Genomic DNA, 68,276 nt, shown 5'->3' with positions numbered 1-68,276 from the left:
CTGCCGGACTGGGCGGGGCCCGAGCGCCCCCACGCGGCCAAACTGCAGCAGCGCTTCGCCATCCTGGGGGGGCTGCTGGGGGGGGGCGGCCCCCCCGTGAGCGCCGACCCCGACCTGCTCAACCTGCTCACGGTGAGACCCCCCCGAACCCCAAAAACACCCGGGACCGCCCCTGCGCCCCCGAAACCCCTCAAGCCTCACTGACCCCCCCTGCACCCCAAACACCACCCGGAACCCTCCCTGCACCCCAAAAAACCCTGCAACCCCCCAAGACCCTCCCTGCACCCCAAAACCCCCCCCGACTCCCCGAGACCCCCCCTGCACCCCAAAAACCACCGGAACCCTCCCTGCTCCCCAAAAAACCCTGCAACCCCCCAAGACCCTGCCTGCACCCCAAAAACCACCCGCAACCCTCCCTGCACCCCAAAAAACCCTGCAACCCCCCAAGACCCTCCCTGCACCCCAAAACCCCCCCCGACTCCCTGAGACCTCCCCTGCACCCCAAAAACCACCCGGAACCCTCCCTGCACCCCAAAAAACCCTGCAACCCCCCAAGACCCTCCCTGCACCCCAAAACCCCCCCGACTCCCCTGAGACCTCCCCTGCACCCCAAAAACCACCCGGAATCCTCCCTGCACCCCAAAAAACCCTGCAACCCCCCAAGACCCTCCCTGCACCCCAAAACCCCCCCCGACTCCCCGAGACCCCCCCTGCACCCCAAAAACCACCCGGAACCCTCCCTGCTCCCCAAAAAACCCTGCAACCCCCCAAGACCCTCCCTGCACCCCAAAACCCCCCCCGACTCCCCTGAGACCTCCCCTGCACCCCAAAAACCACACAGATCCTCCCCAGAGCCTCCCTGCACCCCAAAACCCCCCCCGACTCCCCGAGACCCCCCCTGCACCCCAAAAACCACACAGATCCTCCCCAGAGCCTCCCCGCACCCCAGCCCCCCCGAGCCCCCCCAGTCCCGCTGCACCCCCAACTGCGCAGGTGTCCCTGGAGCTGTCGGTGTCGGAGCAGCAGCTCTACCAGCTGTCGCTGCAGCGCGAGCCCCGCACCGGCCCCCCCGTGAGTGTGCGTGGGGGTGACCCGGCGCGTGCGGATCGGTGCGCGAGGGGGGGTGTGACCTCCCGAGTGTGCAAATGGGTGTGCAGGGGGGTGTGACCCCCGAGTGTGCAAATGGGTGTGCAGGGGGGTGTGTGACCCCCCGAGTGTGCAAATGGGTGTGCAGGGGGGTGTGACCCCCCGAGTGTGCAAATGGGTGTGCAGGGGGGTGTGACCCCCCGAGTGTGCAAATGGGTGTGCGGGGGGGTGTGTGACCCCCCAATTGTGCAAATGGGTGTGCAGGGGGGTGTGACCCCCTGAGTGTGCACATCAGTGTGCAAGCGCAGGTGTGACCCCCGTGAGTGTGCAAATGGGTGTGCAGGGGGGCGTGACCCCCCGAGTGTGCAAATGGGTGTGCAGGGGAGTGTGACCCCCCGAGTGTGCAAAAGGGTGTGCAGGGGAGTGTGACCCCCCGAGTGTGCAAATGAGTGTGCAGGGGGGTGTGACCCCCCGAGTGTGCAAATGGGTGTGCAGGGGGGTGTGTGACCCCCCGAGTGTGCAAATGGGTGTGCAGGGGGGTGTGACCCCCCGAGTGTGCAAATAGGTGTGCAGGGGGGGGTGTGACCCCCCGAGTGTGCAAATGGGTGTGCGAGGGGGGGTGTGACCCCCCGAGTGTGCAAATGGGTGTGCAGGGGGGCGTGACCCCCGAGTGTGCAAATGGGTGTGCAGGGGGGGGTGTGACCCCCCGAGTGTGCAAATGGGTGTGCAGGGGGGTGTGACCCCCCGAGTGTGCAAATGGGTGCGCGAGTGCACGTGTGACCCCCCGAGTGTGCAAATGGGTGTGCGAGTGCACGTGTGACCCCCCGAGTGTGCAAATGGGTGTGCAGGGGGGTGTGTGACCCCCCGAGTGTGCAAATGGGTGTGCAGGGGGGTGTGACCCCCCGAGTGTGCAAATGGGTGTGCAGGGGGGCGTGACCCCCCGAGTGTGCAAATGGGTGTGCAGGGGGGGGTGTGACCCCCGAGTGTGCAAATGGGTGTGCAGGGGGGTGTGACTCCCGAGTGTGCAAATGGGTGTGCGGGGTGTGTGTGACCCCCCGAGTGTGCAAATGGGTGTGCAGGGGGGTTTGACCCCCCAATTGTGCAAATGGGTGTGGGGGGGGGGTGTGACCCCCCGAGTGTGCAAATGGGTGTGCAGCGGGGTGTGACCCCCCGAGTGTGCAAATGGGTGTGCGAGGGGGTGTGACCCCCCAATTGTGCAAATGGGTGTGCAGGGGGGTGTGTGACCCCCCAATTGTGCAAATGGGTGTGCAGGGGGGTGTGACCCCCGAGTGTGCAAATGGGTGTGCGGGGGGGGTGTGACCCCCCGAGTGTGCAAATGGGTGTGCAGGGGGGTGTGACCCCCGAGTGTGCAAATGGGTGTGCGAGGGGGGGTGTGACCCCCCGAGTGTGCACATCAGTGTGCGAGGGGGTGTGTGACCCCCGTGAGCGTGCAAGTGGGGGTGTGACCCCCCCGAGTGCGACACAGGTGTGCAATGGGGGGGGCGAGTGCCAAAAGGGCTGTTCCTGAAAGGGGAGGGTGCACAACACCGGGGGGCTGTGCAGCGGGGGGGTCACTGACCCCCATGTGTGTGTGTCCCCAGGCGGGGCCCCCCCCGGCGCTGCCCCCCCCCGCCCCCTGGGTCCTGCCCGACCCCCCCCGGCCCGACCCGGAGATGCTTCAGGGGCACCTGGAGCAGCTGGTGGAGGTGGGGGGGCTGGGGGGCCCGGGGGGGCTGGGGGGCCGGGGGGGGCTGGGGGGCCGGGGGGGGATTCGGGGGTCGCTGCAAGGGGGCTGGGGGGAGTTCCGGGGGGATTTGGGCGTCCGGGGAGGGGCCGGGGGTCCCTGGGGGGGCTGGGGGGTGTTTGGGGAGGGATGGGGGGGTCTTGGGGGGATGAGGAGGCATCAGGGGGTCTGGGGGGCCTGGGGGTGACTTTGGGGGGGTCCCCCAGACCCTGTTCCACCAATTCCATGTGGACGGGGACGGGCGGATCTCACGGGGGCCCCTGGGGGTTTGGGGGTCCCTGGGGTGACTCTTTGGGGCTCCGGAGGGTCTGGGGGGCTCGGGGGTGACTTTGGGGGTCCCCCAGACCCTGTTCCGCCAGTTCGACGTGGACGGGGACGGGCGGATCTCCCAGGCCGAGTTCGCGATCGTGCGCGGGAACTTCCCACAGCTGCGGCTGTTCGGGGACGTGGACACGGACGGGTGGGGACCCCGAAACAGCGACCCCCCGAAACAAGCAGGGACCCCCCCGGGGCCCCCCCAGAGACTCCCAAAACATGGGGACCCCCAACCCCGCCCGGGCCCCCCAAAACAGGGACACCCCAAAACCCCCTGGGGTTTGGGGACGTGGGCACAAACGGGTGGGGACCCCAAAACAGGGACCCCCCCAAAACAAACAGGGGCCCCCTCAGGGACCCCCCCAAAACAGGGACCCCCCCAATCAGAGACCCCCGTCCCCGGGACACCCCCAAACCCCCCAATCTCCCCAGGTCACCCCCAGGACCCCCAAACCCCTCTGGATCCCCACCCCAGGACCCCCAAACTCCCCAGGACCCCCCCATGAGGGACCCAGGCATCCGGGCCCCATGGATTGTGTGGGGCAGGGACGGCAGCCTGAGCGGGGGGGACACCCCAGTGACCCCCATAGAGACCCCCCCACCTCCCCCACCATGTCCCCAGGGGACCCAGGCGTCTGGGCCCCATGGATTGTGTGGGGCAGGGACGGCAGCCTGAGCCGGGGGGAGCTCCTGGATTATTTCCTGCGCTGCAGCCAAGGGGGGGACAGGACCCCCGCGGGACCCCCCCACCATTTCGAGGGGAGCAGCACCCTGCGCCCCGCCCGCTGCGCACAGTGTGGGGACCTGGTGAGAACCCCAAAAACCTGCACCCCAAAACCCTTCCGACCCCACCCGGCGCCCATAACACCCTGCACCCCCTAATTCCCCCTGTCCCCCCCAGATTTTGGGGTTCACCAGCCCCGGGCTGCAGTGCCGTGGTGAGTGGGGGAAACTGGGGGGGGAAACTGGGGGTCATGGGGGGGTCAGGGGTGCAATGGGGGGGCCGGGGGGGGTCAGGGGTGCTATGGGGGGGCCGGGGGGGGTCAGGGGTGCAATGGGGGGTCATGGGGGGTCAGGGGTGCAATGGGGGGTCAGCGGTGCGGGGCGGGGTTGGGGTGCCCAGGGGTCATTTCCGCGCCCCCCCCAGCCTGCGGCCTGCGGTGCCACCCGCGCTGCCGGGAGCGGCTGCGCCTCCCGTGTCGCCGTCGCACCCAAAGCGTCACCGAGACCCCCCCGAGTGTCACCGAGACCCCCCCGGGCCCCCCCGCGGCCGCTCCCTCAGCCTCGCGATGCCCTGGCCCCGACGGGCCCCCCCGCGGCCCCCTCCAGGTGGGATCCCAAAACCCTCGGCCTGGAGGGACCCAGGCGTCCAGGACCCCCAAATTGAGGGGACCCAGGCGTCCGGGCCCCTCACACCCCCCAATTCCACCCCCCCAGAAGCCCCCCCGGAGCTGCAGGAGCTGGAGGATGGTGTGTTCGACACCCACCTATAGGGCCTGGACACCTGGGTCCTCTTCTTGGAGGGAGGGGGATGGGGGGGCAGCGCTTGTCCCTCGGGAATAAACTCTGTGTCCGTCTGTCTGTCTGTTCATCACCCGGACACCTGGGTCCCCAGCTGGGGGGTGAGTGGGGCAGGAAGGGACCCAGGCGTCCGGGCCCCGCCCCTCCCCAGGTCTCAGTACGGGGGTCCCTCATTAGCAGCTGCCGTTAACGAGCCCTAATTAGCCTCCCATGGGGCTCAGCTGCGCCCGGACGCCTGGGTCCCCCCGGACGCCTGGGTCCCCCCGGATGCCTGGGTCCCCCCGGGGGGCACTTGGACTCCTGCAGAACTGGGGGTACAGGGACTGGTCGTACTGGGTAGACTGGGGGGGCCGGGACTGGTTATGGGGCGGCTGTGGGGCCATATGGGCTCCCTGTGGGGTGTCTATGGGGTATCTATCTATAGGGTCCCTATAGGGGTGTCTATGGGGTCTCTATGGGGTGTCTATAGGGGTTTCTATGGGGTTTCTATGGGGCAGCTGTGGGATCCCTATGGGGTATCTATAGGGTCTCTATAGGGTGTTCATGAGGTCTCTATAGGGTCTCCATGGGGTGTCTATGGGGCAGCTGTGGGGTGCCCATGGGATCTTTATGGGATGTCTGTGGGGTCTCTATAGGGTCTCTGTGGGGTATCTACAAGGTCTTTACAGGGTCCCTACGGAGCTGCTGCGGGGTGTCTATGGGGTATCAATAGGGTCCCTGTGGGGGTGTCTATAGGGTGTCTGCGGGGCAGCCGATGGGGGTGGGGGGGTGGGGGGTCACGGGGACGCGCGCGCGGGGGGGGACACGCGGGGGGGGACGGTGACGCGCGTGCCCGTCGCCGAGCGCGTGCCCGCGGGGGGGCTGAGGCGCGCGCCCGCGGCGGGGCGGGAGCTGCGGGACTGCGGAAGCGGCGGGGCCGGGGACACGGGGACGCACGGACGGACAGACGGACACGCGGACACCGCCCGGGCAGGTGGGGGGGGGATATTGGGGGGGACACCCCGGGGCGGGGGGGGGCGGGGCGGGGATGGGGATACAGGGAGGGACCGGGGGGGGATGGGGGATGCGGGATGGGGGTACCAGGGATGGGGGATTTGGCGGGGGGGGGAGGGAATGGGGGATGGAGGGGGGGGATGAGAGAGTGGGGGCACCAGGAATTGGGGGCACCGGGAATTGGGGGTCAGAATGGGAGATGTTTGGGGGAGGGGACGCAGGATGGGGGGGGATACAGGGAGGTACCAGGGATGGGGATGCAGGAGGGGGGATATGGAGCGGGGGTTGCAGGTTTGGGTACCAGGGATGGGGGATATTGGGGGGGGGGATGCGGGATGGGGGGATTGCGGGGGGCGGGATGGGGGGGGCAGATTTGGGGTACGCGGGATGGGGGGTCAGGATGGGGGGGGATACAGGGAGGGACCGGGGATGGAGATGCAGGTTTGGGGTACCAGGGAGTGCAGAATAGGGGGTACCCGGGATGGGGGGGCGGGATGTGGGATATTGGGGGGGGGATGTGGGATGGGGGGACCGGGGGGGGCGGGATGGGGGGCGCAGGTTTGGGGTACCCGGGATGGGGGAGTCAGGATGGGGGGGATACAGGGAGGGACCGGGGATGGGGATGCAGGTTTGGGGTACCTGAGGATGCAGGACGGGGGGTCAGGATGGAGATGCAGGTTTGGGGGGGGCAAGGTGGCGATGCAGGTTTGGGGGTACCCGGGGGTGCAGAACAGGGGGTACCCGTGATGGGGTGGGGGGAAACTATGGAGGGGGGATGCAGGATGGGGGGGGCAAGATGGGGGTACCAGGGATGTGGGATATTTTGGTGGGATGATGCAGGTTTGGGGGGGTCCAGGCGGAGATGCAGGTTTGGGGGTACCCGGGGGTGCAGGTTTGGAGAGGTCCGGGTAGGGGGGCAGGTTTGAGGGTACCGGGGGGTCACAGCCCTCCCCTCCATCACCGTGCAGGGTCGGGGGGGGACAGGACACCCCTTATTGTGAGGGCCCCATCCTGCCCCCCCATCACTGCAGGGTCTGGGGGCCCGATCCTGCCCCTCTCCCCTCCCAACCACCCCCCATGGGTGCAGGGCCCGGACACCTGGGTTCCCCACGGGGCACACGCGTGTGCAAAAGGGGGCTGCACGGGCAGGGAGCATGAACCCGGGGTGCTGGGGGTGCATGGGACAGGGGGGAACTGGGGTGCACGTGTGTGTGTGTGCATGTACAAAACTGCGGTGCACGTGCACGTGCAGGGGGGGACGTGTGCAAAATTGGGGTGCACGTGAGTGTGCAGGGGGGCATGTATGCAAAACGGGGGTGCAATGAGCGTGCAGGGGAGCACGTGTGCAAAACGGGGGTGCAATGAGCGTGCAGGGGGTGCACGCTGAACTGGGGCGCATGTGAGTGTGTCTGTGCAAAATTTGGGTGCACACACACATGTGCAGGGGTGTCTGTGCAAAATTGGGGTGTACATGAGCGTGCATGCAAACTTGGGGTGCACACGAGTGTGTGCAGGGGGGTGTGCAAACCTGGGGTGCATACTAGTGTGTGTGTGTGTGCGCGCGCAAACCTGGGGTGCACACGAGAGTATGTGTGTGTGTGTGTGTGTGCAAACCTGGGGTGCACATGCACGTGCAAGGTGTGTCTGTGCAAAACTGAGGCGCAGGGTGTGTCTGTGCACACTTGGGGTGCACATGAGTGTGTGCGTGCAAACCTGGGGTGCACACACATGTGCAGGGCGTGGATGTGCAAAACTGGGGTGCACGTGAGTGTGCGTGTGTGTGTGCAAAGCCGGGGTGCACACGAGTGTGCGGGCGCAGAACCGGGGGGGTGTGGCTGGGGGTGCACGAGGGTTTGCACGGGCGTGTGCAAGGCGGGGTTGCACGGGGGTTTGCACACGTCTGCACGTGCGTGTGCAAGGCCGTGTTCATGGAGGGGGGAGGGGCTGGAGCACCCGGACGCCTGGGTCCCCTCCCGGACGCCTGGGTCCCCTCCCGGATGCCTGGGTCCCCTCCTGGATGCCTGGGTCCCCCGGAGCCCCCCCCTCCAAGTCCCTTCTCCTCCCCATGACCTTCAGGCGCCCGCGGGAGCCACAGGGGACCCAGGCGTCCGGGTGGGGCACCCCTCCCTCCCCCCTAAAAGGGGACCGATGCGTCCGGGTGCCCCCTCCACCCCCCATCAGGCGGCATCAGTCAATTAATGAATTAATTAATGCCGGGGGGGTGTGGGGAGGAGGCTCTGAGGACACCTCGGGGGTGGTGGGGGGCACCCGGATGCCTGGGTCTCCCCTGGAGGGGGTAGGGCAGGGGGGGCTATGAGGGGAGGGGGAGCCCCCCCGGATGCCTGGGTCCCCTTTTGGGAGGGGGGGGTGCCCCACCCAGATGCCTGGGTGCCCCGGGATGGGGGAGGGGGTGTCATGGGGGGGGTCGTTGCTGTCAATCCCCCTCCCCCCCTTGCAGGTGCAGCAGTTAATGTGATTGGCTAATTATGCAGCGCATGTTAATGAGCCCCATTACCCACCGGGGGGGGGGGTGTTATAAATAACCTGGGGCCTCATTTGCATAATGGCAGCACCCGGGTTGCTGCGGTGACCGGGGTTAATTAACGGGGTTGATAACGAGACGGATGGTGGGGGGGGGGGCCCCGACGCCTGGGTCCCCTCTCATGCTCTCTATCCCCGCCAGGTGCCCACTGGACCCCCCACATGGGGCTGTGAGAGGACGGGGGTGGCCGGGCCCCCCCAGGGCCCCCCCAGGGCCCCCCAGTGGCCATGACCCCCCCGGACACCGAGGGACACGTGGGGCCCCAGGGCCACCCAGAGACTGAGCGCAACGGCAGCTCCGCCGGCAACCGAGGCCTCATGGGCAACCGGGGCCTTGTCGGGGGCAACCGAGGCCTCATCATGGGCAACCGGGGCCTCATCATGGGCAACCGGGGCCTCATCATGGGCAACCGGGGCCTCATCATGGGCAACCGAGGCCTCATGGCTGCCCAGGGCTCCCAGGACCATCTAAAGACTAAGGCCCACCAAGAGTTCACGGCCAACCAAGGCATCACGGTCAACCAGGTCTCCATGGCCAACCAAGGCCTTGTGGACAACCAGGGCCTCATGGTCAACAAGGGCTCCCAGGACCACCTAGAGACGAAAGCCAATGGGGGCTCCATGACCCACCAGGGCTCTGTGGCCAGCCGAGGTTTCCAGGACCATCTAGAACCCAACATCAACAATGGCTCCGCAGCCCGGTTGGACGGGAAGGTCTCCCAAGGCCCCAAAGCCAACCAGGGCTCCAAGGACTATCTAGAGAACAAGGTCAACCATGACCCCATGCCCTGGCTAGACCTGAAGGCCTGTGAAAGCTCGAAGGCCAACCAAATCCCCACGGCCCATCTAGATACCAAGGCCAATCAAGACCCCATGGCCAACCAAGCCTCCAAGGACCATCTGGGAATCAAGGTCCCCCAAGGCCCCATGGCCAACCAAGGCCCCAAGGACCATCTAGAACCCAAGGTCAACCAAGGCCCCATGGACATGAAGGTCCATGAAAGCTCAATGGCCAGCCAAGGCCCCACGGCCAACGGAGCCTCCAAGGACCATCTAGAGACAAAGGCCAACCAAGACCCCATGGCCAACCAAGGCCCCACAGCCCATCTAGAGACCATGGCCAACCAAGACCCCATGGCCAAGCAAGGCCCCAAGGGCCACCTAGAACCCAAGTTCCCCCATGGACTGGGGGCCCCTCCAGCCTCGAAGGTCCCTCAAGACTCCACAGCCTGTCTAGAACCCAAGACCCCCCACCTCCCCCCGTCCAACCAGGCCACACCACCCCTGCATTGTCCCCGCGTCCCCTCGGGCGCCCACCTGAGCTTGGCACTCTTGACCTTGGGGTCCCTGCTCATCCCGGGGACCTCAGGGGTGGCGCTGGAGTTCGGGGGTGCCCCGGGCCAATGGGCCCGTTACGGGCGGTGGGCGCCAGGTGCCGGCGGCCAACTGAGCTTCAGCCTCAAGACCAACGTGTCGCGGGCGCTGCTGCTCTACATGGACGACGGTGGCAACTGCGACTTCCTGGAGCTGCTGGTGGCCGAGGGGCGACTGCGGCTGCGCTTCGGCATCGCCTGCGCCGAGCCCGCCACCCTCCAGCCCCCGCCGACAGTCAATGACGGGCGCTGGCACATGGTGCTCGTCACCCGGCGTGCGCGCGAGGCCACGTTGGCCGTGGACGGGGAGGCGCGGGCGGGCGCCGTGCGGTCCCGCCGCGCCGACATGGTGGTGGCCAGCGACCTGTTCGTGGGGGGATCCCACCCGACGTCCGTCTGTCTGCCCTGACGCTCAGCACCGTCAAGTACGAGGCGCCGTTCCGCGGCTGGTTGGCCAACCTGAAGGTCGGGGATGCGCCAGCGACGCCGCTGGGAGCCCAGGGGGTGCGGGGCGAGGGGGACGCGCGGTGCGGGCGCCACCCGCCCTGCGCCCACGGCGGCCGCTGCACTGAGCGCCAGGGGGAGCTGCGGTGCGACTGCGCCGGCACCGGCTACCGCGGGCCCTTCTGCGCTGAAGGTGAGAGGGGGGACGCGGTGGGGGGGCGCGGGGGAACCTCACGGTGTTGGGTGCTGGGGCTGCTCCGTGTCCTTGTGGCCTTGGGCGTCCTCATGTTGCACGTCCTCATGTCTTTGCACCCTCGTGTTTCACCATCTCTTGGTGTTTTCACGGCCTTGGATGTCTTTGTCTTCATGGTCTTGGAGTCCTCTTGGCCTTGGTCGTTGTCATGGACTTGGACATCCTCTTGGCCATGGACATCTCCATGGTGTTGCACGTCCTCGTGTCTTTGTGTTCTTGTGTTTCACCATCTCTTGGTGTCTTCATGGCCATGGACATTCTCTTGGCCTTGAATGTCTTCATGGTGTTGCACGTCCTTGTGTCTTTGTGTTCTTGTGTTTCTCCATCTCTTGACATCCTCTTGGCCATGGACAACTTTGTCTTCATGGCACTGGACATCCTCTTGGCCTTGGTCATCGTTATGGCCTTGGTCATCGTTATGGCCTTGGATGTCTCCATGGTGCTGCACATCCTCGTGTCTTTCTGTTCTTGTGTTTCTCCATCTCTTGGTGTCCTTGTGGCCTTGGATGTCTTCATCTTCATGGCACTGGACGCCCTCTTGGCCATGGTCATGCTCTTGGCCTTGGTCATCATCATGGCCCTGGTCATCCTCTTGGCCCTGAACGTCTTCATGGTGTCATGTCATGTTTCTCCACGGTGTTGTGCATCCTCGTGTCTTCGCACCCTTGTGTTTCTCCATCTCTTGCTGTCCTCATGGCCTTGGACGTCCTCACGGTGTCGTACATCCTCGTGCCTCCGTGTCCACGTGTTTCTCCGTGTCCTCACATGTCCTCGTGTCCCTCTGTGTCTCCATGTCCCCATGTTCCCCCCGGTGTGTTCTCGCGTCCCCCCGTGTCCCCATGTCCCCCCATGTCCCGCCACCTCCCCATGTCTCCCTGTGTCCTCGTGCCCCTTTGTGTCCCCATGTCCTTGTGTCCCCCCACGTCCCCATGTCCCCCCCATCTCCCCATGTGTCCCCATGTCCTCGTGTCTCCCCATGTCCCTCCATGTTCCCGTGTCCCCCCCCTCTTTGCATGTCCCCTCGTGTAAGACTCGTGTGTGTGTGTCCCCCGCACGTCCCCGCCGGTGACAACCACGGGCGTTGCTGTGGCGACTGCATCCCAGCTTCCTCGCGGTGACGGTTGCCATGGCGACCGGTTGCCATGGAGACACCCGGGCCGCCTGTCACCCCGGCGACCGTTTCCGCGGCGCCGCGGGGACATTTTTGTCTCTGGCCACGTCCTTGAGGGGACACAGGGACACTGGGGGTCCCCAACCCCCCCCGGCATGCAAACCCCCTTGCACGTGTGGCGGGGACGTGCAAACCCCCCCCCATGTGACACAACCGTCGTGCAAGACCCCAGGTCGTGTGTGTCCCCCCCCAAGGTCAGGCCAAGGTCACGGGGAGGGGGAGGGGTCACCGGGGTCGTGCACCAGGGGGCATGAGGGGGCACGAGGGTCCCGCTCACTAACGCCGCATCCTTCCCCTTCCCCCCCCTTGCCCCCCCCGGGACCCCCAGAGGAAGAACCTGCGGTGGAAGGTGAGCGGGGACGTGTGAGGGGCGTGCAAGGGGGTCGTGCAAGGCTGGGGGTTGTGCAAGGAGGGGTGGGAACGTGCAAATTGCAGCGTCACACCCGGAGCTGGATGGGGGCTTTGTGCACGGTTGAGCACTCGTGCAAGGGAGCGTGCAAAGCTCGAGGGCTCCTGCAAAGCTCGGCACGCTCTCGTGCACAGCGCAGGGTTCACACATCGTGCAGGGCTGGTGTAAGGCTCAGTGCGTGTGCAAGACACAACACTTGTGCAAAGCGCAGCACTCATCCAAGGCACAACACTTGTGCAAAGCGCAGCACTCATCCAAGGCACAACACTTGTGCAAAGCTCGGTTCTCATGCAAGGCTCGGTTCTCATGCAAAGTTTGGGGTTGTGCAAGGCACAGCGCTTGGTGCTCGTGCAAAGCTTGGTCCTCGTGCAAGGTGTGGTGCTTCTGCAAAGCTTGGTTCTTGTACGAGGCCCGTTGCTTGTGCAAGGCTCGTGCAAAGCACGGCACTCGTGGAAAGCCCGGTGCTCGTGCAAAGCTGGGCCCCTGTGCAAGGCTCATGGCTCCTCACGCGCCGCTCCCGGCCACGCCCCCTCCGGCCCCGTCGGCAATGACGTCACCCCCGGGGTTGCCCAATGGGACGGCGGGATGCAAATGAGGGCGGGACGGCCGAGCCAATGAGACGTGGGGGGCGCCGCGGGGGGGGGGGGCGTGGGAGGGGCGATGCAAATGAAGGGGCGCCGGCGGCCAATGGGGAGGAGGGGCCGGGAGGGGGCGGGGCGGAGGGCGCCGGACGGGCTGCGAGGGGCGGGGCTTGTGCGGCGCACGGCGGGGGGGGGGGGGGGGGGCTGCACGAGGCGCGTGCGACGCACGAGCGTGCAAGGGGCGGGGCTCGTGCGACACGCAGGGCGCGTGCAAGGAGCGGGGGGGCCGCACGAGGGCCGTGCAAGGAGCACGAGCCCCCGCTGACCCCGGTGTGGGGGGAAGGGGGGGGATGGGGGGTCCCCGCGCGAGGGGTCGCCCCTCCCCCCGCCCCCCCCCCCGTGTCTCCATCCCCTCCCCCCCCCCCCCCCCCCCCCCCCCCGGCTTTTCCCCCAAAATCGGGGAAAAACCCGCGGGAAGGTGGAGGGGGGGGAGGGGCGGGGCTGCGCGCGCGGCCCCTCCCCCCCCCGCCTGTCCCCGCCCCCCCGTGTCCCCTGCCCCTCCCCCCCGGCATCCCTTCGATGACGTCACAAGTTAAAGCGCTTTAAGTTGTGACGGGGCCCGCGGTGACGCCTCTTCTCTCCCCCCGCTTGGGCTGTTGGCTTTTTAATTATTGTCGTCATGATTATTTCTTATTAATTTTTTTATTCTCTTTTTTATTATTATTGCTTCATTTTTTAATCGTTATTTTTTATTGTGTAATTTTTATTATTATTTTTGTTACCGTATTATTTTTTTAAAAAAAAATTTGTTATTGTTATTTTTAATGCATCGTTTTTGTTACTTTTTATTATTGTGTTCATTTTTTATTATTATTTTTTAACGTTTTTGGTTTTGCATAATTTTTTGTAATTTTTTTGGTGTTCATTTTAATTTTTAAAATTTTATTATATTTTTATTACATTATTTTAATTATATTTTATTATTGCATCATTTTTATTATTATTTTCTATTGTGTTAATTTTTAAATTTTGTTCATTACTATTATTTTTTTCTGATGGCATCATTTATTATTATTATCTTTGACAACTGTGTTATTTTGAAATTTTTATTATTTTTAATTTTTGTGTTAATTTCTTATTATTTTTTCTTTTTTATATCATTTTAAATTTTTTTATTATTTTTCACTCTTAAATTATTTTTTCTTTTTTCCTTCTTTCAATATCATTTTTCTCCTTATTTTTTTCCATCCTTTTCACTTTTTGCCCATTTTGTGGTTTCTTTGATTGTTTTTCCTCTTTCCATCATTTTCAACCATTTCATTCATTCCAAATTTTTCATTTTTTGCTTTTTTCCCTCTTTTTAAACCCTTTTTTTCTTTCGTTCTCATTTTGACTTCCAAAAACCTTCTCACTTTTTTTCATTATTGCTTCGACTTTTACAATTATTTTGTCTTGTCTTTGATTCTTTTCCCCTTTGATTTTTTTTTGCTTTTTTAAACTATTTCTCCTTTTCTCGGTTATTTTTCCTTTTTTGATTATTTTCTCCTTTTAAATTATTTTCCCGTTTTATTATTTTTCCCCTTTTTATTTTTCCTTCCTTTCATTCCTTTGGCTTTTTTTCCTCCTTTTGACCTTTTTCTTTCCTTTTTCTTTCCTTTTTCTCACTTTTTCTTTCTTTTTTCATTTTCTCTCTCTTTTCCCCATTTTTAAAAAAAACCTTTTGCCTTTTCTCACTTTCCCTCTTCCTAATTACTTTGACTTTTTTACTGTTCCGCCTTTTTTCCTTATTTTCTTCTTTCCGCTGTTTTTACGACTTTTCTTGTGCTTTTTTCTTGCTTTCATCTTTTAAAATTCACTTTGGCTTTTTTAACCCTTTTTACTTTCGCTTTCGTTACTCCCCCCTTTTTCCCCCAAACCACTTTCACTTGCCCGGTTCCGCTTTCTCCCCGTCACTTTCGCTTTCGCTGGTTTCCGTTGCTTTGGCTCCGCCCCCTCCCCCCCAAGGTCCCGCCCACCTGCGAGTCACGAGCCAAGGTAATGACGCGCCCCTCCCCCCGCGAGCGCCGTCGGGCCCCCCATCCCCCCCATCCCCCCCCCCCCCATCATCACTTCATCATCCTCACCCCGCCCCCACCCCATCCCCCCCATCCCCCCCCATCATCACTTCATCATCCTCACCCCGCCCCCACCCCATCCCCCCCATCCCCCCCCTCCCCCCCATCCCCCCCATCCCCCCCATCCCCCCACCATCATCACTTCATCATCCTCACCCCGCCCCCACCCCATCCCCCCCATCCCCCCCCTCCCCCATCCTCCCCACCCCCCTCACCTTCCATCCCCCATCCCCCCCCCCCATCCCCCCACATCGTGTCTGTGGCTCGTGCGACACGGGGCGGGGGGGAGGGGCGGCCGCCTTGCACGGGGACGGGGGAGGGTGGAAGGGGGGAGGGGCAGCTCCTTGCACGGACGCGCGCGCCCCCCGCCCCTCCCCCCACCCCCTGACGCCCCTCCCTCCCTCCCCCCTCCCCCACCCAGGGCCCGCCGAGGTCACCGAGGGGTCACCCGGTCCCGGTGCCAGCGAGATCCAGCAGGCGGCGAAAGGTCAGTGACCCCCCGGACGCCTGGGTCCCCTGGGGCACCATCTCCGTGCAAGGCCCTGGTGCAAGGTCCCCGTGCAAGGCCCTGGTGCAAAGTGTCTGGTGCAAGGTCCCGGTTGCCATGTCCCCATTGCAAAGCCCCTGGTGCAAAGTCCTCGTGCAAGACCCTGGTGCAATGTTCCTGTGCAAGGTCCCCGTTGCAATGTCCTCATTGCAAAGTCCCCGTGCAAGACCCCATTGCAACATCCCAGGCGCATGGTCCCCGTGCAAGACCCTGGTGCAGTGTCTTGGTCGCAAGGTCCCCGTTGCAAGGTCCCCGTTGCAAGGTCCCCATTGCAAGGCCCTGCTTGCAAAGTCCCCACGCGAGACCCCGTTGCAAAGTCCCTGTTGCAACATCTTGGTTGCAAAGTCCCCATTGCAGGTCCCTGTTGCAAGGTGCTGGTTGCAACGTCCCTGTTGCAAAGCTCGGTTGCAAGGTCCTGGTTGCAAAGGCCCCGTTGCAAACTCCCCATCGTGTTTGGTGCCGTCTGTCCCCGCAGGCCGGGACGAGTATGTGGCCACATTCAAAGGCAACGAGTTCTTCTGCTACGACCTGTCGCACAACCCGATCCAGAGCAGCACGGACGAGCTGACGCTGTCGTTCCGCACACTGCAGCGCAACGGGCTCCTCCTGCACACGGGCAAATCCGCTGACTACGTCAACCTGTCGCTCAAGAGCGGCGCCGTGTGGCTCGTCATCAACCTGGGCTCGGGCGCCTTCGAGGCGCTGGTGGAGCCCGTCAATGGCAAGTTCAACGACAACGGCTGGCACGACATCCGCGTCACCCGCAACCTGCGCCAGGTAGGGCGGCCGGGGCAACGGGGCGCACTGGGAGCACTGGGAGAGCCCAGCTGGGGTGGTGGGAGTGTTGGGTGCCTTGGTCAACCATCCAACTGGAGATGACGTGCATCTTGGTCAACCATGCAACTGGGAGCACTGGGAGTGTCCAATGGGGTGATGGGAGTGTTGGAGGAGCATCCAGCTGGAGGTGATGGGAGTGTTGGGAGCACCCAATGGGCTGATGGGTGTGTTGGGTGCCTTGGTCAACCATCCAAATAGAAGTGATGGGCATCTTGGTCGACCACCCAACCGGGAGCACTCAGAGTGCCCAACTGGGGTGGTGGGAGCACCCAGTGGGGTGATGGGAGTGTTGGGTGCCTTGGTCAACCACCCAACTAGGGGTTATGGACACCTTGGTCAGCCACCCAACTGGAAGCACTGGGAGCGCCCAGTGGGGGTGATGGACACCTTGGTCAACCATCCAACTGGAGGTGATGGACATCGTGGTCAACCACCCAACTGGGAGCACTGGAAGCGCCCAATGGGGTGATGGACACTTTGGTCAACCGCCCAATGGGGTGATGGACGCCTTGGCCAACCACGCAACTGGGAGCACCCAATGGGGGTGATGAGAGTGTTGGGGGAGCACCCAGCTGGAGGCGATGGGAGTGTTGGGTGCCTTGGTCAACCACCCTACTGGAAGCACCCAATGGGGTGATGGGAGTGTTGGGAGAACCCAATGGGGTGATGGGAGCATTGGGTGCTTTGGTCGACCATCCGACTGGAGGTGATGGACATTGTGGTCAACCACCCAACTGGGAGCACTGGGAGCGCCCAATGGGAGTGTTGGGTGCCTTGGTCAACCACCCAACTGGAGGTGATGGACATTGTGGTCAACCACCCAACTGGGAGCACTGGATGCTGGAGTCAACAACCCAACTGGGAGCACTGAGTGCTGAACTCTGCTCCCCAACTGGGAGCACTGGTTCTTTGGACCCTTCCCCAACTGGGAGCACTGGTTCCTTGGCTCCTTCCCAGACTGGGAGCACTGGACACTGGAGTCTCTCCTCAAACTGGGAGCACTGGTTCCTTGTATCCTTTCCCAACTGGGAGCACCAGTTCCTTGGGTCCTTCCCCAACTGGGAGCGCTGGTTCTTTGGACCCTTCCCCAACTGGGAACACCGGGCACGGGGGTCCCTCCTCCAACCGGCTCCCCCCCGGATGCCTGGGTCCCCCCGGACGCCTGGGTCCCTCTCCCCCAACCCCTTGTGCGCCGCCCCCACCCTGTGTGTGCACTAACACGCTTCCCCCCTCGGGCCCCCCCCCACTAACCCGCCCCCAACTAATCCAGGGGGGGCCCCCCCTCAAAAAAAAAAAAAAAACAAACACCCCTAAAACCCCCCAAAATGCCCCAAAACCTCCCCCTCCCCTGGCGGCAAAGTATCATTTTTTGTGTGTTTTGTCCTTTTTTTCCGCTGCCCCCCCCGGCGCCCCCAGCACGCAGGGATCGGACACGCTATGGTAAACAAACTGCATTACCTGGTAGTTATCACTTAATTGTTACCCCCCCAGAACGCGCCTTTCGGGGCCAAATCCGCCCGTTTTGGGCAAATTCCAGCCCCCCGCTCCGCCCGACAGGGCCCTGACGCCAAAACCCGCCCGTTTCACCCCCAAAAAAATCCACCTTTTTGGGGTCAGAGGAGGATGTTTGTCCTTGGGGAGAGGGGGTCGCGAATGCCACTTTTTTCGGGTGATTTCTTGGGATTTGGGGCGATTTTAGACCACCCCCCCCGCCCGTATGCAGCCAGGTCTGGGCTCCCCGATGCCAAAATCAGGCAATTTTAGCCCAAAATGAGGGGATTTTCCCCCAAAAAGCCCACCCCAGAAGGGGCTTTTTTGCCCTGGAGGGGTCATGTGGGGTCCAACTCCTCTATTTTGGGGTGAATTCTTGGGATTTCAGGCAATTTTAGATCACCCCCCCTCCCATACCCAGCCAGGCCTTGGCTCCCCGATGCCGAAATCAGGCGATTTTCCTCCCAAATCAACCAATTTTCCCCCAAAACCCCTACCCCGGAAGGGGCTTTTTTGCCCTGGAGGGGTCATGTGGGGTCTCACCCCTCTATTTTGGGGTGAATTCTTGGGATTTGGGGCAATTTTAGACCACCCACACCCCCCCGTATGTAGCCAGGTCTGGGCTCCCAATGCCAAATTCGGGCGATTTTTCCCCCCGAATGAACCAAATTTCCCTCAAAATCACGCCCCGGAGGGGCCGGGTTTGCCCTACAAGGTTCATGTGGGGTCCAACCCCTCTATTTTGGGGTGAATTCTTGAGATTTTGGGCAATTTTATACCACACCCCCCCCCGCTCCGATTTGAGGACGGAAACGGCGTTTCCAGGACAAGCTGCCGCCCCTCCCCCCCCGCCCGCCAGGATCGGGCCCCGCTGCCCCGCACGGCTTCGCACGGTCACTAACACCGCGACCCCCGCCCCCCCGCTGCCCCCCCCGCCCCTCCCCCCCCCCGCCCGGGTGCTGCCGGGGGAGCAGCGGGGCCGGGGGGGGGAGGGGCGGGTGTGCACGGTTGTGTCCTCGTGCAACGCGCGTGTGCGCTGGTGCAAGGTGTGTGCGTACACAAGCGTGTCCTTGTGCAATGTGTGTGTGCGCACAAGTGTGCGTTGGTGCGAGGTGCTGGTGCGCAATGTGCACGGGTGCGTGTTGGTGCAAAGTGCATGTGTGCAATGTGCACAAGTGTGCGTTGGTGCAAAGTGCATGTGTGCAATGTGCACGGGTGTGTGTCGGTGCAAAGTGCATGTGTGCAATGTGCACGGGTGCGTGTTGGTGCAAAGTGCATGTGTGCAATGTGTGCATGTGTGCAATATGCACAAGTGTGCGTTGGTGCAACATGCATGTGTGCAATGTGCACGGGTGTGTGTCGGTGCAAAGTGCATGTGCGCAATGTGCATGGGTGTGTGTTGGTGCAAGGGCGTGCGTGCAATGTGCACGGGTGTGTGTTGGTGCAAGGGCGTGTGTGCAATGTGCATGGGTGCGTGTTGGTGCAAAGTGCATGTGTGCAATGTGCACAAGTGTGCGTTGGTGCAAAGTGCATGTGTGCAATGTGCATGGGTGTGTGTCGGTGCAAAGTGCATGTGCGCAATGTGCATGGGTGTGTGTTGGTGCAAAGTGCATGTGTGCAATGTGCATGGGTGTGTGTCGGTGCAAAGTGCATGTGCGCAATGTGTATGGGTGCATGTTGGTGCAAAGTGCATGTGCGCAATGTGCATGGGTGCGTGTTGGTGCAAAGTGCATGTGTGCAATGTGCACAAGTGTGCGTTGGTGCAAAGTGCATGTGTGCAATGTGCATGGGTGTGTGTCGGTGCAAAGTGCATGTGCGCAATGTGCACGGGTGTGTGTTGGTGCAAAGTGCATGTGCGCAATGTGCATGGGTGTGTGTTGGTGCAAGGGCATGTGTGCAATGTGCACGGGTGTGAACTCATGCAAGGTGCGTGTACATGTGTGTGTATCGGTGCAAGGTGTGTCTGTGTGCAACGTGGTGCTGCTGCACTGTGCAAGGGATGCGTGTGCACACTCAGGCGTGTGTTGGCGTGAGGTGCATGTGAGTGCACAGGTGTGCACTGGTGCAACATGCTGGTGTGCGATGTGCACGAGTGTGCGTTGGTGCAAGGTCCGTGTGAGTCTGTGTGCGCACGAGGGTGCCCCAGCGCACGCTCCCACTCGTGAGCTCACACGTGAGTGCGAAGCCGGCCCCGCTGCTCCCCGCGTCCCGCACGCGCGTGTGCACGGCCCCTCGCACGCCCCCGCACGCTGCGCTCACTAACGGCCGTCTGTCTGTCCCGGTTCTGGCTGAGGACCCCAAAGCTCGTTACTAACCCGCCCCCCGCCCGGTGTCACCCCCGTGTCCCCCCGGCCCCTCCCCCACCTCGGCACCCCGGCCCCATCGTCCCCGTGTCCCCTTTGTCACCCCCTCCCCGTTGACTCCCTGTCCCTGTGTCCCCATTGTCACCCCATCCCCATTGTCACCCCGTCCCCATTGTCACCCCGTCCCCATTGTCACCCTGTCCCCTTTGTCACCCCGTCCCCATTGTCACCTTGTCCCCATTGTCACCCCATCCCCATTGTCACCCTGTCCCCATTGTCACCCCATCCCCATTGTCACCTTGTCCCCTTTGTCACCCCGTCCCCATTGTCACCCTGTCCCCTTTGTCACCCCGTCCCCATTGTCACCTTGTCCCCATTGTCACCCCATCCCCATTGTCACCCTGTCCCCATTGTCACCCCATCCCCATTGTCACCCTGTCCCCATTGTCACCCTGTCCCCATGTCCCTTAGAGTCACCCTGTCCCCATTGTCACCCCGTCCCCATTGTCACCCCATCCCCATTGTCACCCCGTCCCCATTGTCACCCCGTCCCCATTGTCACCTTGTCCCCATTGTCACCCTGTCCCCATTGTCACCCCATCCCCATGTCCCTTCAGGTCACCCCCTCCCCACCCTGTCCCCTGGGGGGGGTCCCGGACGCCTGGGTCCCCTTGGGAGGCAATGGGAGGGGTGGGTGGGGCAGGAGGGGACCCAGGCGTTCGGGCCCCGCCCCTCCGCAGGTGTCAGCACGGGGGTCCGCGTGACCCTCATTAGCAGCTGCCGCTAATGAGCCCTGATTAGCCGCGAACGGGGCTCAGCTGCGCTCGGACGCCTGGGTTTCCCCCTCGAGGAAGGGGCGGAGCCTCCCGGACGCCTGGGTCCCCTTGGGGAGGCAGCAGGTGGGTGGGTGCGGGGCGGGGTTCAGGGGGTACCCGGACGCCTGGGTCCCCCGGGGGGGCGGGGCACAGGGGCGTGTCCCCCCCCCCACCTGGGGTCCCGTGTCTGTGGCCGAGGGCGCCCTGGGGACCCCCCACCCCCCCGAGGCCACCAACCCAGCATCACCCCCCCATGTCCCCCCATCGCCCTCCGTGTCCCCCCGTTGCCCCCCACCATCCCCCTGTTGTGCCCATGCCCCCCCATTGTCCCCAGCACCCCCTTTGTGTCCCCCCCATGTCCCCTCCGCACCCCCCCAGCCCCCATCGCTGTTGCATTGTCACCCCCATCCTGTCCCCATCGCCCCCCCAGTGTCCCCATCACCCCCGCATCCCCATTACTCCCCCACTACCCCCGGGCACCACCCCCTCTTTGGGGTCTCCCCCTCTTTGGGGTCCCTCCACCTGTTTGTCCCTCCCTGTTTCTGGCCCTACTCCCCCCTCCATTTGGGGTCCCCCCCCATTTGTGGTTGCTCCCCACTTCGGGGTCCCCCCACCCCACCTGTCCCCCCATTGGGGTCTCTCCCACCTCTCTCCCATTTGCGGTCCCCCCCCATTTGGGCTCCATCCCTCCCATTTTGGGGTCCTCCCTCTATTTGTCCCCCCGATTTGTGGTCCCCCCATTTGTGGTCCCTATCCCCCCCATTTTGTGGTCCTTCCCCCTCTTCCCCCCCCATGTCTGGTCCTACCCCCCACGCATTTGGGGTCCCTCCCCAATTTGGGGTCCCCCCCCCTTTGTGGTCCCCACATTTGGGCTCCACCCCCCCCATCTGGGGTCCTCCTCCCCACCCCCGGTCCCGCCCTTCCCTGTTTGCGGTCCCCCGCATTGGGGCACCCCCACCCTGCCCCCCGTCCCCCCCGGGCCCCCCCTGAGCGCTGCCCGTGCCGCAGGTGACGATCTCGGTGGATGGGATCCTGACGACCACGGGCTACACGCAGGAGGATTTCACCATGTTGGGCTCCGACGACTTTTTCTACGTGGGGGGGTCCCCCAACACGGCCGACCTGCCCGGCTCCCCCGTCAGCAACAACTTCATGGGCTGCCTCAAGGACGTGAGTGGGGACACGGACACGGGGGGACATGGCGGGGGACGAGGGGACACACGTGGGGACACAGGGACGTGGGGCACCGGGGTGCTTGGGGACATGGAGGACTTGGGGACACAAGGATGTGGTGCATGGTGACACAGGGACAGCAAGCGCTGGGGTGCGTGGGGACACGGGGGGCTTGGGGACATGGACAGCGAGCGTGGGGGTGCTCGAGGATATGGGGTGCATGGGGACAAGGGGATAGTGAGCACTGGGGGGCGTGGGGACACAGGGTGCATGCATGGGGACACGGGGACACTGAGCACTGGGGTCCGTGGGGACAGGGGGTCCATGGGGACACGGGGACATGGGGGTGTGGTGCATGGGGACATGGGGACACCGAGCACTGGGGTGCAGGGGGACACAGGGATGTAGGACATGGGGACAGCAAGTGCTGGGGTGCTTGGGGACATGGGGTGCGTGGGGACGCAGGAACACGGTGCATGGGGACATGGAGCACTGGGGTGCGTGGGGACAGGGGGACAAGGGCTGGATGGGGACAGAAGGACAGGGGCTGCCCCAGGGTATCTGTGGACAGGGGCTGCATGGGGACACGGGCACAGGGGCTGCATGGGGACAGGGGCACAGGGGCTGCATGGGGACACGGGGACAAGGGCTGCATGGGGACACGGGCACAGGGGCTGCATGGGGACACGGGCACAGGGGCTGCATGGGGACAGGGGCACAGGGGCTGCATGGGGACACAGGGACAGGGGCTGCATGGGGACACGGGCACAGGGGCTGCATGGGGACACAGGGACAGGGGCTGCATGGGGACACAGGGACAAGGGCTGCATGGGGACACGGGCACAGGGGCTGCATGGGGACACGGGGACAGGGGCTGCGTGGGGACACAGGGACAGGGGCTGCATGGGGACACGGGCACAGGGGCTGCATGGGGACACAGGGACAGGGGCTGCATGGGGACACGGGCACAGGGGCTGCATGGGGACACAGGGACAGGGGCTGCATGGGGACAGGGGCACAGGGGCTGCATGGGGACACAGGCACAGGGGCTGCATGGGGACAGGGGCACAGGGGCTGCATGGGGACACGGGGACAAGGGCTGCATGGGGACACGGGCACAGGGGCTGCATGGGGACACAGGGACAGGGGCTGCATGGGGACACGGGGACAGGACGCCCAGGGTTCCTGGGGACAGGCGACCCCCCAATGCCCCCCCTGCCCCCCAGGTGATCTACAAGAACAACGACTTCAAGCTGGAGCTGTCGCGCCTGGCGCAGGAGGGGGACGCGCGGGTGTCGCTGCACGGGGACCTGCGGTTCCGCTGCGAGGCCGTGGCCGCCCCCGAGCCCGTCACCTTCGTCACCCCCCGCGCGGTGCTGGCGCTGCCGGGCTGGGGGGCGGCGCGCGCCGGCTCCGTGTCCTTCGAGTTCCGCACCACCGAACCCAACGGGCTGCTGCTGTTCGGGGGCGGCCGCGGCCCCCGCCCCGATTACCTGGCGCTGGAGCTGCTGGACGGGCACCTGTACCTGCTGCTGGACATGGGGTCGGGCGGGGTCAAGGTCAAGGCCACGGCGCGCAAGGTGACGGACGGGGAGTGGTGCCACGTGGACGTGCAGAGGGACGGGCGGCGAGGTGAGGGGGGTGGCCCCGGGTGGTCCCCCATGTCCCCGTGGTCCTGTGTCCCCCCGTAACCCTCCCCGTGGTGCCACCTGCCCCGTGTCCCCAAATGTCCCCGTGTCGCCCAATGTTCTTCTGCCCCCCCGTGGTGCTGGGTATCCCTGTGTCCCCCCATAACCCCCCCGTGGTGCCATGTGCCCTGTGTCCCCCAATGTCCCCAATGTCCCATGTGTCCCCCCAGGCTCTGTGTCAGCGAACAGCTGCAGCACCCCAACGTTCCTGTATCCCCTAATGTCCCCATGTCCCCCATGTCCCCATGCCCCGTGTCCCCCCAGGCTCGGTGTCCGTGAACAGCTGCAGCACCCCAATGTTCCTGTGTCCCCCAATGTCCCCAATGTCCCATGTGTCCCCCCAGGCTCGGTGTCCGTGAACAGCCGCTCCACCCCCATGTCCCCAGTGTCCCCCAATGTCCCCAATGTCCCCCAATGTCCCCATGTCCCCCCAGGCTCGGTGTCCGTGAACAGCCGCTCCACCCCAATGTCCCCATGTCCTCAATGTCCCCCAGTGTCCCCCAATGTCCCCATGTCCCCCAATGTCCCCGTGTCCCCCCAGGCTCGGTGTCCGTGAACAGCCGCTCCACCCCAGTGTCCCCATGTCCCCCAGTGTCCCCATGTCCCCCAATGTCCCCATGTCCCCCGATGTCCCCAATGTCCCCATGTCCCCAATGTCCCCCAATGTCCCCATGTCCCCCAGTGTCCCCATGTCCCCATGCCCCGTGTCCCCCCAGGCTCGGTGTCCGTGAACAGCCGCTCCACCCCAATGTCCCCCAATGTCCCCCAATGTCCCCATGTCCCCATGTCCCCCAATGTCCCCATGTCCCCATGTCCCCCATGTCCCCATGTCCCCCAATGTCCCCATGTCCCCATGCCCCGTGTCCCCCCAGGCTCGGTGTCTGTGAACAGCCGCTCCACGCCAATGTCCCCATGTCCCCCAATGTCCCCATGTCCCCCCAGGCTCGGTGTCCGTGAACAGCCGCTCCAGCCCAATGTCCCCATGTCCCCCAATGTCCCCATGTCCCCCGATGTCCCCAATGTCCCCATGTCCCCATGTCCCCCGATGTCCCCATGTCCCCCGATGCCCCCATGTCCCCCCAGGCTCGGTGTCCGTGAACAGCCGCTCCAGCCCAATGTCCCCATGTCCCCAATGTCCCCATGTCCCCCAGTGTCCCCATGTCCCCCAATGTCCCCATGTCCCCCAATGTCCCCAATGTCCCCCAATGTCCCCATGTCCCCATGTCCCCCGATGTCCCCATGTCCCCCGATGCCCCCATGTCCCCCCAGGCTCGGTGTCCGTGAACAGCCGCTCCAGCCCAATGTCCCCATGTCCCCAATGTCCCCATGTCCCCCAGTGTCCCCATGTCCCCCAATGTCCCCCAGTGTCCCCATGTCCCCCAGTGTCCCCATGTCCCCCAATGTCCCCCATGTCCCCATGTCCCCCAATGTCCCCATGTCCCCATGTCCCCATGTCCCCATGTCCCCCGATGTCCCCATGTCCCCCAATGTCCCCATGTCCCCATGTCCCCATGTCCCCCAATGTCCCCCAATGTCCCCATGTCCCCCAGTGTCCCCATGTCCCCCAATGTCCCCATGTCCCCCAATGTCCCCCAATGTCCCCATGTCCCCATGTCCCCGTGTCCCCATGTCCCCAATGTCCCCCAATGTCCCCATGTCCCCCAATGTCCCCATGTCCCCAATGTCCCCCAATGTCCCCATGTCCCAATGTCCCCATGTCCCCATGTCCCCCAATGTCCCCCAATGTCCCCCAATGTCCCCCAATGTCCCCCAATGTCCCCAATGTCCCCATGTCCCCAATGTCCCCATGTCCCCATGTCCCCCATGTCCCCCAATGTCCCCCAATGTCCCCCAATGTCCCCATGTCCCCCAATGTCCCCATGTCCCCCATGTCCCCCAATGTCCCCATGTCCCCCAATGTCCCAATGTCCCCATGTCCCCCAATGTCCCCATGTCCCCAATGTCCCCCCATGTCCCCCATGTCCCCCAATGTCCCCATGTCCCCATGCCCCCGTGTCCCCCCAGGCTCGGTGTCTGTGAACAGCCGCTCCACCCCAATGTCCCCATGTCCCCATGTCCCCCGATGTCCCCATGTCCCCCAATGTCCCCATGTCCCCATGTCCCCATGTCCCCCAATGTCCCCCAATGTCCCCCAATGTCCCCATGTCCCCCAGTGTCCCCATGTCCCCCAATGTCCCCATGTCCCCCAATGTCCCCATGTCCCCATGTCCCCAATGTCCCCCAATGTCCCCATGTCCCCCAATGTCCCCATGTCCCCAATGTCCCCCAATGTCCCCATGTCCCAATGTCCCCATGTCCCCATGTCCCCCAATGTCCCCATGTCCCCCAATGTCCCCCAATGTCCCCCAATGTCCCCAATGTCCCCATGTCCCCAATGTCCCCATGTCCCCATGTCCCCCATGTCCCCCAATGTCCCCCATGTCCCCCAATGTCCCCATGTCCCCCAATGTCCCAATGTCCCCATGTCCCCCAATGTCCCCATGTCCCCAATGTCCCCCCATGTCCCCCATGTCCCCCAATGTCCCCATGTCCCCATGCCCCCGTGTCCCCCCAGGCTCGGTGTCTGTGAACAGCCGCTCCACCCCAATGTCCCCATGTCCCCATGTCCCCCGATGTCCCCATGTCCCCCAATGTCCCCATGTCCCCATGTCCCCATGTCCCCCAATGTCCCCCAATGTCCCCATGTCCCCCAGTGTCCCCATGTCCCCCAATGTCCCCATGTCCCCCAATGTCCCCCAATGTCCCCATGTCCCCATGTCCCCATGTCCCCAATGTCCCCCAATGTCCCCATGTCCCCCAATGTCCCCATGTCCCCAATGTCCCCCAATGTCCCCATGTCCCAATGTCCCCATGTCCCCATGTCCCCCAATGTCCCCATGTCCCCCAATGTCCCCCAATGTCCCCCAATGTCCCCAATGTCCCCATGTCCCCAATGTCCCCATGTCCCCATGTCCCCCATGTCCCCCAATGTCCCCCAATGTCCCCCAATGTCCCCATGTCCCCCGATGTCCCCATGTCCCCCGATGTCCCCATGTCCCCCATGTCCCCCAATGTCCCCATGTCCCCATGTCCCCATGTCCCCATGTCCCCACGCCCCGTGTCCCCCCAGGCTCGGTGTCCGTGAACAGCCGCTCCACGCCGTTCCTGGCCAGCGGGGACAGCGAGGTGCTGGACCTGGACTCGTGGCTGTACCTCGGGGGTCTCCCCCCGGGCCGCGGGCAGGACGACGACGCAGCCCCGGCGCCGCCCGCCGCGGGGGGCCCCGCTGGGGACGGGGGCCCCGCTGCGGACGGCGGCCCCGCTGCGGACGGCGGCCCCGGGGCGGCGCCGCCGCTGCCGCCCGAGCTCTGGACCGGCTCCCTGCGCTGGGGCTTCGTGGGCTGCGTGCGCGCGCTCTTCGTGGACGGGCGGAGCCGCGACGTGCGCGCGCTGGCGGCGGCGCAGGCGGCCCCGGGCGTGGCCGCGTCCTGCGCGCGGGAGCCCGCGCGCCTGTGCGCCAGCGCCCCCTGCCGCCACGGAGGGCTGTGCCGGGAGGGCTGGAACCGCTTCGTGTGCGACTGCTCGGCCACCGGCTTCCTGGGGCCGCGCTGCGAGACCGGTGCGTGGCGGCGGCAGCGCGGGTATCCCCGCTGCCCCACGGTGTCGCCCGAACTCCTGGCTCCTGCCCCGAACTCCTGGGTCCCCTGGGGAAGGGAGTCCCCGGACACCTGGGTCGCTCCCCGGACACCTGGGTCCCCCCCCGGACACCTGGGTCCCTCCCCGGACAACACCTGGGTCCCCCCCCGGACACCTGGGTCGCTCCCCAAACAACACCTGGGTCCCTCCCCGAACACCTGGGTCCCTCCCCGGACACCTGGGTCCCTCCCCGAACACCTGGGTCCCTCCCCAAACAACACCTGGGTCCCTCCCCGAACACCTGGGTCCCCCCCCGGACACCTGGGTCCCTCCCCGGGCACCTGGGTCGCTCCCCGAACACCTGGGTCCTTCCCCGAACACCTGGGTCCCTCCCCGGACACCTGGGTCCCTCCCCGAACACCTGGGTCCCCCCCCGGACACCTGGGTCCCTCCCCGAACACCTGGGTCCCTCCCCGAACACCTGGGTCCCCCCCCGAACACCTGGGTCCCTCCCCGAACACCTGGGTCCCCCCCCGGACACCTGGGTCCCTCCCCGGACAACACCTGGGTCCCTCCCCGAACACCTGGGTCCCTCCCCGAACACCTGGGTCCCTCCCCGGACACCTGGGTCCCCCCCCGGACACCTGGGTCCCTCCCCAAACACCTGGGTCCCTCCCCGCACACCTGGGTCCCTCCCCGGACACCTGGGTCCCTCCCCGGACACCTGGGTCGCTGCCCACCGGCTTCTTGGGGCGGCGCTGCGAGACCGGTGGGCGAGCGGGACACCCCGGGTACCCCCCGTGTCCCCCAAGTCCCCGGGTCCCCCGGGGAAGGCAGGACACGGCTACCCCCGAACTCCCGGCTCCTTTGGGGAAGGGAGCACCCGAACACCTGGCCCCCCCGCATGCCTGGGTCCCCTGGGGTTGGGGCTCCCCGGACGCCTGGGTCCCTCCAGCCCATCCCCCTGCCCAGCGATCCCCATCAGCCCCAGGGTCCCCCCCCAGCCCCGTTTCGGGGTCCCCCAACGCGGTTTTCGGGGTCCGGCAGAGGCGGCGGTGCTGAGCTACGACGGCAGCGCGTTCCTGCGGGTGCAGGTGGGGCCGCGGCAGACGGAGGCCGAGGACGTGTCCCTGCGCTTCGCGTCGCCGCGCGCCTTCGGGCTGCTGCTGGCCACGGCCTCGCGCCGCTCGGCCGACACGCTGCGCGTGGAGCTGGACGGGGGGCGCCTCAAGCTGACCGTGAACCTGGGTGAGCCCCCGCGCCCGCCCCGGGCGCCCCCGAACAGCCCACAGGGCGATGCCCCCGCCCCCAGAATGGCCCCCGAGTCGGTTCCCGTGACCCCAGAGTGGTCCCCAAAACGATGCTCAAATTGATGCCCAGGACCCCAGAATGGCCCCCGAGTCGGTTCCCGTGACCCCAGAGTGGTCCCAAAACGGTCCCCAAAATGATGCTCAAATTGATGCCCAGGACCCCAGAATGGTGCCTGAGTCGGTTCCCGTGACCCCAAAGTGGTCCCCAAAACGATGCTCAAATTGATGCCCAGGACCCCAAAATGGTGCCCGAGTCGGTTCCCGTGACCCCAGAAGGGTCCCCAAAATGGTCCCCAAAATGATGCTCAAATTGATGCCCAGGACCCCAGAATGGCCCCCAAGTCGGTTCCCGTGACCCCAGAGTGGTCCCAAAACGGTCCCCAAAATGATGCTCAAATTGATGCCCAGGACCCCAGAATGGTGCCTGAGTCGGTTCCCGTGACCCCAAAGTGGTCCCCAAAACGATGCTCAAATTGATGCCCAGGACCCCAAAATGGTGCCCGAGTCGGTTCCCGTGACCCCAGAAGGGTCCCCAAAATGGTCCCCAAAATGATGCTCAAATTGATGCCCAGGACCCCAGAATGGCCCCCAAGTCGGTTCCCGTGACCCCAGAGTGGTCCCAAAACGGTCCCCAAAATGATGCTCAAATTGATGCCCCCGCCTCGCAGAATGGCCCCCAAGTCGGTTCCCGTGACCCCAGAGTGGTCCCCAAAACGATGCTCAAATTGATGCCCAGGACCCCAGAATGGCCCCCGAGTCGGTTCCCGTGACCCCAAAACGGTCCCCAAGACGATGCTCAAATTGATGCCCAGGACCCCAGAATGGTTTCCAAACCGATGCTCAAGTCCGTGCTTGTGAGCCCAAAACTGTCCCCAAAGTGGCGCCTGAATGGTCCCTGGGGCCCCAAAACGATGCTGAAGTTGGAGCCTGGGACCCCAAAACTGCCCCCAAAATGGTGCCCAGGTCCCCAAATGTCCCCAGACCTCAGGACCCCCAATTGTCACCTCTGGGAGTGTCACTGGAACCAACTTGGGTCCCCCCGTCCCGTCCCCCCCCGGGTTTGGAGCCTTCGTGTCCCCCCCGCTGCCAACTCGGGGTTCAGCGCCGGGGCCCCCCCGTGGGATTGGGGCCCCCCCGTGGGATTGGGGCCCCCTATGGGTTTGGGGACCCCTGTGGTGTTTGGGGATCCCCCCACAGGTTTTGGGATCCCCCCATGGTGTTGGGGACCCCCTATGAGATTGGGGCCCCCCCATGGGTTTGGAGACTCCCTCGTGGTGTTGGGGACCCCCCCACGGGTTTGAGGACCCCCCTGTGATTTTGGGGACCCCCCCATGGATTTGGGGTCCCCCCAAGGGTTTGGTGACCCCCCCACGGTGTTGGGGGCCCCCCCTGGTTTCGGGGCTCCCCCCGGTCCCGGCGCGTGTGCCCCCCCCGCCCCGCAGCGGTTGACGAGGGGGGTCCAGCCTGGGGCGCCCCCTCCCGCCCGGGGACCCCCCGCCCCCCAGGCTGGACCCCCAGGGCGGCCGGGACCCCCGAGGTGCCAACCCCCCACACCCCCAGTCCCGTCCCAGTCCTGTCCCAGTCCCAGTTCCCATCATATCCCAGTTCCCCTCCCAGTCTGTCCCAGTCCGTCCCAGTTCCCCTCCCAGTCCGTCCCAGTCCGTCCCAGTCCGTCCCAGTCCCCCTCTCAGTCTGCCCCAGTCCGTCCCAGTCCCCCTCCCAGTCTGCCCCAGTCCGTCCCAGTCCCCCTCCCAGTCCGTCCCAGTCCCCCTCCCAGTCTGTCCCAGTTCCCCTCCCAGTCCATCCCAGTCCATCCCAGTCCATCCCAGTCCATCCCAGTTCCCCTCCCAGTCTGTCCCAGTTCCTCTCCCAGTCCATCCCAGTCTGTCCCAGTTCCCCTCCCAGTCCATCCCAGTCCGTCCCAGTCCATCCCAGTCCATCCCAGTCCCCCCGGCACCTCGTCCCCCCGGCCGCCCCTCCCCCCTCGTCCCCGGGGCGGCGCCAGCGGCTGCGAAGGGCCCGATCCTGACCCTGTTCTTCTCTCCCCAGACTGTGTGCGCGTGGGCTGTCACCCCAGTAAGTGTCGCCCCCCGGACGCCTGGGTCCCCCCCGGACGCCTGGGTTCCCCCCGAATTCCTGGGTCCCCCCCTGTCTCCCCCAGATTCCTGGGTTCCCCCCCGAACTCCTGGGTCCCCCCCGGACACCTGGGTCCCCCCGTGTCACCCCTGGACACCTGGGTCCTCTATAGGGCCTGATCCCCCCTGCCCCAGCCGCCTGGGTCCTCTATAGAGTCCGGTCACACCCCGGACGCCTGGGTTCTCCAGACACACTCCGTGTCACACGAGGACACGCTGTGCACACGTGTGTGTAACGGCTCCACCCCGCCCCCACGGGCAGGAGGGACCCAGGCGTCCGGGCCCCCCACTCTGTGCCCTGCAGGGACCCAGGCGTCCGGGGGCTCAACCTGGGGAGGCGGGGGAGGAGCACACGGGTGGTCACGCGTGTCACACGCACACGGGCTGTGGGCGTGCACATGCGTGTGAGCACACGTGATCTGCAGCCACTCACGGACACGCATGTGCACACGGGCTGTGACGGTGCACGGGCACGCTGTGCGTCGCGCACGGGTGCACGTGCGAGTGCACGCGCTGTGGCCGTGCACGGACACGCACACGTACGGCAGTTGCGCAAACACGTGTGCGTGCGTGCACGTGTGCATGTGCACTGCGTTCGCACGTGTGTGCACAGGGCAGTTTTTCAGGGGTTGTGCACGATTTGCAGGGACGTGCTCATGTGTGTGCACACGTGTGTGCGCATGGGTGCGCGCATGTGCATGAGCGTGTGCATTTGCATGGGTGCGTGTGCACGCACGGGTGTGTGTGCACGTGTGCACAGGCGTGTGCACGGATGTGTGTTTGCGTGTGTGTCCCCCCATGTCCCCATGTCCCCACTGACCCCACGTGTCCCCATGTCCCTGCTGACCCCCATGTCCCTTGTGTCCTTGCTGTCCCCCACTGGCCCCCCGTGTCCCCGCTCACCCCCCGTGTCCCCACTGACCCCGTGTCCCCCCGTGTCCCTGTGTCCTGCCGACCCTGTGTCCCCACCCATGTCCCCACTGACTCCTCATGTCCCCGTGTCCCCCCATGTCCCCACTGACCCCCTGTGTCCCGATGTCCCCGTGTTCCCCAATGTCCCCACTGACTCCTCGTGTCCCCATGTCCCCACTGACCCCCTGTGTCCCGATGTCCCTGGTGTCCCCTCTGTCTCCGTGTCCCCCCATGTCCCCACTGACCCCCCATGTCCCCACTGACCCCATGTCCCCACTGTCTCCCCGTGTCCCCCCGTGTCCCTGTGTCCTGCCGACCCTGTGTCCCCACCCATGTCCCCACTGACTCCTCATGTCCCCGTGTCCCCACTGACCCCCTGTGTCCCGATGTCCCTGGTGTCCCCTCTGTCTCCGTGTCCCGCCATGTCCCCACTGACCCCCCATGTCCCCACTGACCCCATGTCCCCACTGTCTCCCCGTGTCCCTGTGTCCTGCCGACCCTGTGTCCCCACCCATGTCCCCACTGACTCCTCGTGTCCCCATGTCCCCACTGACCCCCTGTGTCCCGATGTCCCTGGTGTCCCCTCTGTCTCCGTGTCCCCCCATGTCCCCACTGACCCCGTGTCCCGTGTCCCCAGGCAAGGGCCCCGAGACACTGGTGGCCGGGCAGCGGCTCGATGACAACGAGTGGCACTGGGTGCGGGTGCTGCGGCGCGGGCGCAGCCTCCAGCTCTCCGTGGACAACGTCACCGTGGAAGGTGCCACCACGGGGGACACGGGGACGTGGGGGCCAGCAGGGACACGGGGGGACAGAGGGGTCGGTGGGGCCGTGGGGACAGAGGGGACACGGTGGGTCAGTGGGGGCACAGAGACACCAGGAACATGGGGACACGGGGACGCGGGGATGGGGCTGAAGGTCTATGGGGACATGGGGACAGGTCTATGGGGACATGGGGACATAGGTGAAGGTCTAAGGAGATGTGGGGATGTGGGTGAAGGTCTATGGGGACCTGGGGACAAGGGGCCGTGGGTGCCAGTCCATGGGGACATGGGGATGTGGTTGAAGATCTACGGGGACATGAGGACATGGCTGAAGATCCAGGGGGACAAGGGGATGTGGGTGCAGGTCTATGGGGACATGGGGATGTTGCTGAAGATTTATGGGGACATGGGGCCATGGCTGAAGGTCCACGGGGCCAAGAGGACGTGGTTGAAGGTCCATGGGGCCAAGGGGACGTGGCTGAAGGTCTATGGGGACATGGTTGAAGGTCCATGGGGCCAAGGGGACGTGGCTGAAGGTCTATGGGGACGTGGTTGAAGGTCTAAGGGGACGTGGTTGAAGGTCCATGGGGCCAAGGGGACGTGGCTGAAGGTCTATGGGGACGTGGCTGAAGGTCCACGGGGCCAAGAGGACGTGGTTGAAGGTCCATGGGGCCAAGGGGACGTGGTTGAAGGTCTATGGGGACGTGGCTGAAGGTCCATGGGGCCAAGGGGACGTGGCTGAAGGTCTATGGGGACGTGGTTGAAGGTCCATGGGGCCAAGGGGACGTGGCTGAAGGTCTATGGGGACGTGGTTGAAGGTCCATGGGGCCAAGGGGACGTGGCTGAAGGTCTATGGGGACGTGGCTGAAGGTCCATGGGGCCAAGGGGACATGGCCGAAAGTCTATGGGGACATGGTTGAAGGTCCATGGGGCCATGGCTGAAGGTCCATGGGGCCAAGGGGTCGTGGCTGAAGGTCTATGGGGACGTGGTTGAAGGTCCATGGGGCCAAGGGGACATGGCTGAAGGTCCATGGGGCCAAGGGGACGTGGTTGAAGGTCTATGGGGACGTGGCTGAAGGTCCATGGGGCCAAGGGGACATGGTTGAAGGTCCATGGGGACGTGGCTGAAGGTCCATGGGGCCAAGGGGACGTGGTTGAAGGTCTATGGGGACGTGGCTGAAGGTCCATGGGGCCAAGAGGACGTGGCTGAAGGTCCATGGGGCCAAGGGGACGTGGCTGAAGGTCTATGGGGACGTGGCTGAAGGTCTATGGGGCCAAGGGGACGTGGTTGAAGGTCTATGGGGACGTGGCTGAAGGTCCATGGGGCCAAGGGGACATGGTTGAAGGTCCATGGGGCCAAGGGGACGTGGCTGAAGGTCTATGGGGACGTGGCTGAAGGTCCATGGGGCCAAGGGGACATGGTTGAAGGTCCATGGGGCCAAGGGGACGTGGCTGAAGGTCTATGGGGATGTGGTTGAAGGTCTATGGGGACGTGGCTGAAGGTCCATGGGGCCAAGGGGACGTGGCTGAAGGTCTATGGGGACATGGTTGAAGGTCTATGGGGCCAAGGGGACGTGGCTGAAGGTCTATGGGGACATGGTTGAAGGTCTATGGGGCCAAGGGGACGTGGCTGAAGGTCTATGGGGACATGGTTGAAGGTCTATGGGGACATGGCTGAAGGTCCATGGGGCCAAGGGGATGTGGCTGAAGGTCTATGGGGCCAAGGGGATGTGGTTGAAGGTCCATGGGGCCAAGGGGTCGTGGCTGAAGGTCTATGGGGCCAAGGGGATGTGGCTGAAGGTCCATGGGGCCAAGGGGACGTGGCTGAAGGTCTATGGGGCCATGGCTGAAGGTCCATGGGGCCAAGGGGACGTGGCTGAAGGTCTATGGGGATGTGGTTGAAGGTCTATGGGGCCAGGGCTGAAGGTCCATGGGGCCAAGGGGACGTGGCTGAAGGTCTATGGGGACATGGTTGAAGGTCTATGGGGCCAGGGCTGAAGGTTCATGGGGCCAAGGGGACGTGGCTGAAGGTCTATGGGGACGTGGCTGAAGGTCCATGGGGCCAAGGGGACGTGGCTGAAGGTCTATGGGGCCAGGGCTGAAGGTCCATGGGGCCAAGGGGACATGGTTGAAGGTCTATGGGGCCAGGGCTGAAGGTCTATGGGGCCAGGGCTGAAGGTCTATGGGGACATGGCTGAAGGTCTATGGGGCCAAGGGGACGTGGCTGAAGGTCTATGGGGATGTGGTTGAAGGTCTATGGGGACGTGGCTGAAGGTCCATGGGGCCAAGGGGACGTGGCTGAAGGTCTATGGGGACATGGTTGAAGGTCTATGGGGCCAGGGCTGAAGGTCCATGGGGCCAAGGGGACATGGTTGAAGGTCCATGGGGCCAAGGGGACGTGGCTGAAGGTCTATGGGGCCAGGGCTGAAGGTCCATGGGGCCAAGGGGACGTGGCTGAAGGTCTATGGGGACATGGTTGAAGGTCTATGGGGCCAGGGCTGAAGGTCCATGGGGCCAAGGGGACGTGGCTGAAGGTGTGCAGGCACACGAGCCCTTGTCCCCCGTGTCCCCCGTGTCCCCCGTGTGTCCCCACCCCAGGCCACCTGTCGGGCTCCCACACGCGGCTGGAGCTGCACAGCCTGGAGACGGGGCAGGTGACGGAGCGGCGCTTCCAGGCCAGCGTCCCCTCGCCCTTCCTGGGCCACCTGAGCGCTCTGCTCTTCAACGGCCGCCCCTACCTGGACCTGTGCCGCGACGGCGACCTGGGCGGCGGCGCCTGCGAGCTCAACGCGCGGTTCGGCCGCCGCGCCGTGCTGGTGGCCGCCCCGGTGGCGTTCGGCGGGCGCGGGGCCTTCGTGGCGCTGGCCACGCTCCAGGCCTACGGCTCCATGCACCTGTTCTTCCAGTTCAAGACCACGGCGCCCGACGGGCTCATCCTCTTCAACGGCGGCAACGGGAACGACTTCCTGGTGGTCGAGCTCGTCAAGGGGTGAGGGGGGTCCCTGGGGACACCGGGGAGCTTTTGGGAGGACGCCGGGCACCTGCTCGAGCTCCCAGAACCTTGGGGGCGCCTGGGGGGTCCTGGGGACCTTCTGAACTCCCAGAACCTTGGGGGCGCCTGGGGGGTCCTGGGGACCTTCTGAACTCCCAGAACCTTGGGGGCGCCTGGGGGGTCCTGGGGACCTTCTGAACTCCCAGAACCTTGGGGGCGCCTGGGGGGCTTGGGGACCGTCTGAACTCCCAGAACCTTGGGGGCGCATGGGGGGCTTGGGGACCGTCTGAACTCCCAGAACCTTGGGGGGCGCCTGGGGGGCTTGGGGACCGTCTGAACTCCCAGAACCTTGGGGGCGCCTGGGGGGTCCTGGGGACCTTCTCAGCTCCTTAGAATCTGATGGGATCTTGGGGACCTTCCTGACCTCCTGGAACCTTCTAGGAGTTCGAGGCCCCGCCCCTCCCTTTGAGGCCCCCCGAGGCTCCGCCCCCCCTTTGAGGCCCCGCCCCTCCCTTTGAGGCCCCCCGAGGCTCCGCCCCCCCTTTGAGGCCCCGCCCCTCCCTTTGAGCCCCGCCCCTCCCTTTGAGGTTCCCCTGAGGCCCCGCCCCTCCCTTTGAGGCCCCGCCCCTCCCTTTGAGCCCCCTTGAGGCCCCGCCCCCCTGAGGCCCCGCCCCTCCCTTTGAGGCCCCGCCCCTCCCTTTGAGGCCCCGCCCCTCCCTTTGAGGCCCCGCCCCCCTTGAGGCCCTGCCTCCCCCCCAGGCCCCGCCCCTCCCTTTGAGGGCACCCCTTGAGGCCCCGCCCTCCCCGAGGCCCCCCCCCCCCCGGCCCCGCCCCTCCCTTTGAGGGCACCCCTTGAGGCCCCGCCCTCCACGAGGCCCTGCCCCTCCCCAGGCCCCGCCCCTCCCCAGGCCCTGCCCCCCCCAGGCCCCGCCCCTCCCTTTGAGGCCCCCCTTGAGGCCCTGCCCTCCCCAGGCCCCGCCCCTCCGCAGGCCCCGCCCCCCGAGGCCCCGCCCCTCCCCAGGCCCCGCCCCTCCCCAGGCCCCGCCCCTCCCCAGGCCCCTCCACTCTGCTGTCCCCGGGGGTCCGCCCGGCTCAGGCCCCGCCCCCGCAGGTACATCCACTACGTGTTCGACCTGGGCGACGGCCCCTCGCTCATGAAGGGGAACTCGGAGCAGCCGCTGCACGACGGGCGCTGGCACGAGGTGTCGGTGGCGCGGGAGGGGGGCACGCTGCACGGGCTGCGCGTGGACGGGCGCCCGGTCACGCAGCACGGCCAGGGGGGCCGGACCCTCGACCTCAAGGGTGAGCGCGAGGGGCGCCCGTGGGTGGGGGAACGCGATGTTGGGGTCCCCGCGATGTCCCCCCGGGGGAGCTGTACGTGGGGGGTGTCCCGGGGGCGTCCCCACGATGTCCCCGTGTCCCCCCAGGGGAGCTGTACGTGGGGGGGGTGTCCCCCGCGCTCCTGTCCCGCCTGCCCCGGCTCGTGGCCTCCCGGGGGGGCTTCCAGGGCTGCTTGGCGTCCCTGGACCTGAACGGGCGGCTGCCCGACCTGCTGGGAGACGCGCTGCGCAGGGGGGGGCACGTCCGGAGGGGCTGCGACGGTGAGAGATGGGGGGACATGGGGGGCATGGGGGACATGGGGGGCAATGGGGGGACGTGGGGGGCATGGGGGACATGGGGGGCAATGGGGGGATGTGGGGGACATGGGGGGACATAGGGGACATGGGGGGGCACGTCCGGAGGGGCTGCGACGGTGAGAGATGGGGGGACATGGGGGGCATGGGGGACATGGGGGACATGGGGGACATGGGGGACATGGGGGGGCACGTCCGGAGGGGCTGCGACGGTGAGAGATGGGGGGGCATGGGGGGCATGGGGGACATGGGGGGCATGGGGGACATGGGGGACATGGGGGGACATAGGGGACATGGGGGGGCACGTCCGGAGGGGCTGCGACGGTGAGAGATGGAGGGGCATGGGGGGCATGGGGGACATGGGGGGACATAGGGGACATGGGGGGGCACGTCCGGAGGGGCTGCGACGGTGAGAGATGGGGGGGCATGGGGGGCATGGGGGACATGGGGGGACATAAGGGACATGGGGGGGCACGTCCGGAGGGGCTGCGACGGTGAGAGATGGGGGGCACAGGGGACGTGGGGGGACATGGGGGGCTAATGGGACATGGAGGGGCAGGGGGGTAATGGGAGATGGGGGGTGATGGGATGTGGGGGGCACGGGGGGTGGGGGCGGTTTGGGGTGCCCAGGGGTGCAAGAGGCGACACGGGGGGCAGGAGGGTGTTTGGGGGGCACGCGGGTGCACGCGGGCTCATAAAGGCGGATGGTGCACGCGGGTGCACGAGGGGCCGCCCCAGTGACGCCGTCACCCGCAGGCCCCAGCACGACGTGCACCGAGGACTCGTGCGCCAACCAGGGCGTGTGCCTGCAGCAGTGGGACGGGTTCACGTGCGACTGCACCATGACCGCGCACGGGGGCCCCGCGTGCAATGACCGTGAGTGGGGCCCTCGCACAGGGGCGATGGGGCCCCGGGGCCCTTGCACGAGGGCAACATGGCCCCAAGTCTCTTGTGCGAGGTGCAGGTGACCCCAGGTCGCTTGCACAAGCAGTTTGTGTTCTCAGGTCCCTTGCACGAGGGCGATGTGGCCCCAGGTCTCTCGTGCAAAGTGCAGGTGACCCCAGGTCCCTTGCACGAGCGGTTCGTGCCCCCACGTCCCTTGCACGAGGGCAACGTGGCCCGGAACCTCTTGTGCAAGGTGCAGGTGGCCCCATGTGCCTTGCACAAGCAGTTTGTGTCCTTGGATCCCTTGCACGAGGGCGACGTGGCCCCAAGTCTCTTGTGCGAGGTGCAGGTGACCCCAGGTCCCTTGCACAAGCAGTTTGTGTTCTCAGGTCCCTTGCACGAGGGCGACGTGGCCCCAGGTCTCTCGTGCAAAGTGCAGGTGACCCCAGGTCCCTTGCACAAGCAGTTTGTGTTCTCAGGTCCCTTGCACGAGGGCGACGTGGCCCCAGGTCTCTCGTGCAAAGTGCAGGTGACCCCAGGTCCCTTGCACAAGCAGTTTGTGTTCTCAGGTCCCTTGCACGAGGGCGACGTGGCCCCAGGTCTCTCGTGCAAAGTGCAGGTGACCCCAGGTCCCTTGCACAAGCGGTTTGTGACCTTGGATCCCTTGCATAAGGGCGACGTGGTCCTGAGCCTCTTGTGCGAGGTGCGGGTATCCCCAGGTCCCTTGCACAAGCAGTTTGTGAGCCCAGGTCCCTCGCACGAGGAGTTTGTGTCCTCAGGTCCCTTGCATGAGGGCGATGTGGCCCCAGATCTCTTGCACAAGGTGCAGGTGGCCCCGTGTCCCTTGCACGAGGGGTCTGTGTCCCCAAGTCCCTTGCACGAGCAGTTTGTGACCCCGTGTCCCTCGCACGAGGACCCTCGCACGGGGCCCCCGTGTCCCCACGCGCCACCAAGGTGAGTTCCGGGTCCCTCCCCCTTTGTACACGTGTGCGGGGCATGAGGGGCGTGCGAGGGCTGCTCACGCGACGCCCCCCCCGCCCCACTGCGCTGTGGGGCAGCCGTGGGGCAGAACGGGGCTGGTGACGCCGTGGGGCAGGGTGGGGCGCTGGGTGCTGCTGCGGGTCGCTGTGGGGCTGCTGTGGGTCTCAGGGGTCTCAGTGGGGCTGCCGTGAGTCTCAGGGGTCTCAGTGGAGCCCTATGGGGCTCTGGGGTCTCTATGGGGCTCTGTGGGTCACAGGGGGTCCCTATGGGGCTGCCGTGGGTCTCAGGGGTCTCTGTGGAGCCCTATGGGGCTCTGTGGGGTCTCTATGGGGCTCTGTGGGTCACAGGGGGGGGTCTCAGGGGTCTCTGTGGAGCCCTGTGGGGCTCTGTGGGGTCTCTATGGGTCGCTGTGGGGCTCTGTGCATCACAGGGGTCCCTGTGGGTCCCTATGGGGTTCTATGGATCGCTATGGGTCTCTATAGGGCTCCATGGGCTTCTATGGGGCTCTGTGGGTCTCTATGGGTCTCGGTGGCCTCTATAGGGCTCTATGGAGCTCTGGAGGTCACTGTGGGTCTCAGGGGTCCCTATGGGGCTCTGTAGGTCACTGTGGGGCTGCCATGGGGCTCTGTGGGTCGCTATGGATCTCTGTGGGTCTCTATAGGTCTCTGTGGGTCTCTATAGGTCGCTATGGGTCTCTGTGGATCTCTATAGGTCTCTATGGGTCTCTATAGGTCTCTGTGGGTCTCTATAGGTCTCTATGGGTCTCTATAGGTCTCTGTGGGTCTCTGTGGGTCTCTGTGGGTCTCTATAGGTCTCTATAGGTCTCTGTGGATTTCTGTGGGTCTCTATAGGTCTCTATAGGTCTCTGTGGGTCTCTATGGGTCTCTATAGGTCTCTGTGGGTCTCTATAGGTCTCTATAGGTCTCTGTGGGTCTCTATAGGTCTCTGTGGGTCTCCCCCGCCGTGGGGCGTCCGTGGGTTCCCCCCGCACCGTGTGGGTCGCGCCCGTGGCCCCTCCCCCCGCCCCTCCCCCCCGGCCCCTCCCCCCTCCCCCGCCCCTCCCGCTGCAGCAGCCGCCGCCGCCGCCGCCCCACGGCCGGACCCACGGCCGGACCCACGGCCGGACCCACCGCGCCCCACGGCCGGAGCCGCCACCCAGGCCAGAGCCCCCCCCGGCCTCATCTTCATCCTCAGCATCTTCATCCTCCCGCAGCCCCCCCGGCCCCCGCCCCACGGAATCCGTCCCCCACCCCACGGAATCCATCCTCTGACCCACAGCATCCCCAGCCCCGCATCCTCCATCCCCAGCCCCGCATCCTCCATCCCCCGCCCCGCAGCATCCCCAGCCCCACATCCTCCATCCCCCGCCCCACATCCTCCATCGCTCACCCCATATCGCCCCCCACCCCACGTCCTCCATCCCCAGCCCCACATCCTCCATCCCAGCCCCACATCCTCCATCCCAGCCCCACATCCTCCATCCCCAGCCCCACGTCCTCCATCCCCAGCCCCACATCCTCCATCCCCAGCCCCACGTCCTCCATCCCAGCCCCACATCCTCCATCCCAGCCCCACATCCTCCATCCCCAGCCCCACATCCTCCATCCCCAGCCCCACGTCCTCCATCCCAGCCCCACATCCTCCATCCCCGGCCCCACATCCTCCATCCCAGCCCCACATCCTCCATCCCAGCCCCACATCCTCCACCCGCTGACCCACAGCATCCTCCACCCCACACATTCCACCTGCTGCCCCCCATCCCCCCCGCCCCCCCGGACGATGCTCGACCCGCTCTGAGCCCCCCCCGCGCCCCTCCCCCCGCCCTGGCCCCCCCCGCCCCGGGGCCCCCCCGCGCCCCCCCCCCCGCATGCGCTGAGCCCCGGGGGGGGGATCGGGACCCCCCTGCCCGGGGGGGGCGGGACCCCCCTGGCCCCACATCGGGGGTGTCTGACCCCCCCGGCCCCATTTGAGGGGGATCTGGGGGTAACTCGGGCCCCTCCCCCACCCCCGGGGGGGATTTTGGGCCCTTTGACCCCAACGGGGGGGGGTTGGAATTCGGGGACCCCACTGGGCCCTTTGGGGGAGATTTGGGGCTCCTCCCCCCCCCAGCCCCATTTTTGGGGTGACTCGGGGTCCCCCTGGGGGCTCGTGACCCCCCAGCCCCATTTTGGGGCACAAACCCCCCCTTAAAACTCTTTTGTTGGGGTTCAACTCCCCCAGACCCATTTTGGGGCAACCCCCCCCACTAAAACCACTTTTTGGGGCCTCAGACCCCGTTTGGGGGTCACTCCCCCCCCGCCAGCCCCACAACCCCCCAACCCAAATTTTGGGGCGAAATCCTCCCCATAGCCCATTTTTTGGGGCACAACCCCCTCCCCTCACCCCCGTTTGGGGGCTCCATCCGCCCCCCCCCCCATTTTGGGGTCTCCCCCCGAATCGGGGCCTCCCCGGGGCGGCCGTTCCCCTCCCCCGCTTTGGGGGCCCCACCGATGGGGGGGGGGCACTGAGGGGCCCATGGGGGACGTGGGGCCAGCGCCGGGGGGGCCGCCGCTGCCCCCGCTGCCCCCGGTGCCCCCGGCCCGGGCGCTGAGGGGCCTCCTGTCGGGGGCGTCACTGGGGCCCTTACTGGGGTTCCTGGCGTCACCGGTGCCCCCCGGGCGGCCCCGTTCGGGGGGGCCCCTGCGGTGCCTGGGGGGGCTGCTGGTGCTGCTGCTGTCCCTGGTCCCCCCCGCCGCCCCCGCCCGCGTCTCCTCCAGTCTCTCCACCACCCACCACGTCCATCATTTCCACCCGCGGGGCCGGGGGGGCCCCATCGCCATCAACCGCGCGCCCTTCCTCACGCGGGGGCACCACGGTGAGACCCTCGTCCTCCTCCTCCTCTTCCTCCTCTTCCTCCTCTTCCTCCTCTTCCTCCTCTTCCTCCTCTTCCTCCTCTTCCTCCTCCTCCTCCTCTTCCTCCTCTTCCTCCTCGTCCTCCTCTTCCTCCTCCTCCTCTTCCTCCTCTTCCTCCTCTTCCTCCTCTTCCTCCTCCTCCTCCTCTTCCTCCTCTTCCTCCTCGTCCTCCTCTTCCTCCTCCTCCTCTTCCTCCTCCTCCTCGTCCTCCCCCTCAGTCTCCCCTTCCTCAGGTGCCCACTGACCTTCCTCTTCCTCCTCATGGTCTCCCTTCCCTTCTTCTTCATCCTCCTCCTCACTTTCTTCCTCCTTGCCCGCCCCCCCCGGCTCTTCCCCACCCGGGGCCTCCACAGTGAGACCTTCATCCTCCTCATCCTCACCCTCGTGGTCTCCATCCTCCTCCCCACCTTCCTGCTCCTCCTCCTCCTCATGGTCTCCTCTTCCTTATCCTCTTCCTCACCTTCCTCCTCTTCCTCATCTTCTTCCTCTTTCTCCTCCTCCTCCTCACATCCTTGCTCTTCCTCACCTTCCTCCTCCTCCTCTTCCTCAGGGACCCGCCAGCCTTCCTCCTCCTCTTCATCATCCTCCACCAACCTCCCTCCTCACCCTCCTCCTCTTCTTTGCCTTCCTCTTCCTTCTCGTTCCCATGGTCTCCCCCTCCTCTTTTTCCTCCTCCTCTTCCTCTCCCTCTCCCTCCTCCTCCTCGCCTTCCTCCTTGTTCTCATGGTCTCCTCTTCCTTCTCTTCTTCAGCCTCTTCTCATCTTCCTCCTCACCTTCCTCCTCCTCTTCTTCTTTGCCTTCCTCCTCCTCCTCCTCACGGCCCTTCCTCTTCCGCAGGGACCCCCCAGCCCCCTCCTCCTCCTCATTCCCATGGTGTCCTCCTCTTCACCTTCCTCCTGCTCTCCCTCTCCTTTGCCACTTTCCTCCTCTTCTTCCTCCTGGTCTCTTCCTCCTCCTCCTCAGGGACCCCCCAGCCCCCTCCTCTTCCTCACCCTCATCTTCCTCCTTCCCATGGTCTCCTCTTCCTCCTCCTCCTTTTCCTCCTCTTCCTCAGGGACCTGCCGACCTTCCTCTTCCTCTTCCTCACCTTCCTCCTCCTCCTCTTCCTCCCCATCCCGTCCTCCCTCTGGGACCACAGGGGACGGGGGGATGGGCGGGTTGGGGGTCAGGTTTGATGGGGGGGAGGGGCAGGGGCTGTGTGGGGGCGTCTGTGCCCCCCCGTGCACACGCGTGTGTGTTTGTGTGTGTTTGGGGGGGTGGACAAGCGTGCGCGTCCCACGTGTGCCCCACGGCACTGGGACACGGAGGGCAGAGCCCTCGTGCAAGGCCCGGCCCTCGTGCAAGCCCCACATCCCTCGTGCGAAGCCGAGTCCTCGTGCAAGCCCCACATCCCTCGTGCGAAGCCGAGTCCTCGTGCAAGCCCCACATCCCTCGTGCAAGGCCCGGCCCTCGTGCAAGCCCCACATCCCTCGTGCGAAGCCGAGTCCTCGTGCAAGCCCCACATCCCTCGTGCGAAGCCGAGTCCTTGTGCAAGCCCCGTTTTGGGCCCCTCCTGCCCCTCCCCCGGTGTCTGGATCCCCCCCCTTGTCCCCAACCCCAGGTCCCCCCGACCCCTGTGACCTCTGACCTTTGACCCCTGTGTCCCCAGCCGGCCCCACGTGGGCGGCGCCGCCACCACGGACACGTGGCCCCTGTGACCCCCACTTGTCCCCCCCGTCCCAAATCCCTGTGACCCCCTGACCCGTCCCCCGCGTCCCCCCTGTTCCCGATCCCCGTGCCCCCTCTGTGACCCCCCTGTGACCCTCTGTCCCCGATCCCCGTGACCCCCTGACCCGTCCCCCGTGTCCCCTCTGTCCCCGATCCCCGTGACCCCCTGACCCGTCCCCCGTGTCCCCTGTGTCCCCGATCCCCGTGACCCCCTGACCCGTTCCCCATGTCCCCTGTGTCCCCGATCCCCGTGACCCCCTGACCCGTCCCCCGTGTCCCCTGTGTCCCCAGCTGGCACCACGTACATTTTTGGCAAAGGCGGCGCCTCCATCACGTACACGTGGCCGCCCAACGAGCGGCCGAGCACCCGCGCAGACCGGCTGGCGCTGGGCTTCAGCACGAGGCAGCGCGAGGCCGTGGTGCTGCGGGTGGAGAGCGCGGCGGGGCTGGGGGACTTCCTGCAGCTACACATCGTGAGTGCGCTGGGGACGTGGGACATGGGACATGGGGACATGGGGACATGGGACATGGGGACACCATGGTGCTGCGGGTGGAGAGCGCGGCGGGGCTGGGGGACTTCCTGCAGCTACACATCGTGAGTGCGCTGGGGACGTGGGACATGGGACATGGGGACATGGGGACATTGGGGACATGGGACATGGGGACATGGGACATGGGGACATGGGGACATTGGGCATGGGAAATGGGGACATTGAGGACATGGGACATGGGGACATGAGGACAGGGGGACATGGGGACAGGGGGACATGGGGACATGGGGACATTGGGGACATGGGGACATTGGGACATTGGGGACATGGGACATGGGGACATTTGGGACATGGGACACGGGACATGGGGACATTGGGCATGGGAAATGGGGACATTGAGGACATGGGACATGGGGACATGAGGACAGGGGGACATGGGGACAGGGGGACATGGGGACATGGGGACATGGGGACATTGGGGACATGGGGCACGGGACATGGGGACATTGGGCATGGGACATGGGGACATTGGGGACATGGGACATGGGGACATGGGGCACAGGACATGGGGACATGGGGACATTGGGGACATGGGGACATGGGACATGGGGACAGGGACTGGGGACCTTCCTGCAGCTGCACATGGTAAGTGAGGACTGTGGGTCAGTCTATGGTCTGTGGGTCGGTCTGTGGTCTGTGGGTCAGTGACCCCCTGTCCCGCAGGTCCAGGGCACGGTCGGGGTTCTGTTCAACGTGGGCACCGAGGACATTTCGCTGCAGGAATCGGCCCCAGTGAGCGACGGGCGGTTCCACGTGGTTCGGTTCACGAGGAGCGGGGGCAACGCCACCCTGCAGGTGGACGGGGGCGCCGTGCACGAGAGATACCCCCCAGGTACCCCATAGCCCCTATAGAGACCCCTATAGCACGAGAGAGACCCCCCAGGTACCCCATAGCCCCTATAGAGACCCCTATAGCACGAGAGAGACCCCCCAGGTACCCCATAGCCCCTATAGAGACCCCTATAGCACGAGAGAGACCCCCCAGGTACCCCATAGCCCCTATAGAGACCCCTATAGCACGAGAGAGACCCCCCAGGTACCCCATAGCCCCTATAGAGACCCCTATAGCACGAGAGAGACCCCCCAGGTACCCCATAGCCCCTATAGAGACCCCTATAGCACGAGAGAGACCCCCCCGGTACCCCCCACAGCATCCATACGTACCTTATAGCACCTACAGCACCCATAGGTACCAACCGTGGCACCCAGGGCCCCCCGGAGCCGCGGGGGCGTCCTGCACGAGTGGCGCCCCCCATAGAACCCTATAGCATCCATATGTACCCCTGTAGCACCCACGGGGACACCCTATAGCACCCAGAGCCACCCTGCGGGTGGTGCCCCTCAGGTACCCCCCCATAGCACCTATGGAATCCATAGGGACTCTCCAGCACCCATAGGGACGCCACAGAGCACCCATAGGCACCAACCGCACCCCCTATAGCACCCATAGGGCTGCCTCATAGCACCCAGAGCCGCGGGGGTGTCCTGCACGAGCAGCAGCCCCTGTGGCACCTATAGAATCCATAGGGACCCTCCAGCACCCACAGGGCCTGGAGCCCCCTCCGGGTGCCCCCTATGGCCCCATAGACACTGACACCCCATAGCGACCCTATGGCATCTATAGGCACCCCCCAGTGACTCTACAGCACCCATGGGTGCCCCCGGCACCCAGAGACCCCCCATAGGCCCCTATAGCCCCACAGGCCCCCATCGCCCCACCCCCTGGCTGCCCCTCCCTTCGCTAATTAAGGCACTAATTAAAGCACCGACCCCCTAACGAGGGCACTAACGAAGGGCAGCTGCCCCCCCGCCCCCTAACGCCCCCATAAAGGCCCCATAACCCCCCTCCCCCGGCCACGCCCAGCGGTGACGTCACGGCCACGCCCTGGGGACACCCATGGGGACACCAACCGTGTCCTGGGGACACCGGGGGTGAGGCCGCGGTGACATCACGGTGACATCACAGTGACGTCACGGTCACATCACGGTGACACCGGTGGTGACATCACAGTTGTGTCCTAGTGACATCACAGTGACATCACGGTCACATCACGGTGACATCACAGTGACGTCACGGTCACATCACGGTGACACCGGTGGTGACATCACAGTTGTGTCCTAGTGACATCACAGTGACATCACGGTCACATCACGGTGACATCCCGGTGACACCGGTGGTGACATCGCGGTTGTGTCCTGGTGACATCACAGTGACATCGCAGTCACATCACGGTCACATCATGGTGACACCGGTGGTGACATTGTGATTGTGTCCTGGTGACATCACAGTGACGTCACAGTCACATCCCGGTGACACCGGTGGTGACATCGCGGTTGTGTCCTGGTGACATCACAGTGACGTCATGGTGACATCCCGGTGACACCGGTGGTGACATCGCGGTTGTGTCCTGGTGACATCACAGTGACGTCACGGTGACATCCCGGTGACACCGGTGGTGACATCGCGGTTGTGTCCTGGTGACACCACGGTGACACCAGCGGTGCCATCCCGGCGCCGTCGCAGCGACCCCCGCTGCCCCCGCCGTGCCCCGGCGGGCGTGGCCGTGGGCGTGGCCGTGGGCGGGGCCGAGCCCTGGGCGGGGCCGTGACTGTGTCCTCCTCCCTCCCAAGGCAGCGGGGACAGCGAGCGGCTGGCGCTGGCGCGGCAGCGAATCCCCTTCCGCCTGGGGCGGGTGGTGGACGAGTGGCTGCTGGACAAAGGTAACTCGTTAGCGCCGCCCTAACGAGCCCCGCCCGCCCCGCCCCGCCCGCCGGGACCCGGATGTTTGGGGACCCAGGTGTCCGGGAGACGGACGATGGGGACCTAAACCTTCAAGGACCCGGCCATTCGGGGACCCAGGCGTCCAGGACCCAGATGTTTGGGACCCAGGTGTTTTGGGACCCAGATGTTCAGGGACGCAGATATTTTGGATCCAGATGTGTGGGGACCCAGATGTTCAGGGCCCCAGACATCCGGGATCCAGATGTGTGGGGACCCAGATGTTCAGGGCCCCAGACATCCGGGATCCAGATGTGTGGGGACCCAGATGTTCAGGGCCCCAGACATCCGGGATCCAGATGTGTGGGGACCCAGATGTTTGGGGACCCAGGAGTCCTGTACCCAGATATTTGAGGTCCCAGCCACTTGGGGACCCAGGCGTCCGGGCCCTGCCCTCCCCCCGTGAACCCCCGTAACCCCGTTAACCCCCTGCTAACCGCCCCCTAACGAGCGAGCGCCGCCCACCCGCTAAACCCGCTAACGGCCAATTAACCCCCCCGCTAATTAGTGACCGATTGGCCCAGGGAGGAGCCACACGGGGGGTGGGGCCCCTGCACCGAGGGGTGGGGCGGGGTGGGCGTGTCCTGGCTCGGCCCCGCCCCCCGCAGGCCGCCGTGCCCATGGGGGCTGGGCGGGGTCAGGGCGGGGCCGGGGGGGCGTGTCTCGCTGTGGGCGTGGCCACGGCCCCGCCCCCACCCCCACGCCCTGGCGCCCGTGGGGGGGTTGGCGGCTCAGGGCGGGGTCAGGGCGGGGTCAGGGCGGGGTCAGGGGGGGGTCAACGGGTCAGGGCGGGGGCCGGGCGGGCGCGTCCCGTGGGCGTGCCCCTGACGCGCCCCCCCCCGCAGGCCGCCAGCTGACCATCTTCAACAGCCAGGCCCTGGTGCGGGTCGGGGGCGGCGAGCGGGGCCGCCCGTTCCAGGGGCAGCTCTCGGGGCTCTACTACAACGGGCTGAAGCTGCTGGCGCTGGCGGCCGAGGGGCACCCCAGGGTGCGGCTGGAGGGCGACCTGCGGCTGGTGGGGGAGCCGCCCCCGCCCCCCGCCCCGCCCGGCGCCACGCCCGCCCCGCCCGACATGGCCACCACCATCATGGAGACCACCACCACCATGGCCACCACCACCACCCGCAGGGGGCGCTCGCCCACCCTCAGGGACACCGTGGCGCAGGTGGGGGGACGGGGGGGACCCGGCGGGGCTGGGGGGATACGGGGACAGGGGGACCCTGGCGGGGGCAGGGGGGACAGCGGGGGATATGGAGGGGGGTGGGGGGGACATGGGGGAGACAGGAGGGTCTGGGCAGGGGGTTGGGGGTGTCCCGGACACCTGGGTCCCTGTGGGGTTTGGGGTGCCTTAGGGCTGGGGGTCCCTGGGGGGCTGGGGGTCCCCGGGGGGGTCCTGGGGGGCTGGGCGTCCCGGGCCGTGAGTGACGCCCCTGCCCCAGAACACGGACGATCTCCTGGTGGCCTCGGCCGAGTGTCCCAGCGACGACGAGGACCTGGAGGAGTGTGAGCCCGGGACAGGTGGGTGCGGCCACCGGGGGCGCCGGCGGCGCCGGACACGCCCAGTGACACACCCGGACACACCCGGACACACCCAATGACACACCCGGACACGCCCAGTGACACACCCAGACACACCCAATGACACGCCCAGTGACACACCCGGACACACCCAGACACACCCAGTGACACGCCCAGACACACCCAGTGACACACCCGGACACGCCCAGACACACCCAGACACGCCCGGTGACACAGCCGGACACACCCAGATACAATCAGATACACCCGGACACACCCGGACACACCCTGACAGTCCCAGTGACACAGCCAGTGACACAGCCAGTGACACACCCAGACACACCTGGACACGCCCAGTGACACACCCGCTGACACACGTGTGCACTCGCACGTGCACGAGAGCCGCTCGCACGCACACAGGCTCACGTGCTCGTGCACACGCCTGCACACACACCTGTGCACACACACACACCTGTGCACACACACGTGCACACACACCTGTGCACACACACACACCCGTGCACACACACACCCGTGCACACACACCTGTGCACACACACACACCCATGCACACACACACACGCGTGCACACACACCTGTGCACACACAAACGCACGTGCACACACACACATGTGCACACACACCCGTGCACACACACCCGTGCGCACACACACCTGTGCACACACACACACACGTGCACACACACCCATGCACACACACACCCGTGCACACACACACACGTCTGCACACACACGCGTGCACACACACACGCGTGCACACACACACACGTGCACACACACCCATGCACACACACACCCGTGCACACACACACGTGCACACACACACACGTCTGCACACACACGCGTGCACACACACACACGTCTGCACACACACGCGTGCACACACACACGCGTGCACACACACACGCGTGCACACACACCCATGCACACACACACCCGTGCACACACACCCGTGCACACACACCCGTGTGCACACACACACCCGTGTGCACACACACCCGTGTGCACACACACACCCTTGTGCACACACACACCCACACACACACACCCGTGCACACACACACACGTGCACACACACACACACACGTGCACACACACACACCTGTGTACACACACCCGTGTGCACACACACACCCGTGCACACACACACCCCCGTGCACACACACCCGTGCACACACACACACGTGCACACACACACACATGTGCACACACACACACCCGTGCACACACACCCGTGTGCACACACACGCGTGCACACACACACGTGCACACACACACCCGTGCACACACACCCATGCACACACACCCGTGTGCACACACACACACCCGTGCACACACACCCGTGCACACGCACACACACACGTGCACACACACACACCCGTGCACAAGCACACCCGTGTCCACAAGAGCTGCTCACACGCACCCCCGTGGCCCCGCCCACGGCCCCACCCACCCCTGCACACGCGTGTGCCCCGTGCAAGCCCCGCCCTCACCCCCCCCACCCGGACAGACGGACGGACGGACAGGGAGGGGACCCCGGCGTCCGGTGCCACCTCCACGTGCGAGGCCGTCGCACGCCTGCTGCCCCTCCCCCCAGCACCCTCGGGTGTCCCCCGGACGCCTGGGTCCCCCCCGAACACCTGGCTCCCTCCTGGATGCCTGGGTCCTTCTCGGACGCCTGGGTCCCCCCTCCCGAACTCCTGGGTCCCTCCCCAAACTCCTGGGTCCCTCCCGAACGCCTGGGTCCCTCCCTGGACACCTGGATCCTCCCGGCAGCCACAGGTGTCCCCCGGACGCCTGGGTCCTCCAAGGGCTGAGAGCGGGACGGACAGACAGACAGATGACGGACAAGGGGGGAACAGACAGACGGATGGACAGGTGGGCAGATGGATGACGCACAGACGGACGGACATACGATGGGTTCAGGGACGGACAGACAGACGGACGCGTGGACGGAGTGAAGGACGGACGGATGGAATCCAGGATGGATTCGGGGACGGACAGATGGACGCAGGGACGGATGGAAGGATCAGGGATGGGTTTGTGGCTGGTAGAGGGACAGACAGACGCCCCATGGCCGGACAGAGGGACAGCAGGACAGATGGACGAGCTGCAGGTGCAGGGACAGAGGGACAGGAGACAGAAGGACAGACGGACATGGGGACAGAGGGACATGGCGACAGAGGGACACACAGACAGATGGACAGAGGGACACGGGGACACAGGGACAGAGGAGCAGACTGACAGGGGACAGAGGGACACACGGACAGAGGGACACACGGACAGAGGGACAGAGGGACACGGGGACACAGGGACAGAGGAGCAGACTGACAGGGGACAGAGGGACACACGGACAGAGGGACACACAGACAGATGGACAGAGGGACATGGGGACACAGGGACAGAGGAGCAGACTGACAGGGGACAGAGGGACACACGGACAGAGGGACACACGGACAGAGGGACAAGAGACAGAGCAACAAGGGGACGGGGACAGACGGACAGGGGACAGACGGACAGGGGACAGAGGGACAAGGGGCCGCCCCCCCCACCCCCCGCGGCGCCTTCTCACCGAGTGTCTCTTTTTCTTCTTCCCTTTTTGTTCTTTTTTTATTTTTCTCTCTTTTCTCTTTTTTTTTTAACGTTTATTTTTGTGCTTTCCCTTTTTTTTTCCTTTTTTCTTCCTTCCTGCAATTTCTTTTTTCTCCTCCACGCTAAAATCACCCGGCCCCGTCCCGCGATGTAAGTTCAACCAAAAAACGAGGAAAAAAAAAAAAAAAAAAAAGGAAAAAAAAATTTAATTAAAAAAAATTAATAATAATAATGGTGCGGGGGGGGTCGGGGGGGCCGGGGGGGCCTGGCGGGGGGTGACGCGTGTCCCCCCCCCCCCCCCCCTTGTCCCCCCCCCGCCCCGATGTGTCCCCCCCTTGTCCCCCTCTCCTTGTCCCCCCCCCTCGCCCCCCCCGCTGTGTCCCCTCCCCCCGCCCCCCGTTGTGTCTCCTCCCCCCCCTCCCCCCCTCGCCCCCCCCGCTGTGTCCCCTCCCCCCCCCCCCGTTGTGTCTCCACAGGCGGTGAACTGGTGCTGCCCGCGGCCCCGCCGGGCGGGGGGGCTGTCCCCGGCGCCCCCCCCGCGCTGTCCCCGTCCCCGCCGCCCCCGGCCCGCCCGGGGCTGCCGTCGTCGCCGTGCGGGCCCGACTGCGAGGAGCCCTCGGGCTTCGCGTCCGGGGAGGCGGCGGAGCCGGGCGCCCCCCCCGCGGACGACGAGGACTTCGCGGGGCGGCGCGGCGCGGGGGGGGCCGTGCTGACCGAGCCGCCGCCCGCCACCGCCGCCGCGGCGCTGCCGGGGCCGCTGCCGGCCGGGGAGCGGCACCCGCGGGAGGGCGGCGGGGGGGGCGGCGGCGGGGGGGGCGCGCCCGGCGGCCGCGCGCGCGTCACGCCGCCCGTGGTGACGCCGCGCCCCGCGCTTGTGCCCACAGCAGCGCCCCCCGGCGCCGTGGAGGTGGTGCGCGAGGCGGGCGGCACCACGGGCATGGTGGTGGGCATCGTGGCGGCCGCCGCGCTCTGCATCCTCATCCTGCTCTACGCCATGTACAAGTACCGCAACCGCGACGACGCCGCCTTCCCCGGCGAGCCGCGCCGCGCGCCCGCCGCGCCCGCCGCCGCGCCGCCCCCCGCCGCCGCCGCCGCCCCCCCCGCGGAGAAAGCGGCGGCGCCCGCCAGAGCGCCCGGCCGGGCGCGGCGCGGCAAGGACCGCGAGTACTACGTGTGAGCGCGCCCGGCGCGCCCCCGCCGCGCCCCGCGCGCTCTTTTCTAAGCTCCACCCGCCGCGCGGCCCCCCCGCGCCCCCGCCCCGGGGCGCCCCGATCCCGTGTGTGTGCCCCCCCCCCACCCCCCCCCGCCCCGAGAGCGTCGGGCCGCCCCGCCGCGCACAGACCAACACACGGTTCTACACTTCGTACCGCGGCTCCGGCTCTTCCTGCGCCGCCCCGGGACCCCCGCCCCGGGAGGACCCCGCAACCCGCCCGCTCCTCCCCGCCGCCAGGGGGCGCTGCCGCCGGCCGGGCCGCGGCGTCACGTGGTGCGGCCGTGGCTCCGCCCCCTCCACCCGCGGCGCTTCCGCCCGGCGGCGGGAACGGGCGCGCGGAGCCCCCGCAGCCCTGACCCCGCCGTGACCCCGCGCATGGAGGGGGAGGGGGCGAGCGCCGGCCCCGGCGCTTCCGGTGAGGGGGGGGCGGGGGGGGGCCCGGACGCCTGGGTCCCTCGCGGGGAGGGGGGGTCCCCCTGGGGGCGGGGCTGCGGGACGGACCCCGAGACTCGGGGGGGTCGGCTCCGGGGGTCCCGGTGTGTCTGCGGGTCCCGCTGGGTCTGGGCGTCCCTGGGGGGGGTCCCGGTGTGTCTGGGGGTCCCGGTGTGTCTGGGGGTCGCGGTGGGTCTGGGGGTCCCTGGGGGGGTCCCGCTGGGTCTGCGGGTCCTGATGTGTCTGGGGGTCCCAGTGGGTCTGGGGGTCCCAGTGGGTCCCAGTGGGTCTGGGGGTCCCGGTGTGTGTGGGGGTCCCTGGGGGTTCCCGCTGGGTCTGGGGGTCCCGGTGTGTCCCGCTGTGTCTGGGGGTCGCGGTGTGTGTGGGGGTCCCTGGGGGGGTCCCGGTGTGTGTGGGGGTCCCGCTGGGTCTGGGGGGACCCGGTGGGTCCCGGTGTGTGTGCGGGTCCCAGTGGGTCTGGGGGTCCCGGTGTGTGTGGGGGTCCCGCTGTGTCTGGGGGTCGCGGTGGGTCCAGGTGTGTCTGGGGGTCGCGGTGTGTGTGGGGTCCCTGGGGGGGTCCCGGTGTGTGTGGGGGTCCCGCTGTGTCTGGGGGTCACGGTGGGTCCAGGTGTGTCTGGGGGTCCCGGTGTGTCTGGGGGTCCCGGTGTGTCTGGGGGTTGCGGTGTGTGTGGGGGTCCCTGGGGGGGTCCCGCTGGGTCTGGGGGTCCCGGTGGGTCCCGCTGTGTCTGGGGGTCCCGCTGTGTCTGGGGGTCCCGGTGTGTGTGGGGGTCCCTGGGGGGGTCCCGGTGCGTCTGGGGGTCCTGCTGTGTCTGGGGGTCCCGGTGTGTGTGGGGGTCCCGCTGACGCCGGGTCCCCCAGGCCCCCCCGCTCTGCTGTTCCTCCCGGACGGGTCGGGGGGTCCCGGTGTGTCTGGGGGTCCCGCTGGGTCTGGGGGTCCCTGGGGGGGTCCCGCTGGGTCTGGGGGTCCCGGTGGGTCCCGCTGTGTCTGGGGGTCCCGCTGTGTCTGGGGGTCCCGGTGTGTGTGGGGGTCCCTGGGGGGGTCCCGGTGTGTCTGGGGGTCCCGCTGGGTCTGGAGGTCCCAGTGGGTCTGGGGGTCCCGGTGGGTCCCAGTGGGTCTGGGGGTCCCGGTGTGTGTGGGGGTCCCTGGGGGGGTCCCGGTGTGTGTGGGGGTCCCGCTGACGCCGGGTCCCCCAGGCCCCCCCGCTCTGCTGTTCCTCCCGGACGGGTCGGCGGTTCCGCTGGGGCTCGATCCGCCCCCGGGCCCCACGGCCGGGGAGCTGCTGCGGCACCTGCAGGAGGCGCTGCGGCTCCCGCCCGTGGCCGCCGAGGCGCTGGCGCTGTGGCTCAGCTCCCCGCTGCTGGGTGAGCGGCGCGGGTTCGAGTCCCCGCGGCGACACCCGGCCCGCGGCTCCCCGTGTGCCCGTGGGTGGTCGTGGGTCCCCGTGTGCCCGTGGGTGGTCGTGGGTCCCCGTGTGCCCGCGGGTGGTCGTGGGTCCCCATGTCCGTGTGGGTCTCCGTGTGCCCATGGGTGCCCCTGGGTCCCCATGTCCCTGCGGGTCCCCGTGTCCCTATGGCTGGTCGTGGGTCCCCATGTCCCTGTGGGTCCCCATGTCCCTATGGGTGGTCGTGGGTCCCCATGTCCCTGTGGGTCCCCATGTCCCTATGGGTGGTCGTGGGTCCCCATGTCCCTGCGGGTCCCCGTGTCCCTGTGGGTGGCTGTGGGTCCCCATGTCCCTGCGGGTCCCCGTGTCCCTATGGCTGGTCGTGGGTCCCCATGTCCCTGCGGGTCCCCGTGGCCCCGTGGGTGGCTGTGGGTCCCCATGTCCCTGCGGGTCCCCGTGTCCCCGTGGGTGGCTGTGGGTCCCCATGTCCCTGCGGGTCCCCGTGTCCCTATGGGTGGTCGTGGGTCCCCATGTCCCTGTGGGTCCCCGTGTCCCTATGGCTGGTCGTGAGTCCCCATGTCCCTGCGGGTCCCCGTGTCCCTATGGCTGGTCGTGGGTCCCCATGTCCCTGCGGGTCCCCGTGTCCCTATGGGTGGTCGTGGGTCCCCATGTCCCTGCGGGTCCCCATGTCCCTATGGCTGGTCGTGGGTCCCCATGTCCCTGTGGGTCCCCGTGTCCCTATGGGTGGTCGTGGGTCCCCATGTCCCTGCGGGTCCCCGTGTCCCTATGGGTGGTTGTGGGTCCCCATGTCCCTGCGGGTCCCCGTGTTCCTATGGCTGGTCGTGGGTCCCCATGTCCCTGCGGGTCCCCGTGTCCCTATGGGTGGTTGTGGGTCCCCATGTCCCTGTGGGTCCCCGTGTCCCTATGGGTGGTCGTGGGTCCCCATGTCCCTGCGGGTCCCCATGTCCCCGTGGGTGGCTGTGGGTCCCCATGTCCCTGTGGGTCCCCGTGTCCCTATGGGTGGTCGTGGGTCCCCATGTCCCTGCGGGTCCCCGTGTCCCTATGGGTGGCTGTGGGTCCCCATGTCCCTGCGGGTCCCCATGTCCCTATGGGTGGTCGTGGGTCCCCATGTCCCTGCGGGTCCCCGTGTCCCCGTGGGTGGCTGTGGGTCCCCATGTCCTTGCGGGTCCCCGTGTCCCTATGGCTGGTCGTGGGTCCCCATGTCCCTGCGGGTCCCCGTGTCCCTATGGGTGGTCGTGGGTCCCCATGTCCCTGTGGGTCCCCGTGTCCCTATGGCTGGTCGTGGGTCCCCATGTCCCTGCGGGTCCCCGTGTCCCTATGGGTGGTCGTGGGTCCCCATGTCCCTGCGGGTCCCCGTGTCCCCGTGGGTGGCTGTGGGTCCCCATGTCCCTGCAGGTCCCCGTGTCCCTATGGGTGGTCGTGGGTCCCCATGTCCCTGCGGGTCCCCGTGTCCCTATGGGTGGTCGTGGGTCCCCATGTCCCTGCGGGTCCCCGTGTCCCCGTGGGTGGCTGTGGGTCCCCATGTCCCTGCAGGTCCACGGGCGGCCATGGCTCCCTGTGGGTCTCCGTGTCCCCACGGGTCAGTGGGTGCCCATGGATCCTCATGTCCCCATGGGTCTCTGTGTCCCCATGGGTCCCCATGTTGCTGTCCCCATGTCCTGTGTCCCCACGGGTCCCCATGTCCGTGTCCTCATGTCCTGTGTCCCCATGGGTCCCCATGTCCCTGTCCCCATGTCCCTGTCCCCTCCTGTCCCAGAGGTTCAGCTCAAGCCCCGTCACCGTCCCCTGCGCCTGGCCCGACAGTGGCCGGAGCTGCTGCTGCGCTTCAGCCTGGGGACAGCGGGGGACATCGCCAGGGGTGAGGGGACATTGGGGACATCGCCAGGGGTGGGGGGACGTTGGGGACATCGCCAGGGGTGAGGGGACATTGGGGACATCGCCAGGGGTGGGGGGACATTGGGGACATTGCCAGGGGTGAGGGGACATTGGGGACATCGCCAGGGGTGGGGGGACATTGGGGACATCGCCAGGGGTGAGGGGACATTGGGGACATTGCCAGGGGTGGGGGGACGTTGGGGACATCGCCAGGGGTGAGGGGACATTGGGGACATCGCCAGGGGTGGGGGGACATTGGGGACATCGCCAGGGGTGAGGGGACGTTGGGGACATTGCCAGGGTGAGGGGGGGACACACCTGGGAGGTCCCTGTGGGAGATTTGGGGGGGTCCCCGTGGGGGTTTCGGGGGCACGCAGGGGGTCTGGGGGCCCCGTGGGTTTGGGGGCATCCTTGTGGGGTGGGGGGGTCCCCGTGGGTTCTGGGGGGACCCCCTGACCCCCTGTCCCCCCGTCCCCAGACGAGCCGTGTCTGCAGCTCCGCAGGAACGTTTTCTTCCCCAAGAGCCGTGAGCTGGAGGTGGGGGGGGCCAGGACCCCCACGTGTGGGGCCGGGACCCCAGGGTGGGGCTGGGACCCCAAGGGGTGGGGCGACGTTTGGGGTGACACGTGGGTGACACGTGAGGTGCGTGGGGGGTGATGTGTGGGGTGAAACCGGGTGCGACCCCGCGGTGCCCTGGGGGTGCCCCTGGGTGACCCCGGGTGACCCCGGGTGCCCCTGGGTGACCCTGCGGTGTGCGGGTGCCCCTGGGTGACCCCGGGTGACCCCGGGTGCCCTGTGGGTGACCCCGGGTGCCCCTGGGTGACCCCAGGTGACCCTGGGTGCCCTGTGGGTGACCCCGGGTGCCCCTGGGTGACCCCGGGTGCCCTGTGGGTGACCCCGCAGTGTGTGGGTGCCCCTGGGTGACCCCGGGTGCCCCCGGGTGCCCTGTGGGTGACCCCACGGTGTGCGGGTGCCCCTGGGTGACCCTGGGTGCCCTGTGGGTGCCCCCGGGTGCCCCTGGGTGGCCCCGCGCTGTGTGGGTGCCCCTGGGTGAGCCCGGGTGCCCTGTGGGTGACCCCGGGTGCCCCCGGGTGCCCCTGGGTGACCCCGCGCTGTGCGGGTGCCCCTGGGTGACCCTGGGTGACCCCGGGTGCCCCTGGGTGACCCCGCGGTGTGCAGGTGCCCCTGGGTGACCCCGGGTGACCCCGGGTGCCCTGTGGGTGCCCCCGGGGGCCCCTGGGTGACCCCGCGGTGTGCAGGTGCCCCTGGGTGACCCCGCGGTGTGCAGGTGCCCCTGGGTGGCCCTGCGCTGTGTGGGTGCCCCCGGGTGCCCCTGGGTGACCCTGGGTGCCCCCGGGTGCCCCTGGGTGGCCCCGCGCTGTGCGGGTGCCCCTGGGTGAGCCCGGGTGCCCCTGGGTGGCCCCGCGCTGTGCGGGTGCCCCCGGGTGAGCCCGGGTGCCGTGTCGCCCCGCAGGTCCAGCAGGAGGCGCTGCTGCGGCTGCTGCTCGAGGCCGCGCGGGAGCAGCTGCTGTCGGGGCGCTGGGCGCTGGAGCCGCCGCTGCCCGTCCAGCTGGGGGCGCTGCTGTGCCGGCTGCGGCTGGGGCCCTTTGACCCCCGGGAGCACTCGGCGCAGGGGCTGCGGTGAGACCCACGGGTTGACCCAGAGAGTGACCCCGAGATACTGCCCCACAGCCCCCCGGGGCCCTTTGACCCCCGGGAGCACTCGGCGCAGGGGCTGCAGTGAGACCCACGGATTGACCCAGAGATTGACCCGTAGATACTGACCCACGGACCTGACCCGTAGATTGACCCGTAGATACCGACCCACGGACCTGACCCATAGATTGACCCGGAGATACCGACCCACGGACCTGACCCATAGATTGACCCATAGATTGACCCCGAGATACTGCCCCACAGCCCCCCGGGGCCCTTTGACCCCCGGGAGCACTCGGCACAGGGGCTGCAGTGAGAACCCCCTGCCCCACAGATCCCGCCCCACAGATCCCGCCCCGTAGATCCCACCCCGTAGATCCCACCCCACAGATCCCGCCCCACAGATCCCACCCCATAGATCCCGCCCCACAGATCCCACCCCACAGATCCCGCCCCACAGATCCCGCCCCACACCGTCGCCCCGTGTGCCCCCCAGGCCGCTGCTGGGGGAGCTGCTGCCGCCGCCGCCGGGCCGGGGGGGCCTGTGGGGGGCGCTGCTGCGCCGGGGCCCCCGGGCGCCCCCCCCCGAGGAGCAGCTGCTCGAGGCCTTTGCCCGAAGCCCCGGAGCCGCCGCCCCCCCGGCCGAGATCTGCCGGGAATTCCTGCGGCGCTGCCACCAGCTGCCGTTCTACGGGTGAGGGGGCGCGGGGACCCCCGGGACACCCCCCGGACACCCCCGGGACACCCCAGGGTCACCCCGGGGACACCCCGGGGACACCCCCAGGGACACCCCCGGGACACCCCCAGGGACACCCCCAGGGACACCCCCCGGACACCCCCCGGACACCCCAGGGACACCCCCCGGACACCCCCGGGACACCCCCGGGACACCCCCAGGACACCCCAGGGACACCCCAGGGACACCCCCCGGACACCCCAGGGACCCCGGCATCCGGGACCCCCGAGTCACCCCAGAGTCACACTGGGGACCCAGGCGTCCGGGAGGGACCCAGGAGTTTAGGAGGGGACCCAGGTGTCTGGGAGGGGACCCAGGAATTTGGGGGGGACCCAGGAGTCTGGGGGGGGACCCAGGCATCCAGGAGAGGACCCAGGAGTCTGGGGGGGACCCAGGCATCCGGGAAGGGACCCAGGAGTCCGGGGGGGACCCAGGAGTCCGGGGGGGACCCAGGCATCCAGGAGAGGACCCAGGAGTCCGGGTGCCCCCCCAGCTGCGCGTTCTTCCCGGGCGCCATCGAGCGCCCCCCCGGGGGGCTGCTGGGCCGGGGGGGGCTGCGCCCCGTCAGCGTCGCCGTGGGGCTGGAGGGCGTCACCATCATCGACCCCCGCGAGAAGGTACGGGGGGGCCTGGGGGGCCGGATCGGGCCCGACGGGGGGGCCTGGGGGGCAGGATCGGGCCCACGGTGGGGTCTGTGGGGCAGGATCGGGCCCAACGGGGGGGGGTGGTGGGTGCAGGGGGGGCAGGATCGGGCCCACGGGGACTACTGTGGGGTAGCTATGGGGCGGGGGGAATGACGTGGGGCGGGATCGGGCCCGTGGGGCAGCCGTGGGTCTGACCCCCACGCCCCCCAGCACGTGCTGCTGAGCCTGACGTACCCCGAGCTGTGCTGGGAGCTGGTGGGCGCCGTGGGGCAGGACGGGGCCGCCGTGGGGCCGGACGGGGCCGCCGTGGGGCAGGACGGGGCCGCCGTGGGGCAGGAGCCCCCCCAGCTCTGGCTGGAGTTCGACGGCGACCACGACGGGTCCCCCGTGAACCGGCTGCTCAGGATCTTCTCCCCACAGGTGGGACCTGCGGACACCGGGGGGCGCGGGGGGTCACAGGGGGGGGCACAGTGGGGTGTCGCTGGGGTCACAGCTGGGGGTCACAGTGGGGGTCACAGGGGTCACAGTGGAGGTCCCTGGGGTCCCCGGGGCTGGTGGGGGTCACAGGGGTCACAGTGGGGGGGTCACAGTGGGGGGTCACAGGGGTCACAGTGGGGGTCCCGGGGGTCACAGTGGGGGTCACAGTGGGGGGGGTCACAGTGGGGGTCCCTGGGGTCACAGTGGGGGGGTCACAGGGGTCACAGTGGGGGTCACAGTGGGGGGTCGCTGGGTTTGTTTGGGGGTCACTGGGTTGTTGGGGGGCGGTTGGGGGTCACAGTGGGGGGGTCACTGGGTTTGGTGGGGGGAGGGGCAGTGGGGTTGTTGGGGGTCACAGTGGGGGTCACAGTGGGGGTCACAGGGGTCACAGTGGGGGGGTCACAGTTGGGGTCACAGGGGTCACAGTGGGGGTCACAGGGGTCACAGTGGGGGGGTCACAGTGGGGGGGTCACTGGGTTTGGTGGGGGGAGGGGCAGTGGGGTTGTTGGGGGTCACAGTGGGGGTCACAGTCGGGGTCACAGGGGTCACAGTGGGGGTCACAGGGGTCACAGCTGGGGGTCACAGTGGGGGTCCCTGGGGTCACAGTGGGGGGTCACAGGGGTCACAGGGGTCACAGGGGGGGTCACAGGGGTCACAGGGGGGGTCTCGGGCTGCGCGGGAGGCCCCGCCCACGTGCCCGCGGCGCTGCCGCCGCCCCCAGGCGGAGCTCATGGGCGCCCTGATCGAGTGCTGCATCGAGCTGGGCGGGGCCGGCCCCGCCCCGCCCCCCGCCGGGGCCCCGCCCCCCGCCGAGGCCCCGCCCCCCGCCGAGGCCCCGCCCCCCGCCGAGGCCCCGCCCCCCGCCGAGGCCCCGCCCCCCGCGCGGGGCGCCCCCTGGCGGCGGCACGAGGGCGTCACCCGGCCGCGGCTGCAGCGATTGGCCACGATCGATTACGTGCGGGACGGTGAGGGGGGATGGGGGATGGGGGATGGGGGATGGGGGACAGATCGGGACCTGGGGGCACTGCGGGGAGATGGGGGCGGGGGGGACAGGGGGGGATGGGGCCAGGGGGGGATGGGGGGCATCGGGGACTTGGGGGGTGGGGGGGAAAGGGGGATGTGGGGGATGTGGGGACATTGGGGGGGAGATGGGGATGGGGGGACATGGGGGCATTGGGGGTGGGGGGATGTGGGGGATGGGGCCCCCCCGTGTCTGTGACCCCCCCGACCCCTGACCCCTGACCCCCCTGTGCCCCCAGGGCAGCAGCTGCGCCGGGTGCGCCCCCCCCGCCGATCGGCCTCGTTCTTCGGCTGAGCCCCCGGGACCCCGGCGTCCGGGGGGACCCAGGCGTCCGGGAGGGACCCAGGCGTCCGGGGGGACCCAGGCGTCCGGGAGGGACCCAGGAGTCCGGGAGGGACCCAGGCGTCCGGGCCCCCGCGTTCGTACCGACCCCGCGGCCACCAATAAATGCGCAGGGACGCGGTGTGACCGGCACAGCCCCGCGCGCTCACAGACGCGGATTCGGGCCATTCTGGGACGTTTTGCGGCGAATTCGGGACATTTTGGGGCCGATGGGGGGGGGGGGGGGGGGGCAGCGCTGCGAAATGGCGGCCCCACGTGACCGCGGCCATTTTGTGGAGGGGCGGGGCTTATTGGGGGCGTGGCATCCCCGGGGGCGTGGCCGTTCTGGGGGCGTGGTCTCACCCTGGGGGCGGGGCCTCGCCGTCATTAGCGCTGACGAGCCCTCGCGCCTCCTTTTTTGGGCCAAAACCGCCGGTTTCGGGTGAGGCGGCTGCTGCGCACAGAATCCGCTGTTTAACCCCATTTTCACCGCCCCCCCCGCCCCTCCCGGGGATATTTTTAACCAACTTTGCCGCATTTTTGTTAAAAATAACGCCCCCTCTTTTTTTTAATGGAAACGGGTGATTCTCGAGCGAGATTTATGCTCTGAAAGGGGCGGGGGGGGGAGCAGAAGTACTCTCGCGGCTTTGGGCAAACACCGGCTGGGAAACCGAGCGGGTTTACAAACTGAAACCGGGGGGAAATGTAAGTATTTAGGGACAAAAGTCAGTATTTTGGCAAGCGGCGTTGATAAAAGTCAATGTTTTGGCATCGCCCTCCCCGTCCCCCCCCCCGGGGGACAATGGAACGTTCCGCGGGGGACGCGCCATTTGAGGGCGGGGCCAGTTCGGCGCATGCGCAGAGGCGCGCTGCGCCACCCGGGGCGGCGGGCGGGGCCAGCCGGGCGCATGCGCAGAGCCGCGCTGCGCCACCCGGGGCGGCGGGCGGGGCCAGCCGGGCGCATGCGCACATCCGCGCTGCGCCGCCCGCAGTCACTGCGCCGGTTAGAACCGGCCGGGCCGCAGCACCGCCCCCTCGTCCCCGCGTATCCCTCCGCCGGCCGGGCCCGCCCCAAATTCCTCAGGTTTTTTTTCTATTTTTGCCCCTAAATGGGTGTGGGGAAAGTACAAAGTTAAAGTTTAACGCGGGGGGAGGGGGCTGTGCGTTTTAGCAGCGGTTTGGGGGTCCCGGTTTGGGGGGGGACGCGGTAAAATAGTCCCCCCCCTTCCCTGAGGTGATTTTGTGCGGAATAAAGTTCAAAAGGGCCCGTTTTCAGAAAACGGGTACAAAAAGGGGCAGGATTTAGGGGAATTTCACCCCAAAACCGTGAGGGGGGGCAGGGGGAAGGAGCCTCCCCCTTTGGGCTCAAAAAGGGGCTGTTTGGGTTAAAAAACCAGCTGAAAAGTGCAGGTTTTGAGGCTGAAATTGCCCCAAAAGTGCAGCCAGAGGCTCTTTTTTGGGCTCGTTTTGGGGACTTTCGGGGCTGTCCCGGTTTAAAAAAGCCACAATAAAGCAGCTTTTTCATCCCGCTCGGCCTTTTAATTCTTTTTTACTAAATTATTATTTTCCCCAGGGAAAACCAGGTTCACATTTTCAGTGGAAAATGCCCTAAAATGGCCCCTCCAGGCCAGATCCCTGAGGGAAAAGCGGCTTTTTTGGGGCATTTCATCGCAAAAAGACGTGAATTCCGCCCACGGTGCAGCCCAGAAAATGAAAATAAACCTGAAGTTGTGTGTGCGGGGCGGGGGAAATGTGCTTAAAACGGCCAGAAAAGGGCAAATTGTCACCGCAAAAATCGGCCCTGAGGTGGATTCCACCCCAAAACCACGGCGGGAAGGGCTGAAACGGTGGGAAAAGCCCCGGTTTGGGGCTCTGAGCGGCAGCAAAACGCAAGAAAACGACAAGAAATAACCGAAAAATCTTTTCTAGGGCAGGAAACGCGTCGGAACCCCAGGGGTTAATTAATTGGCTTCGTCAGCGGCTTTAATTAACGACAAGCGGCTTTAATTACAAGTTTCCTGCCCGGAACCGCCCCAAAAAATGCGGATTAGAAAAATGACTCAGCACGGCCCGAAATGGGGCAAAACGCAGCGATTTTGGGGCCTTTTCCTGGAGGGGAAGCAAGTCGTTTGGGGTTTTTTTTGTAAGCGAACAAAAATATTTGTTAAAAGGGTTGTTTGCGCTTCGCTGGAAAAGGGTCAAACAAGTATTAAAAGTTATTCGGGTTTGGCTGGAAATGAGGCAAAAAAAGGGCTTTTTGGGGTCATTGTGTCTCAAGACTGAAGTGTCGCTCAGTTTTTTTTTCCCAAATTCGCAGCAATTTTGGGGGGAAAAGGGCCTTTTTCTGCCAGGGCCCGGCCCCGTGACTCAGCAAGAGCGAAAAACGCTGCGAAATGTGATTAAATAAATGATGGAAATGCCCTAAAATCACCCAAAAAGGTCAGGGCGGGGGCCGGGTGTCCAGAATGGGGGAAATCCAGCAAAAATTGGTGTCGGATTTAACCCTTTTCACACTAAAATGGGCCGGGGGGGGGGGGGGGGAGGGGCGAATACCCCCCGCGAACAGCGATTTATGGCAGAAAAGGGGAAATAAAGGGAAAAACATCATAAAAAAGGAGGAAAACAGGGGTTTTTCGCACGTCGGGCTGGTTTGGGGGCGCTGCCCCTTTTTCGGGGATTTTGGGGACTATTTTTCCTGGCGGAGGCGGCGCTGCCAGCTCGGCCGCGTTTAAAAGGCGCCGACGCGCCCCGAACGGCCCCAAAATCGCCCCGAACGGCCCCAAACCCGCCCCAATTCTGCGAGGGCCGGGGCCCAGAATCGCTCAAAAAGCCGCTTTTTGGCCAAAAAACGGGCTCTTGGAGCTGCCGATTTCTTTAAAAAATGCTCTTAAAGCTGCCGGATTTTTTAAAAAAATCTCTTAAAGCCGCTTTATTCCAAAAAAAAAGGCTCTTAAAGCCGTTTTATTTTTTAAAAAAGGCTCTCGAAGCCGCTTTATTTAAAGAAAAAAAGACGCGAAAGCCGCTTCTTTTCAAGAAAACGAAGCTCTTTGGGCTGTTTTCTTCTAGTTTTGATTCTTAAAATCTGGCGATTTGGGCCCTTGGGCGGAACCGGGAGCTTTTGTAACCAAAACGCTCCCAGAAAAGCTCTTAAAGCTGCTTTTTTTACCCCAAAAAAGCTCTTAAAGCTGCTTTTTTTTACCCCAAAAAAGGCTCTTAAAGCTGCTTTATTTACCAAAACCGGCTTTTTTATTTGAAAAGCGAAGCTCCCGATGCTCCCGAAGCTGCTGCTTTTTTCCCCGAATGTGTAAAAGGATTTGGGGGAAAAGCTCTGGAAGCGGCGTTTGCGCAGGCGGGCGTTTTTGAGAAAAAAGCTCTTGGAACGATTTCTTTAAAGCTCTTGAATTTTTTTCAAAAGCTCCTGCTTTAACTTTTTTCGAGGCTCCCAAAGCTGCTTTTTTGGTTGTTTTTCGTTGTCGGGGCAGTTTCGGGGTGAAACGCAGCAGTTTGAGGCAAAACGGGAGATTGTGGCGCAGGAAGACGGAAAATTGGGGGAGAAAAAGGCAAATGGAGGAGCTGGGGCGAAAAACGGCCGTTTTGGGGAAAAGCTGCGGAGGAACGAGGCAAAGAGCCGACAGGAAAGCGAGGAAACGGAAAAAGAGGGAAACCGGGAAAACGGGAACAACGGAAAAGAGAGAACGGAAAAAAGAAAATAGGAAATAGGAAAAAAGGGAAAAAGAGAGAAAATAGAAAAACAAAATAGAAAAAAGAGAAAATAGAAAAAAGAGAAAATGGAAAAAAGAGAAAATGGAAAAAAAGAAAATAGAAAAAAGAGAAAATAGAAAAAAGAGAAAATGGAAAAAAGAGAAAATGGAAAAAAAGAAAATAGAAAAAAGAAAATAGGAAAAAAAGAGAGAAAATAGAAAAACAAAATAGAAAAAAGAGAAAATAGAAAAAAGAAAATGGAAAAAAGAGAAAATGGAAAAAAAGAGAGGAAATAGAAAAAAGAAAATAGAAAATAGAAAAAAGAGAGAAAATAGAAAATAGAAAAAAGAAAATAGAAAAAAGAGAAAATGCAAAAAAGAAAATAGAAAAAAGAAAATAGGAAAAAAGAGAAAAAAGAAAACAGAAAAAGAGGAAAAATAGAAAAGAGAGAAAATAGAAAACATAAAAAAGATTAAAAAATAGAAAAAGAGAATTTTTTTTTTTAAAAAAAAAAAGAAAATAGAAAAACAAGAAAACCAGAAAATAGAGCAAAAAGTGCAGAAATTGGAGAAGAGAAAAACCCCAAATCAGGGTGAGAGGAGCTGAAATGGGAGAAAAAGCAGCAGAAACGGGCAAAAATTGCACCACGGAAAATGAGGAGAAAGGAGAAAAGAGCAAAACCCAGAAAATCAGAGAAAAAAAACCTCAGGAAAAAGCGTCGAAGGCCCAAGAGAATGGGGCGAAAGCCGAGGAATTTGGGGCCGGAGGGGCCGAAATTGAGGAGAATTCAGGAAAACCCGAGGAAAATTGAGGCGAATTGAGGCGAACGGAGGCGGCGAAGCGCAGAAAACAGGCCAAAAAGGCAGGAAACGGCGACGGGCTTTGGCGCGCTGGGGGCCGGGGAGCCGCCCGCGTGCCGCTCCGGGGGATTTGGGGCGGATTCGGGGCTTTTGGGGTTCTTGTCGTTCCAGGCGCCGCGGCCGTCGCTTCCCCCTTTTTTTCCTCTAAAAACCCCAGAAATGGGGAAAATCCCCCATTTCCCCCCCCCGGCGTCGCCGGCTGCCGCTCCCGCCGCTGAGTAAGTGACCAAAAATCTCTTCTTTTTCACCCAAAACTGGGCTGGGGGGGGGGTCGAAACTCTGCAGAAACGGGGAAAAGAGGGAAAAGAAATTGTTGGTTTTCTGGGGGGTCGGGGGGGTCTCGAGTGTTTTTCCCCCCTCAGGGAAGCAGCAAAACGCAGCGAAAAAGGCAAAAAAGGGCAAAAAAAGGGCAAAAAAAAAAAAAACGGCGAGAAGAAAAAAAAATAAGGAGGAAAAGTAGGAGAATGTCGGGATTTAACCAAAAAAGGCAAATCCGCACCCGAGGCGCGCGCAGCAGCGTTTCGTTTTGAGGATAAAACCCCCCGGTTCAGCCAAAGCGGCGCCAGGAAACGTAAGATTTGCTGGAATTTGGGGGTTTTTAAGATTTGCTGGAATTTGGGTTTTTTCGGGGCCGTTTCCGGGGTTGGGGGGGGGTGGCGCGTTTTGGGGCCGTTTGCAGCTTTTCCGCAGCCACGGGGAGCGTAGGAAGCAGATTGGACCAAAACCCGCTTTTTTAACCCCAAAAAACGGAGCTGGAGAATGTCGGTGACGCCGCCCTTAGGAAAATCCCCAAAAAAACCGTAAAAAACCCCAAATTCCCCCAAATCCCCGGGGGGGCGGGGCCAGCGGGGGGGTGGGGAATAACCCTATTTCCAGGTTTTTTCCCCAAAACAGCAGCAGGATGATTAAATTAGGCTTTTTCCCCCCAAAAAGGAGCCGTAAGTGTAAGAGCCGGGGGGGGGGGGGACGACGCGATTTGAGGCGAAAAAACCCCAAAACGGGTTCGTGGCGGCCGCCCCTCCCCCCAACCCCGCGGGGGGAACCCGATCTGGGGCGAATTCGGCCGGTTTTGGGGGTGGGGGGAGCGCGGGGGCCCCGAAACGCGGCGCGTTCCCCCCCAACCCGGCGGGAAACAGAAACGGCAAAAAAAGGGCAAAAAGGGGCAAAAAAGGGCGATTCTTGCGAAAAACGGCGATTCTTGCGAAAACCGGGAAAACCCGGCGGTTCTCGCGGTGACCGTTCCGGGCGGTTTCACCCCAAAAACGGGCAGGGGGGGGAGGGGCTGTGCCCGCGCCAGATCGGGGCAAAAAACCCCCGGATGGGGTCGGCAGGAACGCGCAGGGACGGAGCGCCGCGCATTTCGGCTTTTTCACCCAAAACGGGGCTTCGGGGGGTGGGGCCGCTTCCCCCCCCAGCCACAAACTGCAACCCCCGAAAAACCCCAAACTGCCCCAAAACGCCCCCCCACAACAGGGATTTTAAGGGGAAAAATGAGGAAAAAGCAAAAAAAACCATTTGCGCCCCGGGCGGGGGGGAGGCGGCTTTTAACCTTTTTCCCAGGTTTTGTCCCCAAAACGCTCGGAGCTGAGGAGCGGCCGCAGGTTTTGGGGCAGGAAGCGCCGGTTTTGGGGTTCCCCTCCCCCCCCGGCAACGGCGCCAAAAACGGACAATTTGGCTGCTAAAAATGGCCAAAAAGTAGAAAACCCCCCAAAATAAGGGGCAGGAAAGGTGAGCGAGCCGAGTAAGTACTGGGAGCGACCCAAAATCCCCCTTTCTGAGCCCGTTTTGCGCCCGGGACGCGACTCTGACCCAAAATCCCCCTTTCTGAGCCCGTTTTGCGCCCGGGACGCGACTCTGACCCAAAATCCCCCTTTCTGAGCCCATTTCACACTCAGGACGCGACTCTGACCCAAAATCCCCCTTTCTGAGCCCGTTTTGTGCCCGGGACGCGACTCTGACCCAAACTCCCCCTTTCTGAGCCCGTTTCACACATGGGACACGACTCTGACCCCAAATCCCCATTTCTGAACCCACTTTGCACTTGGGACACGACTGACCCCAAATCCCCCTTTCTGAGCCCATTTCGCGCTCCGGACGCGACTCTGACCCCAAATCCCCTTTTTCTAAGCGACCCCCCAGAAAGCGGCCGGGAGGCCCCGCCCCGGCTGCTTTTTGGGGCGGCTTTGGGCGTTTTGCCCGTTCCGCAGGTTTTTTCTTTTCCTGGGCCGGCGCCGCCGCTCCAGGTTTTGCTTTTTTCTCCTCGGGACCCAAAAAAGGCCAAAAAAAAGCAAAAGGCGCCGGTGGTGGCACCTCCGGGGGGGGAACCCCAACCGGGGCGGGGATCGACCCCCCGCGGCGCCACGGCCTGGGACCCACAGGGACCCATAGGGACCCACAGGGACCCACAGGGACCCACAGGGACACATAGGGACCCACAGAGACCCATAGAGACCCACAGGGACCCATAGAGACCCACAGGGACCCATAGGGACCCATAGAGACCCATAGAGACCCATAGGGACCCATAGGGACCCACAGGGACCCACCGAGACCCATAGGGACCCACAGGGACCCATAGGGACCCATAGAGACCCATAGAGACCCATAGGGACCCATAGAGACCCATAGAGACCCATAGGGACCCATAGAGACCCCATAGAGACCCATAGGGACCCACAGGGACCCATAGAGACCCATAGAGACCCATAGGGACCCATAGGGACCCATAGAGACCCATAGAGACCCATAGGGACCCATAGAGACCCACAGGGACCCACAGGGACCCATAGACACCCATAGAGACCCATAGGGACCCATAGGGACCCACCGAGACCCATAGGGACCCACAGGGACCCATAGGGACCCATAGACACCCATAGGGACCCATAGAGACCCACAGGGACCCATAGGGACCCATAGAGACCCATAGGGACCCATAGGGACCCATAGGGACCCACCGAGACCCATAGGGACCCATAGGGACCCACAGGGACCCATAGGGACCCATAGAGACCCATAGAGACCCATAGGGACCCACAGGGACCCATAGAGACCCATAGGGACCCATAGAGACCCATAGAGACCCATAGGGACCCATAGGGACCCACCGAGACCCATAGGGACCCATAGGGACCCACAGGGACCCATAGAGACCCATAGGGACCCACAGGGACCCATAGAGACCCATAGAGACCCATAGGGACCCATAGA

At 65.2% G+C, this 68,276-nt stretch overlaps 3 protein-coding genes across 4 annotated transcripts in view; all 3 read left to right on the top strand.

Annotated features, from left to right (window-relative positions):
- The window catches only part of LOC136002806 (RAS guanyl-releasing protein 2-like), a 10,605-nt gene extending 5,941 nt beyond the window's left edge, over positions 1-4,664 (top strand). Inside the window, exons 9-17 of the mRNA XM_065658034.1 lie at positions 1-132; positions 994-1,071; positions 1,817-1,886; positions 2,688-2,792; positions 3,175-3,290; positions 3,808-3,952; positions 4,047-4,083; positions 4,293-4,474; positions 4,583-4,664. The exon at positions 1-132 is cut by the window's left edge and continues 174 nt beyond it. Coding sequence (XP_065514106.1) covers positions 1-132; positions 994-1,071; positions 1,817-1,886; positions 2,688-2,792; positions 3,175-3,290; positions 3,808-3,952; positions 4,047-4,083; positions 4,293-4,474; positions 4,583-4,638 — 921 coding nt within the window. The 3' untranslated portion in view covers positions 4,639-4,664. The remainder of the gene's footprint in view (positions 133-993; positions 1,072-1,816; positions 1,887-2,687; positions 2,793-3,174; positions 3,291-3,807; positions 3,953-4,046; positions 4,084-4,292; positions 4,475-4,582) is intronic.
- Positions 4,665-8,428: 3,764 nt separating this feature from the next.
- LOC136002805 (neurexin-2-like) lies at positions 8,429-51,882 on the top strand. The gene is given in 23 exon segments (XM_065658033.1): positions 8,429-9,950; positions 9,953-10,210; positions 11,770-11,790; positions 14,436-14,465; positions 15,568-15,869; positions 17,346-17,369; positions 21,547-21,708; positions 22,938-23,343; positions 26,530-26,634; positions 26,740-27,018; positions 28,083-28,283; positions 30,395-30,421; positions 32,030-32,149; positions 34,752-35,142; positions 36,257-36,447; positions 36,573-36,746; positions 37,536-37,655; positions 43,537-43,718; positions 44,460-44,628; positions 46,428-46,517; positions 47,421-47,740; positions 48,015-48,093; positions 51,182-51,882. Coding segments are annotated over 23 exon segments (5,874 nt in total).
- Positions 51,883-52,201: 319 nt separating this feature from the next.
- On the top strand, positions 52,202-60,675 carry FRMD8 (FERM domain containing 8). Of its 2 annotated transcripts, none has more exons than XM_065658036.1 (10): positions 52,202-52,333; positions 53,566-53,733; positions 55,531-55,632; positions 56,128-56,186; positions 57,124-57,290; positions 57,802-57,999; positions 58,535-58,658; positions 58,896-58,940; positions 59,884-60,127; positions 60,422-60,675. In XM_065658036.1, exons 1-10 carry the CDS (start codon positions 52,294-52,296, stop codon positions 60,475-60,477), a joined length of 1,203 nt encoding a protein of 400 aa, XP_065514108.1. In that variant the 5' UTR covers positions 52,202-52,293; the 3' UTR covers positions 60,478-60,675. The 2 variants fall into 2 exon arrangements, with proteins under 2 accessions (XP_065514108.1, XP_065514107.1); XM_065658035.1 differs by having other exon boundaries at positions 58,896-59,105.
- Positions 60,676-68,276: the final 7,601 nt, after the last annotated feature.

Source organism: Caloenas nicobarica, unplaced genomic scaffold (assembly GCF_036013445.1).
Source record: "Caloenas nicobarica isolate bCalNic1 unplaced genomic scaffold, bCalNic1.hap1 Scaffold_417, whole genome shotgun sequence".
Taxonomy (NCBI): domain Eukaryota; kingdom Metazoa; phylum Chordata; class Aves; order Columbiformes; family Columbidae; genus Caloenas; species Caloenas nicobarica.
Note: the sequence above shows the minus strand (reverse complement) of the source record. Positions and strands in the feature narration are given on the sequence as shown.

Bases quoted from the DNA above. Each gene is read 5' to 3' on its own strand.
- FRMD8 (XM_065658035.1), top strand. From the start codon at position 52,294: ATGGAGGGGGAGGGGGCGAGCGCCGGCCCCGGCGCTTCCG. The intron at 53,734-55,530 runs GTGAGCGGCGCG...CTCCTGTCCCAG, and splicing joins GCTCAGCTCCCCGCTGCTGG to AGGTTCAGCTCAAGCCCCGT. The intron at 59,106-59,883 runs GTGGGACCTGCG...CGCCGCCCCCAG, and splicing joins TCAGGATCTTCTCCCCACAG to GCGGAGCTCATGGGCGCCCT.